General features: G+C 44.3%; 1 protein-coding gene and 1 long non-coding RNA gene across 3 annotated transcripts in view; one reads left to right on the forward strand and one right to left on the reverse strand.

The window, feature by feature from the left end:
• The window catches only part of LOC129323706 (uncharacterized), a 2,760-nt gene extending 2,599 nt beyond the window's left edge, over positions 1 to 161 (forward strand). For both annotated transcript variants that reach the window (XR_008596469.1, XR_008596470.1), the window contains one exon: positions 1 to 161. This exon is cut by the window's left edge and continues 94 nt beyond it. This is a non-coding gene — a long non-coding RNA (uncharacterized LOC129323706).
• Positions 162 to 12,709: 12,548 nt separating this feature from the next.
• On the reverse strand, positions 12,710 to 59,603 carry LRRC74A (leucine rich repeat containing 74A). The gene is made up of 15 exons (XM_054972642.1): positions 59,567 to 59,603; positions 55,520 to 55,642; positions 53,941 to 54,116; positions 51,749 to 51,856; positions 47,315 to 47,411; positions 44,529 to 44,578; positions 42,313 to 42,394; positions 38,400 to 38,485; positions 36,133 to 36,327; positions 34,787 to 34,882; positions 34,047 to 34,190; positions 29,719 to 29,826; positions 25,798 to 25,883; positions 23,805 to 23,885; positions 12,710 to 12,786 (listed from the first exon to the last, which is right to left on the reverse strand). Exons 1-14 carry the CDS (start codon positions 59,601 to 59,603, stop codon positions 23,822 to 23,824), a joined length of 1,452 nt encoding a protein of 483 aa, XP_054828617.1. The 3' UTR covers positions 12,710 to 12,786; positions 23,805 to 23,821.
• Positions 59,604 to 63,213: the final 3,610 nt, after the last annotated feature.

Raw genomic sequence — 63,213 nt, forward strand, 5'->3', positions numbered from 1 at the left:
TTGACCTTTCCTGCTGTTTTGGCAAGAACCTGAGCATCAATAAGGTGGCCCAGATATGCAGTAGTCCAACTCCTGGATGCATTCACATTTGTCCTTGCAAACTTTCCCCCCCCTTGTAGACCTTCAATTTCTGTAAGGTTGCTGTGACACATTCAACTGTATATTGGAGCAAAATAAAATATCTCAATAAAAGAATTTAATCGGGACCCAAAATGGCTTACAAGATTGTTCTCTCCTCCTTCACTTTGTCCTCACAACAACCCTGAGAGATAAGCTGAGTCAGAGAGTGCTACCCTGAGGTCATAACTGGAACACCGATGTGTGTGCATATAACGCCGGTATTGCGTCAGCTGCACTGGTTGCCGATGGAGTACCGAATCAGGTTCAAGGTTTTGGTACTAACCTATAAAGCCCTATACGGACTGGGATCGGTGTATCTGTGGGACCGCCTCTCCCCATATGAACCCCAGAGGACTCTTCGCTCTAGCGATAAGTATCTATTAAAGATTCCTGGCCCTAGGGAGGCCCACCTGGCATCGACCAGGGCCAGTGCTTTTTCAGTCCTGGCCCCAGCCTGGTGGAAAGCTCTGTCCAATGAGACCAGGGCCCAGCAAGATTTATTAGCATTTCGCCGGGCCTGTAAGACGAAGCTGTTCTACCAGGCATATGGTTGATGCCAGGTGGTGCCCCCTAGCCGGTGGAGCACAGGATATGCCAGGGGTGGCCAAACTTGCTTAATGTAAGAGCCACATAGAATAAACGTCAGAGGTTTGAGATCCACAAGACATGATGCATTGAAATGACTTCAGATGACGAGGTGGGTTTGGGGGAGTGTCCTGAAAGTGACATCACAGGAAGGGGTGGGGTTTTGGCGCAGTATGCTGGAAGTGACATCATTGGAAGTGGTGGAGCTTGGGAAGAGCCATCACCTGACCTTTGACTTGGAAGTGGTATCACAAAAGTGATGCCATGTCTTTGCTAGGCTTCAACCCCAAAGTCCCCAGGTATTTTCTGAGTTAGACCTGGTAACCCCAACATTTTTACAGACAATATGAAAGACATGGAAGGAAGGAAGGAAGGAAGGAAGGAAAAAAGGAAAAGGGAGGGAAAGACATGGAAAGAAAGAAGGAAAGAAGGAAAGGGAGGGAGGAAAAGACATGGAAAGAAAGGAGAAAAGGGAGGGAGAGAGGGAAATAAAATAAAATGTATGGCCACGGCAATACTCAAAGACCTCTGGGAGCCACACAATATGTCTAGAAGAGCCACATGTGGCTCCTGAGCCACAGTTTGGCCACCCCTGGTATCTGCCCTCCCTACTAGTGACACCTCCATCTCTCATACATCCCTGGCAAAATACTCTGGAGATGGCTAAATAGGGGGTCATCTGGATTATGTGCCGCTGTGTTTACATACATACATACACACATATATGTGTGTGTGTATGTGTGTGAATATGTTTACATGTATTTTAATCTATGTATTAGGATGTTTAATGATTTTAAATTGTATATATGATGAAATATGTTTTTAAACTTGGTTGTGATCTGCCCTGATCCTGCTGATGTGGGGAGGGCAGCTTGGAGACTCAAACCTGGACCTCCCAGATCCTAGTTCAACACTCTAACCATTTACTATGCTGGCTAATCAAAGGAGAGGGCAGTAGCAAAGCACCTAACGGAGAGCACCTTGGAGAGATCAGGTAAGACGGAACTGGCTCACCGCTATGCCAGATTCCAACAAACCCTTGAAAACTGGGGCATTAAAAGTAGGGGCTTGCCCAGGATGCAAAACAGATAATTTCAGCTCTTAGCTTGCCAGTCCCAGGTAGGGGCAGGAGGTCCCCCACACCCAACCTCTGCCAACCTCTCTGCATGCTCCAGAGAGTCCCAGTGCAGCACTGGGAATGATGTCATTCCTGGTCTGACACAGAAGCCATGGGTTTCTCCAGGAGGCAACTGCCTAAAAATCAGCCCCCAATTTAGCATTCGGGGCTGATTTTTACTCAGTCTACCCCAGGTGCAACCTATTACTTTTGCGTCATGACAGGAATAACGACCGCCCCATGCAACTCCCCCCACAACCCCACCCCCACTTTCACCCCCAGGGGACCTGGCAACCCTATCTGGAAATGAGCAGAAGACCACCAAAAGATTCTTATGCAACCATAGCAATGTTGTCCACACACTGCAATGTTAAAATAGGCTGCCTTGTTTATAACTTGCAAGCTTTACTGTATTGCCTTTTCTGAAACTCTGTTTGTTCCTAAAATTAGAAGTTTATTTCTGTAATGTGACACCCAGATCACTTCCATATTTTTATGTTATTTTGAAACTATGGCCAAGTTAGCTGGCCTAGTCCAAATTGCAATGCTCCCACTTCATTAGCAACAGCGTCCATATGGTACACACATTCACGGAGCCTCCTCCCCATTTTTCACGGGAACGCAAGGCATTGAAATCCAAGAATTACTGTACCGGATCAGACTTGTGATCCCTCTAGCCCTGAAGCTAATGGTATTTTAAAGGATGGAGCAATAAACCGCACAACAAACAGATGAGGGATCAACCAGCCTTTTGCCTTTCACATGCACACACAATTGCAAACACATGTGCATATACGCACACACAACCTAGCCTCATCTCCTCATAATTCCTTCCTGCCAGAAATGTTCCTTGCTCTTTCTATGTAAAAGTCCAAGCCCTTCCTGGAACATGCTCATATTCTTGGTTCTCACAACAATCCATCGGGCACTTCTTTATGAATTATCACTCACAGTCGGGTTCTGTGAACTGAAGGGGGAAAGAGACTCTTTTACAAGTTAAATTCTTCTAAAACCGCCAATGGACTCTGAAGAAAGTAACTCTGCTTAGGATGGCAGTAGCTGTTCTAGACAACAGAATCACAAAAGCAGGAGGACAGGGCTGTGCCTGAACCAATAAGGTCACCCTATCACATGATCCGTTGCAGGGAAACAGTTGTTAACCAGATGGGCGACCTTCAACAGAAGTTCTGGAAGATGACAATGCCCATTTCCCTCAAAGTTGCTCTCATTCTCTGTGTGGGGAAGATGGCTGGGATACTGTTGTGATGATACAGCACAAGGCATCACAAGCCGCTTTGCTGTGCCACTTGGAACTTCCCACCTACCAACCACTGTGTTCCATGTTTCCCTGTGTTTTTTGTCTGTATTTTTCTTTCTTTCTCTCCTGAAGTGTTGTAGCACACTCCTCCTCCGATTACTGTTTTAGAAACCATTTCCCACCTCCAGCGACAACAGACAACAACATCCTTGGCTTGCACAACTAATAGCCTGTTCTCCTCAATGTGTGGGAACAAGGCTATCGTTACAGCTGGCTAGTGCTTGTATGGTGCTAGACGCCTGCAACATCCCCACGAGGGCAGAAGGCTTTCTGTTTGGAAAGCCCAGTCCATAAAAGCCACATTGCATCTCATGTCAGCTTTCATCCGGCACTTTCTGCCTGGAATCGTTTAAAAGGCCCTTGAACAGAGAAGCTGCATTGCTCTGCTGATGGTCAATGTGCAGACAAAAATACAGAGTCTATTAGATGTACACTTGCACACTGTACACTGCCCCCAAATTAGAGATGCTATGAATTTCACAATGAATGTATTCACCAGTTGAACTTACTGTTTTTGAAGGTGTTGCTCAGACATGAGCCAATTGCCCAATATGTTCATGCCGAACAACTGTGGATGCCTGCTGAACAGATTTGCATTGGGTATTTGCAAAACTGCACACTGGCCAAGACGTTGCCCATTCAAACCAACCGGCGTCCATTTGTGGAACTAATTAGACCAACAGCAAAGGGTACGGATTTATTAAAACACCGCATTTATTTATGTCTGATTTATATGATTTATGACTGGTATAATGATCTATTTAAAGAATTACTCACTGAGTGGCACAGTTATACAGTAAGGATGGGGATGAGGGGGTAGGACTCAGTTGGGCTATATGAAAACACATGTGAGGAAAGCAGATTGCGGTGTGCTGCTTGGTTAGGAAGGAATACAGAGGAGCACTCTGCCAAAAAGTCACAAATAGATCAGTGAGCTGTCAAACTTATCGAAAAATTGGCTCTGTGTTCATGACCTGCGAATAGAACATGTTCCAAACTGATGGGTGTTCAAGTATCTCTACCCAAAACACACCCACCCATTAATACAGACTCTGTTATTTTTAGCCTACTGTTCTTGAGATTAAGAGTCAGTTCTCACAGCAGTGCATGTTGCCAAACAGGCCTAGTTTCCTTTTTTCTTCCTCTTCTAACCACAAGTAGATCATTTCCGGTTAGCAAACAGCGCACAATGGGACTTCAAAAATGCCTTATGATGTCCTGCTGGGGACCCGAGAGATTGTTCAAGTGTAAACTCAGACCAAGTTGATGGAGTGGTGGTGGAAGCCAACCCAGTTTGCAAACAAACCCCAAAACAGCTTGGGGGGAATTAGACACCTCCTGTTTTGCCTTGAGTTTGCTGGCCTCCCATGATATCATTCTTGCCAGTTTGTTGTTGCTGCCTAAATACAGCTATGAAGGTACAAAACAAAATGACAGATTTCATTTGGGAGGCATGGGGAGCTCTGTCCATTAAAAAATCAGAAGAAACTGCAAGAAGCTGTAGGGCTCTCCCATGTGCTGCTTGGAAAATGTGATCTTCTGTAGTAGCAGCTGACTTCCATCTGTCTGATTAATGCAGTTGCCATGGCAGATTGCAGTCCCAAAGACATGGACAGTGTCTGACCTAGGATGCATTCTCACTGAGGCTAAACCACTTCAGACTGCAGGAGGGTACTCGTATAACAAAACGCAGCTCCATTTAAAAAATCCTGTCTCATAGAAAAACAACATGCCACAGGGAACGAAGGCTACTAGACTTTCTCTCTGACATCTATTTTTCTATTTTCATGGACTGGAGGGGGCGTAGTCAGTTATGTGAGCCCCCACCTGCAATCTGAAGTGCTATAACCCAGATGTTGCTGAACACATCAAGTCAATTAATTGGTCTAACCTAATGGTGCCTACTCTGATTGACAGTGGCTCTTCAGGGTACGTGCCAAAGAAGCACTTGCTACTCAAGATTCTTCAGTGGGAGACGCTAACGGCTGAACCTGGGAACGTCTACATGCAAAGCATTTTCTTCCCCTGTCCCAGCTTCACCAGCTCCATCTGCATCCACACATCGTTGGATATTGTGCTATCATTGTGCCATAGCAGTAATTCACAACTGGATTTTCCTGCGTGGGCAAGATACAAAGCTTGGGCCCTCGCAGCATTTCTAAATCCCTTTAAAATGGCACTGGTATCCTTGCGGCAGACACAAGGATGCCATCGTGCCCAGTTTGGCCCTTAGTCAGACCACGGCTCTAGCAGAGTCATTATTGTCTTCTCTGACTGGCAGCAGCTGTCCAGAGTCTCCGGCAGAGGTCCTTCACATCACCTACCATAGGACCCTTCTATCTGTAGATGCCAGGGAATGACCCCAAGACTTCCTGCATGCAGAGCAGATGCTCTACCACAGAGCCATGGCCACGCCCCAATCCAGCTGAGAATCATTTCTATGTCACAACATCCAGTGATGTGTAGATGCAACCTGAGTGAGAATCAGGCTCCAGTCAAGGCCTGATCAAGAGCAAAACCATTAATTTGACTGGCTATTAATGAGGGAGACCAAAGCATTTGTAGGATAATGGTAAGGAATGTTGTTCTGCTCACCTTCTGACAGACTCAAGCACACTGAATTGTTCAGAATTTTGCCATATAGGAATCAGTTCTCTTGAGCATGAATGATTTAGGCGCCTGGATGTAAATGTTAGAGGTGTGGTTTGTTCTCTCTGGGAACTTACCATCCTGAACACATAACGTCAGCCCATGGGTCTATGAAGGTCAGTACTGTCGACTCTCACTGGCAATGGCGTTCCAGGATTTCAGATCTTACATACCACCTTCTATCAGTCCTTTTAACTGGGGATGCCCGGGATTCAACCTGGGGACATCTGCATGGGAAGCTGATGCTTTGCCACTGTGCTGCAGCCCCTCCCATTTTATTGAGGTCCAGCACCATTGTGAAGGGGAGGGGGTTAACATCCCCCAGAGATAATGATCCAACCCTGACAAAGCTCTTAATTCAAGACTCAGGCCATCAAATAGCCACACAGTCCAGAATAATAAGGGACTTAATAATAAGTCCCTTTTCACATACAAGATCCAAGACAAACTGGGATAGTCCCAGCATCATGGCATCAACAAAATCATGAGCACAGCAAGACAAGATATGGCCATTGAAATCCCTCAGATTCATTAGCTTAGCAGTTTCCAGGACTAGGCTCAAGATATATAAACACACTAAGTTGCTTTGTTCAGAATTATTAGTCTTCCAAGGTCAGTATTGTCTACTCTGGCAGTAAGTCCCCAGGTCTGTGGCAGAGGCCTTTTACATTACCTGCTTACTGATGGTTGTAATTGGAGAGTGCCAAGGACTGAACTGAATTCTTCAGCAGGCAGTCATGGATAACCCACTCCTCTCAGCCCCAGCTCCCCAGTTATGGGGATAGTAATAACCAGGGTTTTTTTTCTGGGAAAAGAGGTGGTGGAACTCAGTGGGTTGCCCTCGGAGAAAATGGTCACATGGCTGGTGGCCCCGCCCCCTGATCTCCAGACAGAGGGGAGTTTAGATTGCCCTCCGCGCCCCCGCGTTCCCCCCAAAAGAAAGCCCTGGTAATAACACTGGTTTTGTTCACCGCTCTGAGTGGGGCACTAATCTGTCTAGAAGAGCAGTAAGCTAGCGCACTGTTGTTGCTGCTGCTGTTATTATTCTGCATGCAAAGCATGCGCTCTGCCACTGAGCTATGGCCCCACTTCTGCCAGTTTAGCCAGAGTACTTATTGGAGGGAATAGGTGCATGGTACACCATCAGTGTTCCCAACCTGACCCTGGAATCCAAAGAAGAATCTACAATCAAGCCTGGCCACTGTTCAGTATCTACAAAAGGAGAAAAATTCCTGGAGGATTACAGCCTTTCTGTCCTTCAGTGTTCATGAAGGGCCATATATCTCTCTGGAAGTGACTGAGACAGAATTGGTTTTCCAACATTCAGCCATAGGGCTTTGGACACACATCCCACGTGTATATCCATGTCCTCTATCAGTTTATAGAGATCTTATTTGTAACAGACCTGGAATTCAGCAACATCAAAGCTCAGAAACACATGCTTTTCTCGCTGCCATGGCTTTGTTTTAAAAGAAGAGGCAGAAGCAGTTCAAAGACTTTATAAAATGGGAAGTTATAACCCTGGAAATTTAAAGATCGCTAAAGGATTGTGGGACAACCTGTTAAGAATGGGGGAAAAAATTCAGCGCAGCCATTGTCAGGGTGGGTTGGATCCTACCAGCTTTTCAATTCAATCTTGCTAGGCTCTGCTCCTCACTTCAGCCCCCATCCTGCATGATTTTTATCAATGCAAGTCCCAGGATCAATGACAGAGACTTTCTCGTGATTAAAAGGGCCCCTCCTCCTTCTTGCTTATGCTGAAAAGCTGGTAGGATCCAACCTAGCAACTGGAGAAAACACTAGGTTTTCTTTAGAAAGGTGAAGTGTGACATCTAGTGGCCAGAAAACCAAGTTCTTGCATAAAGTAACCAAAATCAAGTTTGTTCAGTAATAAACACCTACTAAATTCAGGCATCATTACTCTCTTGACCAGAAAGCTCTCTTAGCGTTTTATACATTTAATAGCAACATATATTTAGTACATTTTATACTTTTAATAGCAACATACATTTAATATATTTAGCCCACTTGCTAAAATGTGACAACAACCTAACATGGCTCCCTAAAGAGTATAACTGTATTACATTCACACTTTACGTTTTTATGCAAACCCTGGCATGCACATGAAATATGTGAAGTATCTTGTAGGGGCTTACAGCTGTGCATCCTAGTAACTGATGATGATAAATCAGAGTCCAGGAAGCTTTACTGTAAAACATAGCTGACTCACTCACCCTCTGTTTTGCAATCAGTTCCTGCAATTAAAACCATTATGACTATTTGGGATATAGCTGTAGTGAGTGGCTTCAGGATGAATGTATTTTTAAAAACCATGATATTATTTAGATGGTTTGCATTATGTCATATACTATGCACTATCTATTACATGTTATGGCCTTTGGATGATACTTCTGTTATATAAATCTTGACTGGCTACAATGAATACATTTTACACCTTTCCTTCCCCTTGAATAGGTGGCTGGATTGGCCCCACTTTTAAATGTAAAGCACATTTAATGTAAAGCACATTGTCCCAAATTATGTATTCCAACATTCATTCCAACATCTCTATATCAAGGGAGATACATTGAGTTACAAACAGATACCACCACCACCCATTCTAAACAAAGGTGGGTTAAACAAAGGTTTCGGGTCCCTTTGCTAATTGTTCAGCCACAATGTAAAAGTATTCTCTGGACTGGCAGGAAAGAAATGTTTTTGCAAATTCTCTTGGTTTGGGGGCAAACCTTTTAGCAGGGAGACAAAAGTAATTTTAACATGCCAGATGCAGCCATTTCCATTTCACTGCTTCACTACAGGAAGCCTCTTTTTCAGCTGCATAGCACAGATGGGTCCTTGGCATAAAAAGTACAGCTTTTTATGAATTTGGTTCTGCAGCTTTGATATTTTTTGCCAAGTTGCTCCATTAGTTCATGCCTTTCTCGATGCCTAAAAATAAAGCTTTGCTAACTTAAAAAAAATAGTCTGCGGATGATCACTGAGAGTTCCCGTAACTGATTGAGGAACACAATTGTGTTCCATCAATATTTCATACTAGACCATTTGCAGCCCAGTCATACCAACATTTTCTTGTGAGTAACAGCCCCGCTAATTTTAATGGGACTTAATTTGAAATAATCGTTCATGGATTGTCATCTTTAAACACGAACACAGCAAATGAAATAGACATCCCATCATTTTCATCCTGTTGCCAATTTTTTCCCCCTTTACTTTGGCAACAGATGATTTCTTACTTGTTCCCAGATGTTTGTTTTCTGAGCTCTAACATTTTGGGACTCAGATCTCATTAGTAGGCTGGCTCACTACTGTCGGCTACTCTCGGCTACTATTTTTATTCCTTCCCAAGTCATTGACTTGCCACACCCCAAGAAAGCATCTGATATCATTCTTAGAAGAGAAGACAAGGAAGCTGCCATATACTGAGTTGGGCCATGGATCCTTCTTGCAGGCCAATATACCGACTGGTAAGAACATTTTGTTTTGAACTGGAAAGACTAGAACTTGGACCTCAAACCTTTCAGTGCCAAGCATGTTCTCTATCACTGATCCTGTATTTCCATGGCTAAAGTAGCTACCTTCCCCAGAAGTCTAGGGAAAGTTGTCAGTCCTTGGCAGCTAGATCCCCAAGTCCCTCACAGCAAGCACTCAGGTGCATTGGTTGAAGTAACTTTTATTAGAGATCCATACAGTTCACGGTGTTCACACAAAGGTAGCAATTGGCAGAAGTGACTATTCAACAATGAGCAGTGCTAATTATAGGGAAGCTTCCTGCCCTTTGGGGCCCTTAACATTCAGGCATGAAAACCCCAAAGAGATACATGGGAACTGATTAGTTTAGGCTAGACATAGTACAGGATGAAATCATCTCAGGGCCAAGCTACAAGTGATGAATGACACTTGAACGGCAAGTGTATTTCTCCCTGTTCACTTGCCCTCCACTCAATCCGCTTGCCGTTCAAGTGTCATTCGTCACTTGTAGCTTGGCCCTCAGTCTCTGAGAAAAGATACATTGCTGGCTGCTCGCAGCTTGCATTCAAGGACACTTACTGTAGAAGTGAAAGTAAATACCTTCAACAGATAACAGATAACCCCCACTGGCTCAGTTTACACACTCTCAGATTATTAATACAGTGTACAGAATACAACCTCAGCAAACATTTATGATCAGCACAAAATGCAAAACACTTTAATGGCAGGTATGCAGGCAGGCATACATGACAGGAGTTCTCCGTCACAAGCCATCCCTCTGTCACAAGAAGACCCTACTTCTAACTGACAGAACATGCGTAGATGCTAACATGTTTACCTAGGCATGATCTCACAGTGAAGCTTCTTCATCTGTTCTAGAGAGCTTTTGAGAAAGGGGCTGAAATGTCTTCCCAGAAGGCCTTTTCCCCCTATACACCTTGGTACTAAACCAGCTCAAGTCATGAACAACTAGTCATGCATTATGAGTCCTATTCAGTTTGCATCCAAATATGCCCTCAGCCATTTGAATACAGAGAGGAGGCTGCTTCCGTGCAGGCTGCCTGGTTTGATGATTTTATTTTGCATTCTAGTGAGCAGAAGTTTTAAGACTATGGTCGAATCCACATTCACCCATTACCCACATGTTTATCGGATATCTTCCGTTTGCCTCCAATCCGCGATTTTTTCCTCTTCATTCACATTCCTGCTTCCAATCCGTCTTTCTCGCGCGTCCCTCCAGTCACACGGCCGCTCGAAAACCGCTTTTTTGGGCGGGACCTTTTTTCCCCGCCCATTTTTTTTATTTTTTTGAGCGCACTTTTCCGTTATTTCGATCTTGCCTTATAAAGAAACATCATTGAAGATAATGATGCCTCTCTTTCCCCCACTGACAGCACTGATGGCTCTCTCCCGTTTCTTTTTTGGAAATTTGGAAGCATGTGGGAAGCTTTCATGCGCATTTCCTATGCAGGACAGTTCAGTGCCTGAATTTTACTGAAGTTTCACTTCCTTGGAGTGTCATTATTTCGATATTTCATAATTTTGATATTACAGTAATATAAAATAAAAAAAAACAGTTATAAAGGAAGTTTCGCGAGTCCGTTCTGAGGATGAATTCACCCCAAAATGATTTTTCAAACTACCAGATTTGATTCAGAAACAGCATAATCAATAAATCCAATGCTATGAAGTCAAAAACAGTCTTTTGCAGACTACGGAGCACTTGCAAGTTGAATCAGCCAACAGGAACTCTCGGAACGGCCGGAGAGACAGGAAGGGGGGTGGTTTTTAAAAAAACCGCATAAATTGCGCATTGGCCCGTTCACGGCCACCGTGAAACTCCCGTTGAAAACCTGTGACCACATATTCAGGAGAAATGCGAATGAAATGCGTCTGTTTAATGAGGTAATGTGACCGGCACTCAGGATTGCGTGGGGAATGCAGGGAACATGCGACTTAGAATGAGTAATGTGGATTTGACCTATGTCTCATTACTCTTTACAAGAGCTAGGTACTGTTTCATCCTAGCTTGGTGTTAGACCTGGGGACTTTAGAAGCTGGTGTTTAGTCAAGCAATGCTTCCATAGGGCAAAAGCAGTTTCCTACCATGCCACTCAGGGTCAAGCTAGATGTGACTTTTTAAATGAGTTGGGTCCAGGTTCCCCAGACATAACTTGCTTTCCCTGCAGCCACACAGTGGCCACAAGAAACTAAAGTACCACAGGGGCCTGATTTGGATTGGGGCCGTGGCAAAGGGGCAGGAGAGGCTTCTGCCTTCCAACTCTACTCCAGTTGTCTGAACTGAAATGGCTCAAGGGTACTGTTTGGAGCTACATGTGCCTGGAATACTATGAGTGGCAGGCCTAGGGTTAGGGAACCAAAAGAGGGGGACTTATCTGGTTGCTGGAGTCTTCATTATGTGGCATGCCTGGAAGTGACCTAAGTGCATTGTTGGGGGATGCCAGGTAAGCTCTGGTATTTGGGTAAAACTCTATAGTTTTTCTTCTAACAGTCAGCTGAGCGGTAGCAGAAAGCACCCACTGGTGGCGGGGGAATAGAAAGCCTGGACAGATCTTGGGGACATGGATCAGAACTGATTAAAAACATCATGTTTATTTTAGCTCTCGATGAAATCTGAAGCCTTTTTACAGCCTCAGGAGCCTGCCTCCAATAGAAGTAGTTTTTCTTCTAGTAGAAGAGCCATTTCTGTTGAGAAAAGGCTCTTTAGGCTGGAGGAAGACTTCAGACTTTGCTGAGTGGAGTAGTTGGATACAAGCCAGTGTGGGGCGTGGGTGTGAATCAGACTGATCTGAGGAATTTCGTTTGGAGAGTCTGTGCTCCAAGAAATGTGGGAGGACTATTAATTCCACACAGTCTTAATTATCTGTTCTTTTTTACAGCTTTCATTCGGTGCTTTTCTTGTGTCGAGGCAGCAGAATTATGATCTCTTGCCAAGTGGTAGTGAGGCCTGTGTGTAACACTTCTGTTCGCCAGGGGCCTGGCCGTATAGGAAGTAGCAACGCCACTTGGTTGGATATTGGAGTCTGTATCTGGCTCAGAGGCAGCCATGTTGTAATGAGAGCAAACTGGGTCTTCTGAACAATGTAGGTTGGGCTCTGAGTGATATTTCACATCCAGGTCAGAGGTCAGCATGCACCTTGAGGCAGAATGTGGCTCACTCTGGAAGACAGGATGGTTGGATGAGAGAGCTTGTTCTGCAGAAAGCTGGCTATTAGTGGATGTCCCTGTTGTAGCTTGATAATACCATGAGCTTAGAGGGGTGGCTGAAAAATGAGTGGAAGGACGACTTTCAGTCTCTGGTTGTGCCAGTGATTTCTGGCTAAGAAATATCACCACAGAGCTGTGTGGAGTAATCACTTCCACAGCATTCTTGAATGTCTGTAGCACACGCTCGTCTTTGTCCTTTTCTTTCTTCTGCCGTGACTCCTCGAGTCGTAGCTGACGTCGCTGGTCGCGCATCATCTGGTTCCGTGTGTCCACCAGGCCTCTGAGAAGCAGTGGAGTGAAGGAAAGGAGAGGAAGGTCAAATAGGAAGTGGTGAGCTAGAAGTCCTTATAGGTCAGAACCATTTAGATCTTTCCATTACAACATTGATATCCACGACTTTTTTTCAGCAGGAACGCGGTGGAACGGCGTTCCGGAACCTCTTGAAAATAGTCACATGGCTGGTGGCCCCGCCCCCTGATCTCCAAACAGAGGGGAGTTTAGATTGCCCTCCACGCCACCGAGCAGCACAGAGGGCAATCTAAAGTCCCCTCTGTCTGGAGACCAGGGGGTGGGGCCACCAGCCATGTGACCATTTTCTCCGAGGGCAACTCATTGAGTTCCACCACCTCTTTTCCCAGAAAAAAAGCCCTGTTGATATCTGAATAACAAGTGATGGGAGCATGGAGATGCAAGGGTGATTTCAATAGATGTCAAGCACAAGGGATGAAGAAGGGAAGGAAAGCTTCCAGGTCAAATTCAGATATTACCCTTCTATTGTAAACAACAACACAGAAATTCTACTTTACTGTAAGCTGCACGTGATAGTGTTTCTCCTGCTATATGAGTCTGCTTTCTGGCTTCCACAAGCTGTCTTTGTTTATTGCTGTGCTTCAAGTGTTGCTTTTCCCCAGGCCTGACAACTGTCTAGCAGTTCTATTAAAAATACTTTCATGTGCCAGAAATTGGGTCCATTCAGTCAATGATTTTGTGCCATGCAATAGACATTTTTGCACTCATCTGTTTGAAAAAGTAAAGATAAAGACACCCTCTCTCTGTTCTGGCTGTATATATTAATGGTGGAGATGGAGGCTGGCATTGGGGGAATGGTGCTGGGATAGGCTACCTAGCAGCTTCTTCCTATTGCTGCATAATGTGTCTGGCCTTGATCAAGGAACACATGGCAAAGAAACTGCAAGATGACAGTCAGGTAGTGGGTGGCCAAGTTTGACTCAGAAGAATCTGGAGCCACTTCTGCCATCTGCTTCTAGCTCAATGATATCATCTTCTCACATGTTTGCCAAACACATGTGAACAATCAACTTTGAGGTGGCCTCCTCTTGGGTTAGTTATAACAACAGCATTAACTTCCCTCTAAAACACATTTATAACTAATACTACAAAAGCTATAGACCTACTTCAAGCTCGGCTTGTATCACAGGTCAATGATTCCTTGGTGAGAGTAATTTATTTTGACACACAGCAAACTTTTCCATATCCCTATACACTATCTGACAGTGGTTAGTCCGATGGCCAGAGAAGCACTTGCACAAAATTTTTTGAGAGAATCATTCTTTTTGAGGTTATTTTATCTGGGAATCTAAGGCCTTCTGCCTCTGCATGTAGATAATCATTTGGGAGTGCTGCTGCACTCTACAATGGCCCAATTCAGCCTGAATTGAGCCAAATTTGGGTCAAATCAGGCCACTGCAGTGCGTGGGAGCACTGCCAGGGTGGTGCTCATGTGCTCTGCAGCGGCTCGATTTAGCCCAAATCCGTCCTGATTTGGGCTGAATCTGGGCCAAATCGGGCTTCTGTGGTGTGCAGGAGCATGCTGCGTGGCCTGGGAGCGTGTCCTGGAGGCGCGTTCCCCCCACTAACCAGGTAAGCAGGGGTTGGGGGTGGAGGGTGAGAGCGGAGGATCCTCCACCCCTAGCGGGGGACTGGCAACCTTAACTCAAATCCTGCTGTCCCACTGCAGACCAACACGGCTACCTACCCAAAACTGTATTTGTTGTCGTTTATTTTCTGGTTTGTGTTGCAGTAGCCATTCCTTAGTCCATCTGTCTGGTATTGGGTATGATTGTTGTCTGCCCTTTCCAATAAGTATGTAAATTCCTCATTCCTAGAGCTTGCTGCCCAATAACTGGGCCCCTTGTATACTTAAGAATCAATCCTGATGAGAAAATTGATCCTCTTGCACTGGCTTGCACTCTGGACATGCTCAGAGGGATGCTCCTAGCCCCAGAAGGCAAACACATGTAAGCCATTCAGGTAACAGGTATTTCTACACCAGCAGTAGTCCTCAGTATATTTTTTGAAACAGACTAGAAATGGCGGGTGTGCACCACTTGGCACAATTCAACAGAGACAGCATCATCATAGGAGATGGCTACACCCCAGAAATTAAGGCTGCAATCCTTTGCATGCTTATCTGGGAGTAAGCCCCACTGACTTCTGAGTAGACTCGCATAGGTTTGTACTGTAAAGGGGCAGGTGAAGCGGTGGATGAGCTCTATCAGAAAGTTGTGTTGGTGTTGCAGTAGCTCCAGAAGTTTCTGCCTAAGAGCAAAGGAGCTCCCAAAGGAAAGCACTTTGCTAGGGCTCTCCCTCACGATGTCCAGAGCCAGAGGCAGCTGCGTGGGAGTTTCTTTCCACAGTAAATTATATTGAGTAAATAGCTATATTCAGCAGAAGAGGAAGCTGAGTCTTCTGAAGCACTGGGCAGGTGAATGAAATTCTCTTGGCAAATTAACAATCCAAAATTCTTCAGGCACTGAAAGGCCTCAGCTGGCAACGGAAGACCTTCTCTTTCCTTTCCGTGACAGGCACCCTCCTCGGGTTCACCCTTTCGTGCCTGGATCTGGGAGGCCAGGAAGCCTTTTTGCACTGGGGAGGTCTTTTTGCATGGAAATGTAATTAGTAGCTGCCGTTGGACTTGCCACACAGTAATTGTGAGGCTTATTCCTTTTTTGGCTGCTGTCTTGAAAATTAGCAAGTAGCTTTATATCAATTATCTGGTGTGGCATTTCAAGCCTTCCAAGATGTGTTGACAGAACAATCAGCTTGCTAGCAATTGCCAGATGAACTGTGCCATGCATCTCATCTGGCCGGCTGCTTTGTGGATGTTGCATCTGCCAAGCAGTCCCTTTGCTACTTTTTGTAAGAAGCGGCATTTACAACTCTTTCTTACCAATTGGTTTTACTGCTGCTGCCACTGCTTACCACTTGTGCCCAGCTGAGTGCCAGGCACTGTATAGAAACAGAAGCAATATAATCCTTGCACAGAAGGGGTCGTATTCATGGGCAGACTAGGACTGGAAAACAACCCCGAAAAGGGCCCTGCCCTGCCCTGGCCCCACCGCCCCCAAGGAGGTAGGGAGAAGCAGCCTGTCTGCTGAGCCAGATAACTGTTTCAAAGCCTCGCCTAAGGTTTGGGTAGGCTGGTAGTAGTGTTGCCAGCTCTTGGTTGGGAAATTCCTGGAGATTTGGAAGGAGGGGGCCTGGAGGAGTTTAGGAAGGGGAGGGGCTCAGTCCCTCTTAACCTCCCAGCAGGGGACTGGCTCCCTACACTTACCTCTTGGGGTGGGGGGTGCATGCGCACGAAGTGTGTGTGCGTGCGTGCTCCCACAAGCGCGATGATGTCACTTCCGGGAAGTGATGACATCATGCAGCCCCCCTAGGAGCGCACCCATGCTCCGCAGGGGCTCGGATTGGGGCCACTGTGGAGCTTGGGAGCACTCCTGCGCTCTGCAGCAGCCCAAAACAGGCCAATTTCGGCCCAAATCGGGCTTGTTTTGGGCCCATTTTGGTGTGGATCGGGGCCACTGCAGAGCGTGGGAGTGCCCCTGCGCTCTGCAGCAGCCCAAAATGGGCCCAATCCATGCCCAAATGAGCCCAAAATGAGCCCAATTTGGGCCGAAATGGGCCCGTTTTGGGCTGCTGCAGAGCTCCACAGCAGCCCTGATCCAAGCCAAAATGGGCCCGATCCAGGTGGCTGCTGCACATGGGAGCATGCAGCACCACAGGGGAGCGCACAGGTGTGCCCCCCACTGGCCAGGTAAGTGGGGGCGGGGGCAGGGGTAGGGGATCCCTAGGATGCCATTGACTCCACCCTCCAAAGCTGCCATTTTCTCCAGGGGAACTGATCTCTATTGTCTGAAGATCAGTTGTGATTCCGGGAAATCACCAGCAACCATCTGGAAGCTGGCAACCCTTATTGGGAGCGAAGACGTCAAATAGGTAAGTGCCTGGTTCCCCTCCACCCCACCAGGAGGGTAAAGCGACCTGGCAACCCTAACCCCAAGAGCTCCTAAAAGCTTCACGATAGAATGAGGATCAGAATCTGGGTCTCCCAGGCCTTATGCTTGCACTCAAATCAATACATCATGCTAGTTCTCTAGCAGTTAGACTTTGCATCAGTTTTATTCCATTCTTGCCATCTTTTGATCCTACAGAGACTAGATAAAGACTTTAAAGGAGGGGGAGCAGCTTTTGGGCTGGATCTCTACCCTTCCACCTGCAAAACCAAGGGGAGAGATCTTCAGAATAAATACATGGTACAGTTCTCCTGGCTTTGCTTTGTTTTCTGAGAGAAAGAATCCTGTGGAGCTGTAGCCTGTTTCGTAGTCATAGTAACAATCAAACCACGACAGAGCGTTTTCATCTCCAGCTAAGTCAGATCCTAAGCCCTTGATTCCTATACAGCTACAGTTGCCTGGTCACCCTGGCAACCATCGGGAGATCTGGAGGGTGGGGAGGAGCACGGGGAGGGAGTTGTAGCACTTTGCATGTGCCTCCGTGCCCCACCGTGACAATGTCGCTACATTTAGGGCAATTCTTGTTTTCATTAGCAGTTGGCAGGCAGGGGACAAATGGCCTGGGAGTTTGCCTGCCATTGTCGGGCATATACAACCAAGCGAATGGCTACTCCCGTACATAAATAGGCACAAAAATGGGGAAACCCACGGGAAGTAAACGTCACCTGAATAAGCTGTAAACAATTTTTATGACAAATTTTTATATAAAGTGCCAACTTTAGCCAACTTCTTAGGCTAAAGAGAAATTCCTCTACTAGGGTAGACTTTGAACGGGATGGGAGAGAATTATGTAGGAACTTCGCGAGAAGGAAGTACCCATTGAGGGTGATAGAGTCGGCATGGCAGAGGGCAACGGTGAGAAGCAGGGAGTCGCTATTTGTTTCGAAAGACTCGGGAGAAGTAGGCAGGATTGTCTGGTCCCTAGACTATACCCCAATGGCAAATCGTATTAAAAGGGTGGTCAATCGCCACTGGGGACTAATATCTGAAATAGCAGGATGCGAGCAGCCACCTATGGTTGGCTTCCGCAGGACTAGGAACTTGAAAGACAGCTTAGTTCATGCCGATGTGAGTGATACTGTGAAGCAACAACATCAACAGCTACCAAGGGGCAACTACAAATGTGGTCATTGCCAGGCGTGTAAAAACTTATGTGAGTCTAAGGAGGTGGTATTGGGAGCGGTTAGATATACCTTTAAGCACTTTGCAAACTGCCAGACTAAGGGAGTGGTTTATGCTTTACGGTGCCCATGCAATTTATTATATGTGGGCTGTACATTAAGGCCAATTAAGGTAAGAATACTTGAACATAGCTCGCGGATCCGTAACAACGTGCAGGAAGTGCCTCTAACAGCGCATTTCAGGGAGAAAGGCCACTTGGATAACGACTTCACGGTGGTTATCCTTGAGACCATTAGGAATGCACATGGCCCATTGCTAACGCCCCTCCTCCGTCGGGAGGCATTTTGGATACACCGATTGGATACGATTAAACCAAGGGGGTTAAATAATGAACTAGTTCTGAGCTGTTTCTTATAAGTTGGTACGGATCGTTGGGGGAGTCTCCTTTAAGGAAATTGGCTGTGAGATAATCAGACCTCCTATTTATTGAGTCATGCATCATTAGGCTGTGCAAGTGTTAGAATTTACAGCTGCCAACACTGGAAGGTTTCACCCTTGAATCGTTCTGATATTTGCTGTGTGAGTATATTGTCATAGGAATGTAACTTGAGGGCTTTTGTGGGGAGTTGGGTGTGACAGGTTTTTGAATGTATATATGTATTTGTAGAGAGGTTGCTCTTGAAAAAGTCAACACGAAATCTGTGGAGTTGAGCCGGCCCCAGATCGGGCGTTGGGCGTTGAGAGGAGTTTCCACCAACCTCACCCTCACGGCTTGCCACTCAGTGGAAGAATTAAGTCATTCTAAAACACGGAAGAAGATATAACAACGGGATCGTTGTTTGGACTATAGGTCCATTATACTCGGGTGTCTCTTTAAAATTCATTGTGTCTAAGAATTGTCTGCTGCTGTTGTTTGCTGTTGGGAATATGTTTTCATTGAATGTTCATTTTTATGAGATAATGATGAATTTATGATCTGTATTTGATCATATTAATTAATTCATTGCACTTGCACTTTATATAAAATTTGTCATAAAAATTGTTTACAGCTTATTCAGGTGACGTTTACTTCCCGTGGGTTTCCCCATTTTTGTGCCTATTGTCAGGCATATGGCAACCTTATGTACAGCCCACAGGAGGCAATCTACAGATCTTGAGGGGGGCCATTCAGAACTTTGGGGGGCAAACGGGATAGTAGGCAGTCCCCTTTCTTGCACTTGCAATGGCTTCCTGCTTGGACTGATAAAAGTCCCAGATTCCTCCCCCAGACCCTTAAAAAGTGGCACACAGCAAATAGGAATCATACCTAACATTATACCAAGTTGGCTGATAACACAAAGGTTTCTGAGCTCTGTATATTGTATGTCTATACTGTTTGGAGGGAACCTCAACATTCATCAGAGGGTACTCCTCGCTGGGTCTGGCCCAGGACTTCATAGGTTCTTGGGCCTCTCTCATATTATGACAGGCTCAGCATATGAAAGAGACCACACTGTGGATCTTGTGCACTGACTGTTTGAGGGAAGGTCTAGTTTCAGGGTTGGATATTGGCCTGAACCCTGGACTGACCACTGCCTACTCAAGGCAAGGTAGAATGTGGGCCCCAACACCCCAGAGGTAACCCTGGTTAAAAAGGCCCATGGAGTCTCATGGATCTTACTAGATTCCAGAATTCTCTAGGGGACACAACCCAGCTCCCTGGTTTACCACAGAGCTGGGTGATGTGAAGAAAGCTGGGAGACGTCTTGGACAACTTCCACTGGCTCTGACAGAACATAGAACCCATTGGAAGACCTATGAAGTGGTGGTGACAGAGGCAAAGAAATGTTACTTCTCTACTACCATGGTAGTTCATGACCAAACCATCCCAAATGTTTAAGGTATCTCAGCTTTGGCTGACTTCTAAATTGGAACTTTTATTGATTCTGGAACAAACTGTTAGTTGTGATATCTTTGCAAAGCATTCTGCTGATAAAATTTTGTGAATACATGCTTATCTGAATGCTGGCTGTAACATAGGACAGTCAGAAGAACTGTATAATACATTGTTTAGTCTTTTTATGGACAATTGTAACCCAGTTACCATAATGGATAACACCAGGATCCTGGGATCTGTGAAGGCCGTTACTTGTGCTTTGGACCCTTGCCCATCCTGGCTGTTAAAATGAAATAAGGAACACATCAATGAGCCCTTGGTATCCCTCAGAAAACAATCACTAATTCAAGGAACCTTCCATTGGCCACTCAAAGAGGCAGTTATCCACCAGTTTGGTGTAGTGGTTAAGTGGCAGGACTCTAATATGGAGAGCTGGTTTTACTTCCCCACTCCTCTGCTTGAAGCCAGCCGGGTGACCTTGGGTCACACACAGCGCTTTCAGAGTTCTCTCAGCCCCACCCACCTTACAGGGTGATTGTTGTGAGGATAATAATAACATACTTTGTAAACCGCTCTGTGAGTGTTAAGTTGTCCTGAAAGGGCAGTATATAAATCGAATGTTGTTGTTGTTATTTAACAAAAAATCCTTACAGAAAAATGATGTGGCCAATTATTGCCCAATCTCTAATCTTCCCTTTTTGGGAAAAGTGATTGAGAGACCAATAGATGACCAACTCCAAGTCTTCTGGTATAACACATCTGTTCTAGATCCTCTTCAGTTTTGCTTCAGGAAGGGGTATTGGACAAAGACATCTCTAGTGGCTTTGGTTGATGACTTCTGTCTGAATGTAGACAAAAGCCATGCTTTTTGTTGCTTCTACAGGACTCATCTGCAACCTTTGATGGTATAGACCATGCTGTCTTGCTGAGGAGTTTGGGGACAGAAGTAGGTATAAGGGGATGAGCTTTGGACTGGTTCAAAATATTCATCACAGACTGGACTCAAAGGGTTGCCATTAGAGACCAGCTGTCATCAGTGTGGGACCTGACAAATCATTCATAGTTTGGGAGTTGGCCGTCAATAATATGTTGATGACACTCGGCTCTATATCTCCTTTTCCAAATCTCCTGGTGATGTTGCAAAGGACTTGAACCACTGCCTGTAATTCTAATTAAATGGCTAAGAGAGACTATATTGAAACTAAATCCTGCCAAGACAGAGGTAATGCTGATTGGAGAGGCAGGGAAAGGTATTCTGGTTGTTGTGGGTTTTCCGGGCTGTATTGCCGTGGTCTTGGCATTGTAGTTCCTGACGTTTCGCCAGCAGCTGTGGCTGGCATCTTCAGAGGTGTAGCACCAAAAGGTATTCTTCTTCCCACCTTCAGTTGGGTTCATCTGACCCTTGCTGGCTCAGTCAAAAACGTAGGGTTATATTGAATCCAGTTTTACTGCTGGAGGAGCAGTTTAATTAATTAATTAATTAATTAGACTAGGAGGTGCAAAAACACTTTCTACCAACTTATTTTAGCCCAGAAGACAGCCCCCTACCATAACTCAGCTGATCTGGCCACCTGGATGCATGCCACGGTAATTTTGAGACCAGACTACTGCAATGCAGTCTACATAGATCTTGCCTTAAAGTCAACTCAGAGACTCCAATTGGTGTAAATGCGGCAACTCAATTATTATCAGAAGCATGCATTTTAGTCCCATTCTCCATTCTCTCCATTGGCTGTCCATCAGTTATGGGGTTCAGTTCAAGATACTGGCTATCACACGCTTGAGAACAACCCTACTTTATAGGCAGTGCCCTGGGTTATTCAAAGACTTGTTTGCCTGTACAATTCACTACACAGCCAGTGTGGTATAGTGATTAGAATGTCGGGCTAGAATCTGGGAGACCAAGGTTCAAATCCTCACTCTCCAATGGAAGCTTGCTGGGTGACTTAAGTAGGCCAGTCATATGCACTCAGCCTAACCTGCCTCACAGGGTTATTGTGAAAATAGAGGAGAGATGAGAACAATGCAGGATTGCAGTCAATTACAATGCTTATTGTATGTATCATCTTGCTTCTACTGCATTGTCTTTGAGCTTGTAACTAGAGATGGACATGAACTGAAATACGAACCAAAGTTTGTCACGAACCAGACCAGTTCATGGTTCGTGAACTGGTGGTTCGTCAGAGCCTATTTCTAATGAACCACCACGAACTTTAGGGCATTTCGTTTAGTTCATTTTCCAGTTCATCACTGCAGATATCTTGGTGCTGATCAATCAGTTTCCTAGGCAATGGGGGATGGGCTTTCTGCAGATCTTCTGCTGACCCAGAAGTGACCTTCTGCTGACCTGGAAGTGGTGATTTGCTGGCCCGGAAGTGCCATTTTCATAAACCAAACGAACCAGTTCACGAACTGGGGCAGGTTCATGAACGTTCGTGGTTCATTTTTTTCGTTCATTTTTGCCTGGTTCATGCCCATCTCTACTTGTAACCTACTTTCTGCATTTGTTTTGTTTTGTTTACATTATTTTCCAGTTCAGTAACTCTAGTATTATTTCATTGTTATTCTGTCTTATGCACTCTGATTGCGTAGTTTAAAAAATATATTTTATAACTGACTGACTGACTGACTGACTGACTGACTGACTGACTGACTGACTGACTAACTAACTAACTAATCAAGAAGTACATTGGGGCCTCAAGTAAAATAGCCTGTACACCAGTGACTGCAGTTCAACAAACCAGGGCTGAGTTTTCTCATCTTTAAATTATTGATTGATGATGATCCAATACAAGTCATAATCTCTTCCGTTCTTTGCCTCTCTTGCTAAATCAAAGAGAAGCTGTTTCATAATACAGGGTAGCGTATTTGGAAATGAATTGACCAGCATTTTGCAACACAGCTAATCCACTTTTTTAGTTAGTTGGCTGCTTGCAAAACAGCCGAGCAAGAAAAGACCCTGCGCTCAGAGGCCTTTACAAAATCTGTCATTCATCACTTGCAGAACTGGCTTTGAAAAGAGCAAAAACAAAAAAAATCATCAGCTTTGAAGGCATTGGAACTGCTTCTGTCACTCTTGTGACATCTATCTTTATGTACGATGACGGTCCCAGATAGATGTGTGTGTTAGCAAAATAAAACAAGAGTCCAGCGGCAACTTAAAGAATAACAACATTCACTCCAGATCTAGCCTATGCTTTTGTGAGTCAGCACTCACTTCATCAGATCCATTAGGCACACAGATGAGCATTTCATCCATCTAATGAAATGAGCTGTGAGTAACCCAGATAAACTTATGCTGGAATAAGCTTTTGTTGCTGCTGATGTTGCCAATGGAATCCTGTATTATTTTGTTTCCATATATATGTGTCTTCACTCTGAAATGTTAGAGAAGGAAGATGGAACAAAAATTAAAAGAAATTCACAGGGTAGCATAAGCATGGGTAAGGAATCTGATTGTGTGTCACTAGATGCCGTGAAAGGAAGTCACACAGATGTCCACGAGACTCACATATCCACATTGCACATGACAATGTAGCCACAGTAACAATGAATGCACTATCAGGAAGGAAGTAGTACGTTCTCCCTAGGTAAAAAATGTTGAGTGCTAAAATGCAACGTTGAGGGAAAGTGTGCAGGCATTGAAGCAACAGTGAAATCCTAAGCAGAGTTACTCCAGTCTAAGACCATTGATTTCAACTGGCTTAGATTGGAATAACTCTGCTTAGGATTTTGCTGCAAATGTATGAGCAAATACACCTTCCTAGCACAAATGCGCAACTTTGTCGTGGAAAGGAAGGGGCCCTTCTGCCTTCCTGTTTTGAGTTTACAGCAGCCATCACGTATTGCAGTATATTTTATTGTCTGAACCCAAGACCATTGGTTATCAAAAAGCTTTTCCACCTCCAGACTTTACCGCCCTGCCCACAGAGCATATTTTGATCTTCCTGCCAGCACTTATTCTTCCATCTTTCATCAGCTGACCTGACTTTTGGACCTGGTTAGGGCTCTTCCTCTTTATCCTCCTCCTTAGGCTTCTGCTCTGGCTCCTCAACTTTAAATTTACTGATTTGAAAGATGAAAGGAGGAAAAAATGAGGATTTCTCTTTTTAAAAAGAACAACTTTTCTGAATTACTCCTCCCCCAATGACTTGTTAGAGACCACTGAAATGAGCTAGCCACTGAGCACATGATAGCTACGGGGAAAGCTCTTCCAAGACCCATGCAAGTTGCCTTTTAACCGACAGCTACATGTACGGAGCAGCCCAGAAAACCCAGCTTAGCCTGAATTCGTCAGGGTTTGATAGCTAAGCAGGGTTGGCCACAGTTAGTACTTGGGTGGAAAACCATCGCTGAAGACGGGGGCTGCTATGCAGAGGAAGGCAATGGCAAACCACCTCTGCTCATCTCTTGCCTGGAACGCCCCATGGATGGGGTCCAATATGAATCACCTTCCGGCACATCATTGCAAGTGATTGACAAAACCCACAGTGATTTGCACCAAAGGCTTAATAGTGTCCATGATACTGGATGGGCTTAACTAATTTTTCACAAGCTGGGAGCCAACATATGCAAGTCATGTTGAGAACAGTCTGAACTACAGACACCGGTGCTCAGTGGAGTGGTATTCTACCGCTCCATGTGTGGAAGGTGTAGTTTCTCCACTTTCCCCTTCATTGCTGCAGCTCCTTCTGCAAAAATCAGTCTCAGGGTTGTGGGACCCATGCCCCAGAGAGAAGCAGTGTGGTGCAGTGGTTAGAGCGCTGGACTACGATCTGGTTCAAATCACCACTCTACCAAGGATGTTTGCTGGGTGACCTTTTTGCCAGTCTCATTCTCTCAGCCTAACCTACCTCACAGGGTTCTTGTGAGGATAAAGTGAAGGAGACAAAAACAATGTCAGCTGCCCGGGCTCCCAAGTAAGAAAAAAGGCTAGGTAAAAATGAAGTAAATAAATACATGTGGAAGAACAGCAGAATAGGTTGGTGGCAGTGGAGTGAGAACAGACAAGAGTTTGAAATGGCTTTTCCTTCCTCTTCCGGAAGGACAGCTCAGCTCCATGGAGGGCATGGGGCTGTTCCATCCCCCTTTCTCCCTTGCTCTACCCAGCTGACCCTCAGTTGTTTCTCTGCATGAATCCAGGAATGATTTTCTGGGGTCTGGAAAGAGCTGCAGTACTGCAGAGGAACAATGGAAAACTCTGTGCCTTCTCCATGTGGCTTGTAGGATATTGCTCAACAAATAGCTAAAGGATACTATAATCATTAGGATACTGTAGAATATGATAGTAGTATACTATTAAGGATATTCTAGGATACTAGGTTACTGTAAAGTTTTAGGGCTTGAGCAGGCCAGTTTCCCAATTTCCCTTTGTTGTTCCCTCCTCTCTTTAACTGACTGTTCCAAGAGCTTGATCAGACTTCATGATGGAAAGGGAGTCTAGGGAGTCGCTGGAGGTGAGCCCCTTCATGACAGGCTCTCACTCATTAACTTTGCAATTAAAGGGAACAAACTTGGTCCTCAAGAATCGGGGAGGGGGGGGACATACTGAAAATAGATGATCGTGAAACTACTCAAAATCTCCCCCCCACCCTGGATACTAGAAGCTCTTAGGGGCTTGAGCTGACTAATTTTCCTAACTCTGTTTTTCTTCCTTTCACTGATTCTGTAGTCCTCTCAAATTCCATGCCTACTGGAGTATGTTCAATTCTCATCAGGGAATTTTGGAATAATTTTTTTTTTAGTTAATTTGCAAAGCAGAATTTTCTACATACATCCGGGGAGTCTCTACAAGACACAGAAGCCTGTACCCTGTCTGTGGGTGGCCTGATTTTGCTGCTTTATTATTAGATATAATAAACATCTAGCCTGATTCAAAAGGTTTGTTGGAGTTCACCCCCTGCCCCCCATTTATTTTAAAATGGAAAAAAACAACGAAGAGAGAATCGGTAAGAGGGAAATGATGGTTGTTGCTTACCTGTAGTCCACAAGCCCCGTCTTCTCATTGTCCAGCTTGTGTACCAGTTCACCAATCTGTACTCGGTCCAGAGGGATGTTGGATTGCTTGGGAAACAAGAACATTTGGGTACATGCAGTTAGGAATTGGCGATTAAGCATCCCCCGCCCCCACACCACTACTTGGGCGGTTACAGAGTCGGAGCACTTGCCTGTCTCCTTTACCCCAATTCTGTGAAGGGCGCTTTGCAACCAAGGGAAGCATGTGTCAACCCACCTGGCTCAAATCCTCTTCCCTTTCTACTTGAATCGAATGAATGGAGCTTGCCTCTCAAAAGCTAAACACTGGAAATTGCCTTAGTCTTTAAGATGCCACTGGGCTCGAATCTTACTGTTCCCTTAATGGTGCTTATACACATAAGAAACACCTTGTAATGTAATGCAGAAAGCCTACTCTGATCCACCCTTTGTCACTGCTTTCCTAGGCTGCCCCAATTGCTTCCCACTAAAGTCTATGATTTGTCTGGAATGTTAGTTATTGCAAGTTAGCAGCTCAGCTTTCAACTCCCAGCTGTGCCATCATTTTCGACTTCCTCTAATAATCTCTTAGGACCAATCCTGCCTATTCCCATGGGACCCAAGTGACTTCCAGCCACAAAACCACAATCCTTTGCCAGGGAGAGACACCAGGGAGAGACACAGGGATGGGGTGGTGGTAGCGGCTCTATAGATTCTCTTGGACCTCTTAGGATTCCTTCCTACGTGGCAGAATCAGGCTGTACCTGGAGGTCCCCGCTGGGACCTTAATTGGCAGGCAGGCATGGGCTTCAGTTGGATTGGGACCATGGTGCACCTTGTAGTGTGGGGGACTGCTGTGCTGTGGGGTTCTACCATTCATTTTCCTCCCCACACTGTTTACCATCTACATAAGGCTGTCTGGAGATATGGAGTGAGATATCATCAGTATGTTGATGACACACTGCCCTATTTTTCTTTGCAGCAGAGGTAAGGCAGTGGATGTTCTCATCAAGTGCCTGGAGGCATTAATGGACTGGATGAGGGCCAATAAACTGAAGATAAAATTAAGATGCTGTTGATCAGCAACCGGGCTAATGATGGCCCAGGGATCCAGCTGGATTGCGTTGTATTCCCAAATGAAGCGCAGCATTGGGGTGCTCTTAGATCTGTATCTGCAGGTGGATGTTCAGAGATCACTGGTAGTGTTTAGCAGCTCTAACCAGCTTGGGCCAGTACACTAGCAGTAGCCTTTCTAGAGAATCAGCATCTGGCCACAGTTATCCATGCTCCGATCACATCCAAGTTTGCCAGCCCTCAGATGGCAATTCCTGGTATAGTGTTAAAAAGAGCATCCCTGTCAGATTTGGCTTGCAAATTTGTTCCTGAGTGTTCGCACTTACAAATAAGCAAACTCAATAGCAGCAACTGAAGCAGCAAATGAACTTTTACCCTTTTCTACTGCCCACAAGTGCTGTCAGAACATCTCAAACTGCAGAAAATGTACTCTACGGGACCCTAATTAGTGGAAGGAGGTTTACGGATTGTGTAAACTGCAACTTAACACACGACCAGAGCAAAACTATCTAGATGTGGGGAGTACAATGAGAATTATTATGAAAAATCTGCACTGCTGAAAAATAGTTTCAGAGGTAGGAAGAACAGATCATGCTCAGACTCTCCCATTGTAGCCACTGCCCTTACTTGCTCATCTTGGCTATCAAAAAGAGCTTCTCTCAAAAAACACGTTTAGAAGTAAAGTTATTCAAATCCGATTAGAAAATATTGCTTATGATGAGACAGCTCAAAAGAAAAGAAAAGAAGAGAAGAGAAGACCTTTGTCTTCTTGCAGCAAATACTCAGCTCTCAGATTCTTACTAAAACTCCGGATTGGCACAGAGTGCATTCAATGTATTTGCAATTCCACCGTCTGCTTTTACACATAACCAACCTCAGAGAAATCATTTTGGAAGTATGTTCATTCCATGGAATATCTTTTGGGGTGGGAGTGGTTACTTGGAACATGCAAAGAGTCTTTTGACTGTGAGTGCACATAGTTTGCCTAGGTATAAAATATCAAAAAAGGCCAAGAAGGGAAAGGATGTGTCATGTCATGGAAGAACAGCAAATTAACAGAGTATGGTTGATATTTGAAATTACACTTCCCATCAAGAACACACAGTAAACAAGGCCTCTGAGCATGTACAGAATAAGGGGGAGAAAAGGATGATTTGGGCTTTGGACAGGAACAAGCTTTTTTCCAGGACTACCAGCTACGCTACCACAATACAGCTGCTACAATCTATCTTCACCCAAAGACAAAATATCTCTGAGCATGTGCAGAATGCACCTGCAATATTTTTCATTGGCAATTTTTCCTCCTCTTGTTACTGATGTTTTCTCCCATATGGAACATACAGGAAAAAAGGGTTATGAGCATGCACAGGATTTGTAAGAGAAAGATGCTTTGGGCTTCAAATAGCTGCAACCTTTTTACCTGCACCAGGCACATTGTCAGAACAGACCTGCTGCCATCTCTCCTCCAAATTCTGCAGCCAAAGACACAATGCCTCTGAGTATGCACATTCTGCATTTGAGTGCTGGTAGCCTTCTGTTAAGGAACTAGTCTAAGGGTACCATATTTTTATGGCTATGTCATTTCTGTTGCACAGCCTGTCAGGCTTCTGCCGTCCTCCTCCACAGGTTGCACTTTCTAACAAAGAAGCCATTTCTGTTGCCCAGCCCATCAGGAGCAGCATCCTGCCATATTCCTCCAGAAACAGGTTGCTGTTTCTGAGCTGTCTAAAAGACACAAACCCCTGGCAGTTCTGGCTACCAGTGACATGTTTTGATAGCCAGTTGTTTCTGCTGGGTGTGTGTGGGGGGGGGGGTCCCATCAGAAACATGCAGGAAACAAGGCATCTGAGCATGCACCAAAGAAGGGAAGTTAGGAAAAGGATGGTTTGGGTTATAAACATCTACTCCTTCCTTACCAACACCAGCCACATTGTCAAAATAAAGCTGCTGCCATTTTCAGAGGGTGGACTCTATGGCATCACATCTCTGCTGAATTCCCTCCCTTCCCTAAACTCTGTACTCCGCAGGCTCTGCCCCCAAATCTCTAGGCATTTCCCAACCCAGAGTTGACAACCTTACTTGGATATCTAAAATCACAGGAGCCCTTTCTGGAGCTGCATTACCCTGCCCGTGCCAACTCATGTTCTGCTGATAATCAGCTGCAATCCCAAGATCTACTTCTCTTGTACTGTTGCCAAGTCCGGTGTCCTCTACCTGACTAATTTTGCCTAAGTGCAGAACTCTGCATTTCTCTCTCTTGAATTTCATCATGTTAGTGTCAGCCATCTTTCTAGCTTATCAAGGCAATCTTGAATTGTTTTTCTGTCCTAAGGTTTCAACTAATCTAGTATGCTGCTAGTGGACAGTCTTCAGCTGACCACAGCTTCAGCCACTAGATGCGTTCCTTTGGAAATATTCAATGCTTTCATCTCCTTGGAGGGAATATCTAACACTACACATTTACACTAGGGTCACATCTGTTTAAGAACCAAAATGCTCTGCTGATAATCAGTTGCATTATACAAAATCCACGTGTCAGGGCAGAGGTTCCCTAGGAAGGACTTACCTTTAAAAAGCTTTCCATTTCTCTGTTGGGCTGCAAACGGAGTTTGGGGTAGAGAGGAGCTTTGGGCTTTCTTCTGACACCATTTGTGCCACTAGAAACAGAGTCCCTTCCTCTGGCACCATGTGTCCACTGTATTGTTTATTTTGACTAAGTGTCATAGCTTCCAACCAAGGAAGATGATAGGACCCTAGCCTGCAACCACCCTTGTGCTATTCGTGAAGCCATGATGGTTAAGTCGCTCAAGCCACTTTTAAGTCTCTAGTATAGAGGTACTCTGAGACGTACCTGCATCATGGCTTTCCGAAACTCTGACACAGTAATCTTCATGGTCCCCTCTTTGTCCATCTTCTTAAAGAAATCCCAAAGTCTCAGCTTGTTTTTATCCAAGTAGTTCTAGGGATTAAAAAAGAAAGAAATGCAAACTAAATCTTGCTTCGGTGACTCACCTGAACTCCTCACCCCTCCCCATGGATAACATTATCTGTATTTTTGGGTATTTCAGCTATGTCTGCCACCAGGGTAGGGAAGTATTCCTTGTTGTTCTGATAAGAAGACTATAATTTCTATCCCCCAAATCCCATAGGAGCCTCCAAAACAAAAATCTTCAGGAACACCTTCTCCTGCACATGCATGGAAGGGCGGTGTATGTGTGAATACTTTACTAGAGCCTGGGGGGAGGGGGTTTGGCCTTGGCTGCAAGTCTATTACAATAATATCTATTTATGCCATTCCAGAAATAAAACAGATTTCTTCCGTGACTTTCAGAATTGTGTTATGGGGTGAGGTCATGTGTGGGACTAAAAAAAAGATGCTGGGGTCCTGCTTCCCCATGCACAAGGTGAAGTATTGCTCTGAGATCAATATCCTGAAACTAGATTAGTCAGGAAAAAGGGCAGGATCTTGGTGGTGGGGGCACCCTCTTGGTAGAAATTCATCTTTAGAGAGCTCCACCAGGCCAGTTCTATTTTGACTTTTTTGACAATGTTAAAAACTATTGTATTCCAGCAGACATGTGGGAACGTATCTGGATTTCTTAAAAACTGAACTCACAATAAAGATATACGGGGAGGGGAAAAGAGATTATTTTTATTGTTGTTTTCTTTTCAAGCTGTTTTTATCTTGGATGTTTACTACATATTTTAATTTTCATTTGTTATATGTTTTTAACCACCCCGAGGACTCACTAGGGTAGAAAGTTATCATAGAAGAACAGAAAGGCATCATGCAAGCATAAATCAAAAAAGCAACCAAAAATGTTGCAGTGAGGAATTTTGTTGATATTAATTGTCTAATAATTGTCTAATAATTGATGGGTATTTGTTGTTGTATTGGTTGTTGTGCTCTAAGCTACTCTGCAGCCTCTATAGCCTGGGTACAGAAATCACTAAATGAATGAATGAAAGCCTGAAAGGAGTGAGGGGGCATATCTTACAAATTGATATTCCATTTAGGGGGAAACACTGATCCTGGAAACCATGTTTAAGTGCTCTGGAGAGATACAGCTCTTCATGACAACCTGATAACCCTTCCAAAATATATGTTGCCCATATATTTGTGGGGTAGAAAAATACCTTGAGGTACAAAAATGTTTGAAATTACTAATTTTAGATATTTTTTTAGATATTTTCTTTTTAAAGTCATTAAAGTTTATATTAGTTGGTTAACATCTTAGATTTCAAACATATTTTAGTTTTTCAATTTTGTAAATAAAGTTATAGCTAAGTAAAGGAACCATGCTGGTGAGAGTCATTCGATGTGCATATTTATTTATTTTATATTTCAATTTATATACCGCTCATCCCAGGGGCTCTGGGCGGTAAACAGTTTAAAATCGATAAAAACAAGAAAACAACAATACTAAAATCAATATACAAAACAATAATGAAATAAATTAACCAAGTGCAATGGTGGGGAAAACCCTCCCCTACCCCAAAGGTGGGAGGCCGACATGGCACTGCCCCCTTCAACCACCAAACACCTGGCAGAACAGCTCTGTCTTACAGGCCCGGCGGAACAATAATATGTCCCGCTGGGCCCGGGTCTCTATTGACAGAGCGTTCCACCAGGCTGGGACCAGGACTGAAAAGGCCCTGGCCCTGGTTGAAGCGAGGCGGGCTTCCTTAGGGCCGGGGACCACCAGTAAACATTTATCCGCTGATCGAAGCAGTCTCCGGGGAACGTACAGGGAGAGGTGGTCCAGAAGATATGCCGGTCCCAACCCGCATGTCCAAGCAGGGCTTTTTTTCTGGGAAAAGAGGTGGTGGAACTCAGGGGGTTGCCCTCGGAGAAAATGGTCACATGGCTGGTGGCCCCGCCCCCTGATCTCCAGACAGAGGGGAGTTTAGATTGCCCTCTGCGGCGATCTGAACTCCCCTCTGTCTGGAGATCAGGAGGCGGGGCCACCAACCATGTGACCATTTTCAAGAGGTTCCGGAACTCCGTTCCACTGCGTTCCAGCTGAAAAAAAGCCCTGCGTGATTTCAAAATCTGGATGCTTTAGCGTTGTCAGACACAATGATATCTGCCACCACAAATTTATTTGTGGGAACATTTCTACCACAATACAATGGAATTTGGCCGTGGGGTAAGAATATATCTCGAAATACAGTATGTGTAAGGTTTTTTTTCAGGGCAGTTAGAGGGTTAAAGTCACAGACATATAGTCTTGCTATTCAACTTCTGAGCTGTTTGTGTTTCAAAATCCAGCAGTTGCTGGGTGCAGAATGTGGCATTTGAGATTTGGCTTGAAAAAGAGACCCTTGAAAATGTTTCAGCTGGATAGCCGTGTTGGCTTGCAGCTGAAGGCCAAGATCCAGGTCCAATAGACCTTAGAGACCAACTAGATTTCCAAGGTATGAGCTTTTGAGAGTCAAAGCTCTCCTTGAAAATTTGTGAGCATGAGCAATGCCCGGTGAAATTTAGAAGCAAGGGTAAGAGCTGAACAAGATTTCCATCACTGTTCAGTGAGACTGTGCCCTGTAAATGACTGCCCTGTAAATTAACAAATGTAGAATTTTGGGGTGCAAAAATTGATTTTTTTTTTAAAGCACAAACTTCTAATACTTTTTAGCACCAGATAAGCCAGTTTGGTGTAGTGGTTAAAAGCAGCAGGACTCTAATTTGGAGAACAGGTTTGATTCCTCACTCCTTCACTTGAAGCCAGCTGGGTGACCTTGGGTCAGTCACAGCTCTCTCAGCCCCACCCACCTCACAGGGTGATTGCTGTAAGGATAATAATAACATTCTTTGTAAATTGCTCTATATAAATCGAATGTTATTATTATTATTGGGTCCTTGGGCTGCCAAAAGAAGACTCTTGACAAAAGTTTATAATTTGGTGAGGCTGTATGGAATATGATCAGGTGGTCCCAGGCATTAGCAGTTTGCCTTTTAAAAAGTAACATTCTTCAAGACAACAGCACCATCTGGTGAGGCCTGTAGAGATGGCAGGCTTTTAAAAATAATCCAGAATCCAGAAACACTATCTGTAGCAGGCAAAAGCAAAATCTGTGATGGTAATGCATGGGTTAATTGTAGCATGATCAAAGCAAAGTAGATAGATATATAATATAGAGAGACATGGATTGTGACCTAAATTAACAATATGAAATCCAACGAAAATGGCACACACCAAATTAGCTGAGAAGTGAACTTCTGATGCCTAGCCAAATGAGTGACAATTTACTTTTTGTAATGAGAAAACCATCCATAATCCTGAGAAGTGGTGATAAATGATTTAATGAATTCTTGTTTTGAAGTTAATTATCATGCTTATAAAATATATCCAGAAATTAACACATTATGATTATAATATACGTCGCAGCAGGACTTTATTATTTTTTTGGTGGTATTAATCAGTACAGGCACCTTTGGGGGTGGGGGGTGGAATCTCCCAAGTCCTGTGAAGGAAATTGTTGGAAATCTGTGCAACTATATAGATGAGTACTGTCATCTTTTTAAAAACAATTTTAAAAAGCCCACTGTGTAGCACATATAATATACACAGTAAAACCATAGAGTTCTGGGGGAATCCTAGAGCATTGTGCCAATTCACACTTCCTGATTTTTGGCAAACTGTAGTTTCATCAAGTGCAGCAAAGTATAGTTTGCAGTTTCATGCCAAACCAGTAAAGAAAACCAAGAAGAGGATGGATGAATACGTGTTAGAGATGCTTTAGGATGATCCTGCACTGGGCAGGGGGTTGGACTAGATGGTCTGTATGGCCCCTTCCAACTCTATGATTCTATGATTCTATGAAAACCAGTTCTGGCTTGGAGGGGAGCTGCAAATCATAACTTGCTAGTTTGGCTGAAACCACAAACTAAGATTTGCTGATAACCAGGAAAAAGAAAGGAGAGAATGTACATACTGAGCTTGAAGTCCCACCCCTCCTGCCCATGTCCCTGCCTTGTCAGACTCCTGCCAGTTGCCAGGTGCTGGCTGGAAACCCTACCCCTTGCTTGAGCCCTGTCTGCACAAAGCAAATGTACACAGATCATTCCCAAAACCTGACTCAGCAGTGAGGTCCTTAGAGAAACAAGCTCCACCCTCTGCGCAACTGCAGGATGGCACCTGGGCACTGCAAGGATGAGTAGCACCAAGACACCCTCACCTGAATCATCTTCATAGGATCTGGACGACACTCTTGTCTCTTGTCCAGGTGGCCCCCAACTCCTCCATAGATGACATCTAGCTCAGGGTGCATCTCACAAACAGCATCCAGTAGTCGGACGAAGCCTTCATTGACCAGCACATTCTAAAGCAGAGCAGAGAGCAGATGATGCTAGGTGCCATGGAGACATACCCACAAGGCCTACTTACATACGCTACCTGTGTGATCACTTCAGTGTGAGCCAGTGAGGTACAGTACCCGGGTTTGAACCCCCAGTCTGCTACGGAAGCTTGCTGGGTGACCTTGGGCCTGTCATATACACTCAGCCTAACCTGCCTCATGTTGTTGGGAAGATAAAACAGAAGCCAGGTATGCCACCCTAAACTCTTTGGGAGAAGGACTATGTGTAATTGACTAATCATGCCTTCCAGTATGCTTAGAATTTGCTTTGTTTGAGTGAGAAATTGAAACTCCTTATATTATTCATGACAGGGTAGAATGAAAACAGCTCACTAGAATACAAACCAAGGAAGCGTTTAGAAAGATCTAAGCATTATATCTTTGCAGAGTGTGACTATATATGTGTGGGTGTATGTGAGTGTTGTCAAGTCTCAACCGACTCATGGCGACCCCAGCAAGGGGCTTTCAAGGCAAGTGAGCAGAGGTCACTTGTCTTCCTCTACAGAGTCTTCCTTGGTCTCCCATCCAAACACTGATGAGATAGGGATATGCCATCTTACTGAGATGTTGATTTCTTCCATCTTGGATTTTGAGTTCCTTCTGATGCATGTGATGAGTGCGATGGCACCTTCTACTGTCATAGGATTATGTGACATCTGCGAGATAAACGAAAGAAAATAATAGCTGAACGATTGTAGGAATTTCACTTGCTGGAAATGAATGAAGCACAAGTTGTACTTCTGGGGCTGTTTACTGTACAAAATTTATGCTTTGCCTTTCTGCACTCATAAGGGCCATCAAGATAGCTAACAAATTAAAAACATATGTCTAAAAGTCACATCTCAGAAACCATTAAAACCAACAAAAATCCATAACCCAGCACTAAAATACACATACAAAAACATAAAAACAACAGTGAAAACCCTGGGCAGGAAGGAGGGATCACTGAAGGAACACTGAATGAAACAAAAGTGTTTTCATCCTCTGGTGGAAGGTGGCAATAGAAGAGGACAGATGAATCTCCCTGGGGAGAGAGTTCCAGAGTTTTGGTAGTTTGGTAGATTTTTTGGTCCAGAAGGGCCACGCCTTGTATCAGAAGGCAGAGCACCCAAATCAGGGCCCTGGAAGATGATAGCAGTGGTCAGGTAGGTTCATAAAGGAGCAGGCAGTCCTTCATGTATATTGGTCCCATCCATAAAGGGCTATAAAGGTCAACACCAGCACCTTGAATTGATCCCAGAAACAGATTGGGAGCCAGTGTAGATGAGCCAAGACTGGAGTGATATGGTCCCTTTCAACCCACTTCAGTCAGCATCCTGGCTACAGCATTCTATATCAACAGAAGTTTCTGAATATTTTTTAAGGGCAGCCCCACAAAGAGCACATTGCAGTAATCTAATCTAGCTATAACCAGGGCATGCACCACAGTGGCCAGATCTTTCCTGTCTGGAAAGGATCCAAACCATCCACTTAATCCAGAAAAGGTTGTCCAGCCACCATCCATTCAACCACCTTGCTCAAGCAAGGAACATCAGCCAGCACACCACTTCCCCCCCTCCCCGCCCCAGTATATTTAAGTAGCCAGGATGGGCTAGAGTCATACAAGCAGGCAGAAGGCCTCAAATCTCCAAAGATGGTCTTAGTGGTTTTATGACTGGGCAGTTTTAGTGTTACCTCTCTTTTCCGTGGATCATATATTTGTTGGGCTTTTATAATGGTTGAGTTTTATTTGTCTTTATGCAATTTTTGAATTTTTTTAGAGGTTGCAAACCACTTGGACACTTTTTGAGAGAAGTGTTGTAGAAATGCAGTTAAGTAAACAAACAAACAAACAACACATTTCGCAGTCCATATTTTGCCAATTTGAAGGCTTTCATCTGCATGAGCTTGGGAAACAATGACCTACCTTCAGGACTCGGAGATTCCCATTGACTTCTAAACCTTTGCTCAACTTTATAGTCCCTTCATTGTTGATGTGGTTGCTGCTGATGTCTAGCTCGGCCAGCACGTTGTTGACTTTGAGGGCTTCTCCAAGGGCAAAAGCACCTTCATTCCCAAAACCGTTCCATGAGACATCAAGCACTTTCAGTGTTGCATTAGTCTGGAGAAGGAGTATGAAGAGAAATGGATAGTTTCTTTTAAATATCTCTATCGTCCAGGCTGCCGCTGAAGTAATCCTTTTCTCCTACGGACCTCCCTCTCACAATGATCCAGATTTTAAAGTGTTGTGATGCCATAAGCCCAATTCACTACAAGATGGCTCAAGAAATGCCTTCCAAGTCGGACTGTGAAGTCATCCACCCATCTTGTCTGTTTCTTTAAGCCCTTTTCTGACATTATATCCACATGTACTGGGAATCTCCAAACTGCACTTAAATTCTCCTGATATGTGCAGTCACCATGTTGTCCAGTTGGAACAATGCACATATTTTGCATGCATATTCAGCTTCAGTACATCCAAACTGACCACTAGACTTCAGGATTCCCATTCATGTTTATTAAAGTTGTATGTGCATACAAAATATGTATGTTCCCCTCAGGGCTTTTTTTCTGGGAAAAGAGGTGGTGGAACTCAGTGGAGGAACTCAGGAGGACTGCACAATGACGTCACTTTGGGTCAGCTGGAACAAGGGGGGAGTTTTTAAACGTTTAAATCGGCCTTGGCGAAAATGGTCACATGGCCAGATTCTAGAGCTGCCGGAACTCCGTTCCACCGTGTTCCAGCTGAAAAAAGGCCCTGGTTCCCCTGTTCAGATGACAACCCCATGTATTGGGAGTATCATGGGTAATGTATGTTCTCAATATATTTGGTTATGGGCTCCCAATACATGTGGTACAATGACTGAAAAAGGCTTTTAGTGCTAGATAACGCTAGATAGGATTATCCCAACATCTGTTCTGGCACCTATCCAGTGCCTAACTCCAGCTGTGATTTCATCCTGGTACCAGTCCAAAAAACAGCAGTTTGTCATCATATTGACCCACAGGCAAAGATTTTCTCACAGTGCAAGATGATATGCTACTCTTGTGTGTACGTTTTCTCAGCCGTTACCTCTCTCCAAATATCCTGCTGTGTCAAAAACCAAACATTTTCAGAGATGAGGCAGAGCTGAAGAAACAGATGAATGAAGTGGACTCACTTTCTCTCTGGTCACATTCACCATCAGTCATTTCAGCTCCTACTACGATTACCTGGACTCACTCAGTATCAGAGAATATACTAGAAAAGAATGGAATTGGCATTTCTGCCACATGAGATGGGACTTATTCTAACATGTTTGCAAGTAACAGGCAACAGGCTGCCAGGCAAAAGAGAAAAACAGGCAGTGAGAAATATAGGAGAAACAGGACGCTTCAGATTTAAAAAAACAACAACACTTGAGCCTCACTTGCATTTGCGCCTAAAATGGACCCTTTCGTGATACTTGGTGGTTTAGAAGGCTTGTAAATCTTTTATACTAAGTGAATAGTTATGGTGACAGTTAAGAGCTTTTTAAAGAACTAAGAGCTTTTAAAGAACTATCCATTAGCAGACATTTCAAGACATTTTGGTGCCTAATAAATGAATAAAATATAAATATCAACAAACACACATCATATAATAAATTATTACATTGAGTATTATCTTCTAATATGTCATCTGATGCAATTCCACTACTGAAGTTAAATGTGTCTGGGTCTTAGCACTGTCTGGATGAGGCCATATATAAGCACTTCTCTAAGCTTCTCTAAGCATTTATAGAGAAGAAGCTGTGTGCATGTGTAACAAACAAAGAAATAAAGGTGAACAGTGTCCAGGAAGCTTGCCCTGCATGCTCTCAATCCACATTTTCCTGTCCTTTTTTGGGATGCTTAACACAGACCGAAGTTTGATCCTTTATTGGCTGATTCCACACACGTTGGATAATGCACTTTCAATGCACTTTATCAATCGTTTGAGGTGGATTTTTTGTTCTGCACATGAAAAAATCCGTTCCAAATGATCTATAAAGAGGATTGGAAGTGCATTATCCAACGTGTGCGGAATCAGCCATTCTCTTTTACACATGCAGAACTGAACATTCAGTTTTCCTCCTTGATTGCTGCTGTTCCCTACAACAAGCCTGCTTCTGTTGTTCTGTTCTGCCTTATGACTCCCAACTTGCCTCTGTCTCAGCACAAGAAAATGCTTACCCTGAGACCAGCACTCAGGGCCACTGCTCCCTTCATCCGCAGGTGATTCCAGCTCAGCTTCAGAACCTCCAGGGATTCGTTGTTGGCTGAGGAAAAGGAACAGAGGAACTTGCTGAGGAAACAAAACTCAGTGGGTGAAAGTAAATGTGAGGGGGCTGTGATTGCCATAACCTCAGAATCATGTAGACAAATGAAGGGAAAGCAGCCTTCAAACCTCACTAGATGGTAACAAGGCCTAGTATATCCCCCTTAATCCTATACACTCACTAACTCCAACCCAACTCTAGTAACAGGATATTTATTTATTTAGAAAATGTATACCCCAGCTTTCTGCCCTTATCAGGGCCACCAAGACGGCTGACAGATTAAAAACATACATAAGAAAAACATGTCTTACAAAGAACCAAACAAGAATACATCATTAAAATCCATGCAAGATCTTTTTAAACTATGAGGTGGACTGCCCCTTCCCATGTAAAATGGGGAAGGAACTGGACCCACTTCCTTTAAATCTAGTCTCTCCACTCTCATCCTACAATCAGGTCAACCACAGTATTTGAACAAGTTATATAGAGACATATATCCATACATGAAAATATATTGAAACATAGTCAGCTAGGAATTGCTAACACTCAGTTTCTAGTATGATTACAATCTAAGATCCAATTTATAATTCTGCATAACTATGAGGAAGAAGATTGGAGAGAGAGCTGTATTCATAAAAGCCTTGCCTTGTTATTTGGAAATCCTTGTTCATCAGGACACTCTATTCTCCAAGCGGGATATTGACAGAGGCACAACAAGTATTAGCATATCTCTTGCTGCTCCTCTCGTTGCAAGCATGAATTTATCAACACTATGCAAGATACATGCTGATCTTTACATTTGGGTTAATAACACTGGCAATGCTTAACTAAGCTCAATGAAGATTTTATTTCTACAAAGAGGTGGGCTTCATTCTCAATTTAAGGAAATGCTGTCTGGTTAAAAATCACGTATTTGTAGATGCATGCTAACAGCATGAAATCCAGAAGTGTTGGCTGTCAGGTTGCCAATGCCAGCTCCAGGTGAGGGGAGGAACCTCAATGGGGCATAATGCCATAGAGTCCCCCTCCAAAGCAGCCCAACAATCAATTGCAGAAATTTTCTGTTGGCCAGAGTGGCATCAGACCTGCCTTGACACATGGCAGTGATGAGGCTCCTTGTTTATTCTTCATTTCTGTCTCAGGAAGTAAGAGACGAAGTTACTTTATATACTTTCATTGTTGTTCCTGGAACACACCATGTTTTCTGATTCTTATCACGGGTTAAACACTGTTCTTACTTTGTCCTCTGTGTGTATATGTAACTGTCTTTTTAAAAAGCTGCTGGTGTATACTTGCATTCAATTTCTTCAGCCACAGCTGGTGTTTCTAGGAGTTAAATCTCTGGGTGTGGGGGGCTCACATTAGTACATGCACCCCCTATCTCCTTGTGCCTGTGGGCACTTTTAGAATTGTGAAATTAGGAAATAGGCACCATTTACGATTGCAGTGGGACACTGGAAGGGGGGAACATGGGGGATGACTGTCGGTGATGGTGTAATATCACTACCTGGAAAACCCAGAAGTAGAGTTGCTAGCCCCCCTTACCTCCAAAGTGGGGGATGGGTGGTCATGCCACAGGTGCAGGGGCCCAATCTGACTTTCCTGCATGTGCACCAATGACATAACTTCTGGTTGATATATGGAAGATACAGGGTCTCAACAGGGGAGAGGATTTTTGCTGTGTTTGGGGCTGCTTTGGTCTTGCTGAGACCCTGTCACTTCTGGTTTTCAACAGGTAGTGAATCATCAGGTTCTCCAAAACACAAGCACACAAGCCTTCACTGTGTGCTCTGGTGACTCCTGCTCTGCCCCCCCCCCACGCAGGTCAGGTGAGCAGGGCTGGGGGTTCCTTTACCTCTACTGGATGGCTGGCAGTCCTACTCAAAAGAGTTGTCACACTGCTCTAGGAATCACTGGAAATTCTATGGTAAACAATATAATTACCACCAATTCCTAGAGAGGTCCAACACCACTTCCAGGTTTTTCCCAGAAGTGATGTCATGCTTCTGGCCCAAAGGCCATTTTTTTATTTCTCTTGCTACTGCTCAGAATAGTAGCAGAGAGGAAACACCAGGGGCAAGAAAAACTTGCACCACCTCAAAATGGCTGCTATGGGAGCTGCTGTGTATCTTATGTGCCACCAAGTTGCTTCCGACTTATGGCAACCCTATGACCTCCAAAATGGCCTATCATTAACAGCCTTGCTCAGGTATTGCAACTGGCCATGGCTTCTTTTACTGAGTTAATCCATCTCTGGATCTTCCTCTTTTCTACTGTATTCAACTTTTCCTAGCATTATTGTCTTTTTCAGTGAGTCTTGTCTTCTCATGAAGTGACCAAAGTACAATAGCATATGTTTAATTGTATTAACTTCTAGAAAGAACTCAGTCTTGATTTGATCTGCAACCCATTTATTTGTCTTTTTGGTGGTAGGGTAAGTTACAAAGTGGCTGCCATGGGGAGTGGGGTCAATCACAAAATGGCAACTTTAGGGGCTTGGATAGGGTTGCCAACCTCCAGGTGGGGCCCAGAGATCTCCCAAGCTACAGGGATCAGTTCCCCTGGAGAAAATGGCTGCTTTGAAGAATGGACTCTATGGCATTATACCTCATTTATACCCCCCAACCCCAGCTTCCCAAAGACTCTAAATCAGGAGGGATTTCCCAATCTTGCCAACCCTGTGCTCGGGTCAATCACTAAATAGCTACCATGGGGTTCTTGGGTCAATCCAAAATGGTGGGAGGTTGCAAGGTAAGCATTATCCTTCAATAGAGGCAGCTGTTTCTAAATCAGCACTGCCTGCAGACAGAAAGATGAGGCATCCTGGTTTATTCTGAAGCACCTCCTGCTCCACTGAAATGATGGAAAGCCATCACTGTCTGTTTGCTTTGGGGAAGAACAAACGGGCACCTGGAAACCCTTCAGGAAGTGCAGTGGTGCCCATGGATGCCATACTGGGGATCACTGCTTTAGTGCATGCCTGTGTAAATGGTAGCATACTACTTCCCTTTCAACAACCTCCTTCCAGATTCAGGTGGTAAATGTTGCTGAATGTCTTTGAATTATTGCTAGACCATAATATTATATGAGAGATCGATGTTTTGGGGAAGGCTTATTTTTATGTAGCCTTAGAAGACTCCAACTTTGATCACTACAGCACAATCCTTTCCTTCCTATATAACTTTCATTGAAAAAAGGACCACCCTCCTACTTAACCAGTCACTGAACTGCCCGTGGTTGGAGGTGAATGAAGAAGGTATTTATAGCCAGCCTTTCTCACTAAGACTCAAGGCGGATCACACAATATAACCACTGAAGATCATTTTAAGAAGATATTAATATGTGACAGGGTTCATATGGTACTAGGAAGTAGTCCTTTACATAGCCAGACTTTAAAATGGGCTTGGAAACTAACTGACAGCCAATGATATTGACATGAGAGTAGCATATGACCACATTGCTGGCCACCAAATTATCTATCTGGTTACCACATTCTGAACCAATTGTAGTTTCTGGATACTGTTCCTAGCCAGCTAAATGGAGAGAACTTCACACTAACCTAATCTGGATGTAAGTCAAGTATACATTACTTTGGGCAGGTTGCTTTTTTTTGTTTTGAGACAGGGTGTTTCTGGTGAACTGACCTAAGCTGGGAAAACAATCTTCTGGCCACCACCATAACCTGCACATCCAGGGGCAGATCCAGGAGCATGCCCCAAATGATGAGACTAACAGGGAGCACAATCCCATCTAGCACAGGCTAGATCAGACAGTCACCCTTGCTCAATGATGGCTGATGACTCTGTAGAAGTAATGAGCAAAGTTACCCAGCATCTGTCCCAGAAGCTCGCCTCCCTTCTCAGCAAACTCATTGTGGCTGAGATCCAGCTCAATCACTCTGTAATTGCCCTGTGGAGAGAAATGGTGCACATTCTATTAACTCGGTTGCCGTCTTCAGACCAAGAGACACGAACTTTAGCCATTTAGCACACGAGGCAGAATACAATGGACAATGCATGTCTTTTAGTGGAATGCATCAATTAGCTCATCTAAGGTGAGGATAATGACATCTCTAGAATAGTGTCATATGTGCGTATAACCACATGAGGACACGTGGTTACAGTTAGGAAAGGGGGGAAAGAAGCTTTCCTTGCTGGGAACTCTGTTAGACCAAGGTTTCCTTGGAAATCACTCTGGTAATCCATTGCCACCACTCAGGCTCTCCTGAGAACATCTAGACTGACCCACCTGGAAGGTCCACTTCCAGTTCAGTCCTAGCAAAATAATGAAGTAACAGGGTGGAAACCCTAGAAAATACCTTATAGCAAACTAGGTAGAGTCCAAATGGTCTGGAACATAGAGAAGAAATTCAGAGAAATATACCTGAGAAATGTATTGTACTAAGGAAGTCAAAAAACGTCTTTATAGAAAGAAGGTTTATTATAGAAAAAAAGGGTGAGTGGATTCAAAAGGGGTAGGAAAGAAGACAAAATACAAAACACAGGGAAGAGCACACTATTATACTGCACACAGTCTCTCAAATAAAACAATAATGTTGATCTAACTCAGCTAAGTACACGTCACCTAGGTCGTAGCAAGTTCCTCAGAGTATGTACAAAATTCTTTGCAGTCCCAAGATAATGGAGGAATCCTTATCCCCTGGCCCACTGGTTTTGGGGTCTCCTGGTGTTCCAAAGTTGGGACCAGAGAAAAGTCCAGAGCTCCCAGATATTCACGGACAATGGAATCTGACCTAAGCCAGCCTCCTTGATGATATTGCTTAGATTTGGGTTCCAAGCCTCTGGCACAGCTCTCCAGTCCGAGACAGAGCAGGAGGGGAGCCACAGAGGCTGGAAGGGGTGCACTGCCACTGGCAGAGAAGCAGGCATGGGGATCCCCTCCTGCTTAGGAAGTTTCATGGTCCAGAGGCTTCCTCTGGATGACAAAGCAGGGGCAGGAATAGCCCACAAAGGCCGGGCAGGCTGCGGCTGACACACAGGAAGCTTCCTGAGCTGTCAGAAGTAGTAAGAAAGGACATCTACATTTCCCATCTAAACTTTCGGAAACCTGACATGTGTCGAACTCCTGTCAGGCATCACTTGTAGCTTGGCTCTTACAGTGTTGAGTAGACTTACTGGAGGAGAGACCTAGCAGCAACACTCTCTTCCCTCCTTCTCTCTCTTTTCAGAAGGTGGGCTTAAAAACTTTAAATAAATACCAAAATTAAGAAAAGGCAATGGAGAGGCTGCTGCAAAACCCTTTCCTCTCCTATTGTTTGTTCTCCCAGAACTGACCTCCCCAAATGTCTTTCCTGCCCATCTTTTCACCCATAGTTTGGGCAAAGTGACTTTGAACAGATGAATGACAAGAAAGGCAAAGGTAAAGCAGGCTTTTCCACCACAGGAACCACACTCCTTCCCACAGCTACCCCTTTGTTAAAAAGGAGGGAGAATAACGGAGTTACCCATCACTGCTGGGACGTTGCCCTGTTAGCACCAGCACTTAGAAAACAAGGCTGTTTTCTGAAATAGCTCTAGGAGCTTAGAGAAAGGGCTATGCCATCCAGGGGGCACAGTCCAATCACAGTTTTGGATAAAGCTGAGGAGTTTGTCCATTTGAGATGTTTGTGAGACCCGCATTACCAAATTTATAGACAGCTGCTCCAACACATCAAAACTGAGCTGTTAGTGTATTGCAGGGGTCCTCAAACTTGTTAGTCCTGTCTCCTGTGAGCACTTTAGGAATTTTGAGAGAGGACAGTGGGCACTAGGGTTGACAACCTCCAGGTTATCAGGTTGGTATCCATCTCCTGACTTGTTCCACATATATAATGTATTTTGGCCCTGCCTGACAGCCACCCTGCATGGGAAATGGGCTGAGGTCAGCAGTGATGGCTCATCTGGGAAGGCAGCCTGGATCTGGGAAGGGCAGTGGGACCAAATTACACCCCCATCAAGGAGGGGCGTAGCTCAGAGACCGAGAACATGTTTTACATACATGGCTTCACTCCTTCTTTGGTTTTCCCCACAGATGACTTACTTACCATCAACGATTCAGAAAAGTACGGTGCTGCTTCTTCCCTAAAGTTGTTCCCTGAAGAGGAAAAGGAAGATGTCAACAAGACTGAGGGTTGTTTCAGACAAGATGATTTCACTTCTGTGTAGGAAAACTGTAAGTACAAGAACATGTAAAGCATAGGCATCTATTTCCTCCACACATGCGCGCTGTGAAATGGTTGGAGGGAGAGTTCTGACAACGTAGCAAGTCATGAAATAAATGTGTAAGTTATTTGTTGCTCATTATAGTACATGTGTGGAAATGATATCTATGTAGGAATGTTGTATGAAGCTGCCTCAGACAGTGGCCAAACTGGGAAGTTAAGAATAGCTGTAATCATACACTAAAACCAGTGCAGAACTTGGGTGGGAGATTGTTAAATTGGTTGGGGGTGGGAGATTGGTAAGTAGTTCTTCATTTACTTTTCCATTTATGTTAATGTTGTCCTAATGAAAAGTCATTGGTAACCCATTAGAATTATTTCAGGGTAGTTGCATTTCACAGTTAAAGTCAGCAGCCCATATTCACATCCCTAACTGGTTTCCAACCAATGAGCACATGAAGCTACTTTGTATGGAGTCAGTCCATGACCTATCAGGCTCCATACTGCCTACTCAGATGGGCACAGGGCTTTTTTTCTGGGAAAAGAGGTGGTGGAACTCAGTGGTAGAACTCAAGACAGCACAATGACGTCACTTTAGGTCAGCTGGAACAAGGGGGGACTTTTTTAAAGTTTTAATCGCCCTTGGAGAAAATGGTCACATGGCTGGTGGCCCTGCCCCTGATCTCCAAACAGAGGGGAGTTTAGATTGCCCTCCACGCCGCTCGGCATGGAGGGCAATCTAAACTCCCCTCTGTCTGGAGATCAGGGTGCAGGGCCACCGGCCATGTGACCATTTTTAAGAGGTGCCGGAACTCCGTTCCACCATGTTCCCACTGAAAAAAAGCCCTGGATGGGCAAATCCTCAACAAGGTAGACTTCAGGCAAAGGTCTTTTCCAGACCTCCCACCTGAGATCTTTTATCTGGAGTTACAAGAGATTGCACATCTGTACAAAGCAAGTGTTGTACCATTGAGCTGTGGCAACCCACCATCCCAAACATACATTCTTGCTAGATGTTTGATGTTCATTTTTGCAGCCTTGGAAAACAGTAAAAACATGGTGTTTATTAGGTCCCGGCAGCCTGCCATTCATCCTGATGCTATATAGCAGTTGGGTAAATACAGTGGCAGCCAAGGCTGGCAACCAGTAGGAGTCTCACCTTATGGAGTGTATGCATGACAGTGTCCTTGCACAGCCAAATTTATTGCATGACTCACCAATCACATGACCCTCCCACAAATATCTTGTCACTTTTTTTTGTTGTTGCCCAGCAGCCAGATCAGGGAGACATGAATAGATTTCCCACATCAAAATGGAAGCCACTAGGCATGTGTAACTCTAGTTACTCCTGACCCCACAGTTGTCTCTCATTGGTAATAGTCAAGTCAGCAGTATGCGTGGTGGTTGAAACTTAAGTACTGACCCTGAAACCCCCTAAGAAGTTGCTGCTGGTCGACATGCCATCAGTCGTAGCTACAGGGTTTTCAAAGCAAGAGACTAAGAGCCAAGCTACAAGTGACCTTTTTCACGTGGACAACACTTGATCGTTTTCGCAAGTTTTCCTGGGAACTGAAGTCCCAGTGTCCTTTCCCTCTCTGTTAGAATCGCTGCCTGAAGAGCCAGAGAAAGCTGGCTGCAGCAGCAGCTTTTGCAAATCGTTCCTCCAGCCACAAGCCTGCTCTCAAAGATTGTTTGGGGGTGGGCAGCTGCTACTTTCTCCCTGGGCGCCCTGTTCCCGGGGAGCTGCTCTGGAGAAAGCCGCCCTTCCCTTGCTCCTGAGCTCCTGGATAAAAACTGGAATGAGGGCATGTTAGAGCAGCAGCAGATTCTTCTGCTGTCACTGCGGCTGGAGCTTCACCGACACGGTGGCTTTCTCCAGAGCAGCTCCCTGGGAGCAGAACGCCCAGGGAGAAAGTAGCAGCTGCCCGCCCCTAAATGATCGTTGAGAGCAGGCTTGTGGCTGGAGGAACGATTTGCAAAAGCTGCTGCTGCAGCCAGCTTTCTCTGGCTCTTCAGGCAGCAATTCTAGTTCCCAGGAAAACTTGCGAAAATGATCAAGTGTTGTTGCCAAGCTACAAGTGATGCCTGACACAGGTTGGACACTTGTCAGCTTCCCTCAAGTTTTGACGGGAAATGTAGGCAGCTTGGCGGAATGTTGGACAAGTGACAGTTGAAAAGTCCATTGGACAGCAGTCGGAGAGCCAAGCTGCAAGACCAGGATGCCTACATTTCCCATCAAAACTTGAGGGAAGCTGACAAGTGTCCAACCTGTGTCAGGCATCACTTGTAGCTTGGCTGTAAGAGAGGTGGTTTGCCATTGTCTTTTTCTGCACAGTGACCCTCATTGGAGGTCTCCCACTGAATTACTAATCAGGGCTAACCCTGCTTATCTTCCAAGATCTGATGAGATCAAGCTATCCAGGTCAGGGCCCTAAGAAGCTACACATTCCAATTTTGCTTCTGAGCTACAGTGCAACAACAACAAAAATCTTTTAGTACCACAGTCATTCTATGCCTGCTTTTGAGTTGTGCAGGCCTAAGCAATGTCAAAAGTACAGATTCCACTCTAATTTCTGAAAGCTAATCAAATACACTTCTGGGCATTCAGAAATATGAGCATTGTTGCAGTGCTCCAGCCTAGCCTCTATTCATAAGTGTGGGAAGCCCACCTGCAAGCTGGATGGCCCGGATATTCGAAATATTATCAAGGAACATCCTGCAGATGGCTTCCGCGCCGTCTGTGTCAAGGTGATTATTGGAAATGTTCTGAAAGGGGTTATAGAAAAAAGAAGGGAAAAAACTTCAAAGGATGAAGTTACTCCAACTCTACATTTATTTCTGGGTGTTTCTAATAGAGGCTGCCAGCTCCAAGTTGGGAAATTACTGGAGATATGGGGAGGAAGGTGAAGCCTGGAGAAGGTGGGGTTTGGGGAGGGCAAGGACCTCAACGTGGCATAATTCCACAGAGTCCTCCCTCAAAAGCAGCCATTTTCTCCAGGGGAACTGATCTCTGTGGCCTGGAGAACAGCTGTAATTCTGGGAGATCTCCAGCCACCACCTGGAGACTGGCAACTATAGTTTCTAAGGAGCAAACATGTTATATTCAGATGTTCATAATGAAGTTCTGACTGTTCTTTTTAGTTTAGCCTAAACAGCAGCTTCAAGTATTTGCATTTGGGGACTATGAAGTAGTAACAGGAAGGTATTGGTTACCCCCCTTCCCCCACTGCCACTTCTCATTTTAAAAGTCCTGAGCTGTTTCCAAACCACCCACCCCCGGCAGGTGAAAACACTAGGGTTGCCAGCCTCCAGGTGGTGGCTGGAGATCTCCCAGAATTAAAACTGATCTCCAGGTGACAAAGTTCAGTTCCCCTGGAGAAAATGGTTGCTTTGGTGGAGGGTGCACTCTATGGCATTATATCCCATGGAGGCCCCTTATCTTCCCAAACTCTGCCCTCTCCAGGTTCCACCCCCAAAATCTCCAGGAGTTTCCCAATCTGGACCTGGCAACCCTAGTCCCAACTCTACATGTACCCACCACGAGAGACATGCCTTTGCTGAGATGCAACATTTTTGTGCACAAAATTGTGCACAAAATTGAAATAGAGTTGCCAACCACTAGGTGGCTGGAGATCTCCCGGAATTACAACTGATCTCCATGTCACAGAGATCAGCTCCTCTGGATAAAATAGCTACTTTGGAGGGTGGACTCTGTGGTGTTATACGCTTCTGAGTTCTCTCCCCTCCCCAAACCCCACCCTTTCCAGGCTCCACCCTCAAAATCTCCAGGAATTTCCCAAACTGGAGCTGGCAACCCTAGAAAACACAAGGCGTCCACACACACCCCTCCGGGGTCAGAAAATATTTGGGGGGCAATTCTTAGCAGACATGCAACAGAAAGGGAAACGTTTGAGCCGTTGCTCCCCTGTTAGTCTTGTTCAAATTTTAGCATCCTGTAGGCCTTTTTCTGTTACGTATGAGAAAAGCACAGGAAGGAGAAATCATGGAACTGCTTGTCCTGTTTCTGCTTACTTAGAGCTAAACTACGATAGGCTAATTATATGAGGAAGCGCATGTGAAGGGAGTCGCAATGTTAGCTGGGAAGCTGAGTTTTAAAAGAGATCAGAAGGTTTGTCAATTTCCCCTCTCTACAGAGCAGCAAAGATTGCTCCTCAGAGGGTTTGTTTATTTCCTCTTCACCTCCTAGAAGGGGAGGTGAAACTTGACTGAGCCTTCTGGTGGCAAAGAGGAAATTAACAAGCCTGAGCAGCCATCTCCCTGGCTCTGCAGAGGGGGGAAATTGACAGAGCCTTCTGATCTGTCTTTTAAAACTCGGCTTTCCAGCTAACATTGAGACTCCCTTCACAGGAACATCCTTGTGTAATTTGCCTCTTGTAGTTTAGCTCTTATACATTCAGCAGAATCAAATGATAAAGCTTTTCTTGTGCTCAATATCTCTTGCCAAATGCCCTCAGCTGCTATACATGTATCAGAGATCTGTAGCCTGGGTGGGCATTTGGCAGGCATGCAGAGTTGCCCAGTTTAAATGAGATGCTGGGCACATGCAACAGCATGCAGATTGTTCCCTTTTTGGGGGCCCACTGGCATCATGTTTAAATTGGATGGGACTATACCAGTTCAGGTAATGGGTACACTCTTGAGAGATCTGTGAAATCTTTTTTTTAAAAAAAACCTCTCTACATACACAAAATTTTCATGTCAGATAAAAGGTTTTGCTTGGACTTCTGTCTGGCATTACATTTTTGATGTTTAGGGAGTGTTGTGATGACACTGACAATTTAGAGACACCCCTTGTATTTTACAGTGTTCAGTTTGTGGACTTGTCCTAAGAGCACATGACCGTAGTTTCTGTTAGAGGAAGGAGACTGCTGTGCAAGATGTTGCAGGTACTCCTTGTATTACAGCTGTGAAGCCATTCCTCATTCTATTAGTCTGTCTATAGATGGCCCCAGGAATTGTTTTTGTGTGTTGTGTAAACATGCAGCCTGAAGTGGCTTTATCAGTGGTGTCTGCTGAATGTGTGTGTGTTATGTGCCATCAAGTCATCTCTGACCTTTGGTGATCCTATGAATGAAAGACCTCCAAAATGTCCTCTCAATCATTAACAGACTTGCTCAGATCCTGCAAACTGGAGGATGTGGCTTCCTTTATTGAGTCAAGCCATCTTGTTTTAGGTCTTCCTCTTTTCCTACTACTTTCCACTTTTCCTAGCATTATTGTCTTTTCCAGTGAGTCTTGTCTTCTCATGATGTGACCAAAGTCCGATAGCCTCAGTTTTGCCCTTTTAGCTTAACTGGCCCTTAATAGGTGTCCTTGTCACCAACTGATGTTCACAAATACTGGCTTTTGGATGGGGAGTGGGTGCTGAGTAATGAGTACAAACTTCAGAATAATATTCCATTGCAGCATTATGGAGTTCAAAATTGTATCTTATGTCCATAAATAACAGATAGAAAGATTGCACAATAAACACTGGTGCATATTCTCCTTGAAAAGCAAACAATGCCCCCCTCTTCCCAACGAAACTTTCTTCCCACCAGGCTCTGTTCAGTACAAATCAAGGATTCTTCTTATGCCTACTTTTCTATGCTCAAAATAATAGTGGAGCAGGCGGCAAGTAGGAATGCTACCAAATATCACACTATTTCCACTCAAAAGTTCTGGTATTGGCTTTCTGTATGAAATGAACCTGCAGTTGTGTCCTGTCCCCGCCCTCCCACCAGGACCATACCAAGGACATTCAACAGAAATGTTACCATTAAATTGCATATACATTATGTAAAAATATCATTAAATGCCAAATGAATCAAGAAATCTGACAGTGCAAGTGGGCGAAACAAGAGCAATGTAAGAAAACAAAAAGTGAGTTTTTAAAAGGCGTAATTGTACATCCTAGTGACCTGCTTGGGTTGGTTTTATGATGCTTTGGGCTGTAAACCAGAAGGGGCCTGAACAGTTGGGAACTATGTTGAGGAAGAAAATGCCACTGAGTTGTATCCCTCTAAGTCAATGGGCTTTGAAGGGTGGAGTTCTGCTTCATATGGCACTATAAGAGTCCAGGCTATAAATCTGAACAGGAAATGAGAAGAAGGTGCCATTCAATTGCAGCGTGTTTGAATAAGAAACGTAATGATGCAATCATCCTAAAAGTTAATATTAGAAAAAAGAGGCAAGTGTTTGGGATGGGGTAATTGCTTTGATATTAATGAAACAGCGCTGCTTCACACATTTCAGCTCAAGACACTGTTGAACACATGGGGAAGAGTTCAATTTAAACAAAATACTAATGGTGGTCCTTTTGATCCTCTCTGTAAGCTTTAGCATACAGTTCACAGTATGATAAAACTATGACCACATCCTCAACAACCCGTGATGTAACTTATTCACCCCACACATTGTAACCATCTTGTTCTGGCTGACAAAAATCTTTCAACACATAGGAATTCAGGTTGTGGACGTTGTTCCAGATCCATGTCGAATTCAAAAGAGTAAATTTGTGTATATATCTCAATCTGTTATTAGGCAGCACTGCTATGGTGACTGATAAAGCTGCTTTTTAGGTATACTTGAAACCAGTCATTTGGTGCAGGGTTTAGCTTGCTCAGACAAGTCATCAGCATAGAGGATTATGGAATACTTTTTAAAAAAAAAATCACATGCAATTTCTTCTCTGCCTTACATCACCACATCAAGGTTCACACCTCTCTCGCCTGGAGACCCCCCCCCCAAATCCTGACAGTGGCTCTGCAGTCAGAACACTGACTGAATCTAGACCAGTACCATCTACCCAGATGGATAGTGCTGATCCAAACTCTCCAACAAGAGTCTTCCCCCACTCTTTATACCCCAGAATTTAACTGAAGATGCAGAGAGGTTAAAAGTAGGACTTGTAACATGTATTTAACCACAGAGCTCTTCTTGTAAAATGGGGGGAAAGATACCCACGAGATCAAAATAGTATATCACTTTACATACATAGAATTCTAAAAATGAAGTAGCTTAGCAAAATTTCTAGCAAAGAACACATTCTAAAGCCAGGTATAAATGAACTCCCTCACTCTCTACAGGGAAAGATTGGATACCAGCTCTTGGATGTAGCAGTTCTCCCGCAGCATCTGAACCAGGGATGTGGCTCCTTCGCCCAGAATCCAGTTATCCGCTAGCTCTAAGTGGGTGATGGTTGTGTTGGACTACAGAATGAAGAATTTAAACATGGACAGGGAAATGCAGGCAGATTAGTTTAATTTACTGACAGAGAAAGCCTTTATCATTAAGTGCTAAGATTGCCGTACAGATTATTTCCCACCACTCATGTCCCCCCCAAAGCAGTGAGATTTAAGCCAAACTACTAATGTTATTTGTGTAATAATCAAGACACGTAAGAGGTCACATGGCGTTATTTACTGGGCAGATAATGTTGCATCATAGTGCATGGACCATTTACTGTGTGGTGATGTTTGTAATGAAATATACAAAGCTTTCATTACTGAAGCATCAGAGGAAATGAATAAGGAATCTTTAGACCCAAAGAAAGATAGAAACAGGCGGCCAAGCCAAACCATATAATTTTCCTCATTGGAAATGCCCCCTCAGGCTGCTTTAAGCCTGAAGAGAAGAAAAAGACTAGATATTGTCCCCCCCCCTTATAAAGGGTTAAGCAACATGGGGGAAAGGTATTTTTGATCAGGGAAGGGGTACAGGGGAACAAACTACCCCTGCTCTTCCCCAGTGCCAAGCCCTAATCCATATCAGTTCCTCCATAGCTGTTTCCTGCAGCTTAAATGCACATCTGGGGATCTGATCCCCAGATTCCTGTTATGGTTTGATCCCAGAACTGAGGGGCTGAAACATTTTAAAAGGATTTGTTTTGACATTTTCCAGTGGTCTGCACTTTCACCATTGTAGATTATACTACATTGTAGATTATACTACTGGTAGATTGTACTACTGTTTATGTAAATATGCTCCTCCTGGGTAGTTTCCATGTCATTTAATATGTCATGTCAAATTTCTTATGTTTTGGTTCAGCAGTGTTTCATCTATGTATTCTGAATTATGCTTGTTTTCAAACTTCTGCAATCCCTAGTCTATTGACTACTGAATGCCTCGCTATTTGTCATATTGATTTATACTGTAATCAGCCTTGAATCTCAGTGAGAAATGCGGACTATAAATAACATATAAATAAATGAAATAAGTTGTGGGAAGCTCAGTTCCTTTCCTCAGGATAGGAATTTGAGCCTAGAAATGACAGCTAAAGGGAGACCCATGGACTTAGGACATTGTGAGAGCTTGCTCACCATGATGTCATAAGGGTTGTGTGTACTGAAATGGGTGCCCAGATGGGGAGTCTCATTTCACAGTGCCCTTCCCAGTTATGAAGCAGAGTTCTTGCCTTATCTGGAAGTAATGCAAGAAGGTAATCTTGACATTACCTCAGGCTACAAGCAACTGATAATTCACAGGATTTCTAACCACAGTAATACTACAGTAACGCTGTAATAATTCTTTGGGAACTGAGAGGACAGTACTCTCTTTTACTGGTCAGTATACACAATGGAGAATTAATTCTGAATAAATAAACATTACCTTAGCTTTTCATTTCTCGTTGCACTATATAGTACCTGCGCAATCACCATTATAGTTCCTGGGTCAGCAATTTACACTTCCCTAAGGCCATTAGCATTTCTTCGAGAAAGTACAGTTAGCTGTTCAACCTTGAAGCGTGTTGAAATGGACTGTATGGTTATTTCTTCAGCATTCAGAAGATAACAATATTACTTTACTCAGGTATGCTATAAGGAACATCAAAGCATCTGCATTTCTGATTAAAATTCCTAACATGAGCGCTCTCAGAAGTTGTCAGTTAGGCTGTATGCTTAAACCAGATCTGAATAGTTTTATCCTTCCTCTTGAATGCTACCCTCTGTTCCGAAATGAGAAAAATATCGATATTATATAACTATAACATTAGCTAGTTGACTAGTTATCCTGGTTGTATAAATGTTTTTATTTTTATTTAGGTTATTTATATGCCATGCCTTTCTCCCAATGCAGCTAGGATCTAAGTCAGATAAAAAATAAACACAATACGAAAACAATAATCTATTAATATCACAAAAACACATCATTAAGGCAGATAAGCCAGAGCCCACATCTCTAACCTTTAGACTGCTTTATAAGCTCTCTTAAAGAGTTCCTTGCCAGAAGGCTATGAAGGTAGGCGGTACTTGCCCTTCCAGGGGGGCAGTTTACAGCAGCAAATGTTACTTACAACTAGAGCAATGGCAATGGCTTTGGTTCCCTTAGGTCCTAGCCCATGATGGTTGAGGTTCATAATGGGCTCCTCCATGTTCCGAATGAAGTAAGAGACAGGAATCACTCCCACCAGCTTGCAAGCCTCTTTGTACAGCTCCGTACCCTTTATGGTTGTAAACGACCGCTCAGCATCTGCAAAGACAAATCAGTATGGTTAGCAATGCATTGTTCCTTTACTCCTGGCAGATAGAAAACTAACGAGGAGCTGGCTGGGGGTCCAGAGAGAGCCAATGATTTAGGAACTGACACCACCTAAAGTAGTGGTACAAATGACGATCTCTGAAGTTTTTCCTCGGAAACTTGTGGATCTCATGTTGACTCCAGGAAAAAAATGTCACAGAAAAAGAGGTCTTCCAGTTATGTCAAGCCTGCATTATGAATAAAAGCAGCATTTGTAGTCAGTTTAAATCCTGTTTATGCTCATGTCACACAACTGCCCTAATCCAGCAAGGAAAATCCACATGTGGAGCTGATGTGCATCATGACAGAGATCTGTCCCCCACTGATCTCGATGGCTGGGTCTGCTGCAGATGTTTCTGTGCATATCTTGCAGAATTTGTTTTTATTCTCTACTTTTATTTTCTACTTTTGTTCTACTTTTAATACCCCATTTATATTTGAATAAAATTTAGTTACTCTTCAACAAGGTGGTAAGGGGTTATAGACAAACAATTTTTAAAAATTCTCCAAATTCCTAAAAAAAGAAGATGGGTTAGCAGTACAGTACCAAAGGTAACATAACATCCGTGTTAAAGGCTATTACTGAATAGTTTAGATCAATGAGAGGGTACTGGTCAGCAGACACAGATCTGGTATAAAAACAGGGCTGGTTAATGGGTGAGATTCATATTTTAAAACTTGTAAATGTAATGGCAGTCTTTCAGTTAAAAACTTTGACCAAGTTGTTCTGGTGTTCTCCAGATGGCCCATGTCTTGATAAAAGAGTCATTCGTCAATTTAGGAAGCGTACCTATGCTTTTATGGATGGAGCCAGGGCTTTTTTTCAGTGGGAACGCGGTGGAACGGAGTTCCAGAACCTCTTGAAAATGGTCACATGGCTGGTGGCCCCACCCCCTGATCTCCAGACAGAGGGGAGTTTAGATTGCCCTCTGCGCCACAGCACGGAGGACAATCTAACCTCCCTTCTGTCTGGAGATCAGGGGGCGGGGCCACCAGCCATGTGACCATTTTCTCCGAGGGCAACCCACTAAGTTCTACCACCTCTTTTCTCAGAAAAAAAGCCCTGGATGGAGCTACTGGGTGGAACAGCCTTACACCAAGTCAGAGCACAGCTTTACCAAGATCAGCATTATCTACTCTGACGGGCAGTGGCTTTTCAAGGATCTCAGGCCGAGGTTCTTTCACATCATGCACTACCTGATCCCTTTATCCCGAGATGCCTGGCAGACGCTGTACCACTGAGCTACAGCTGCTCCAAAGGTCAGGATGACCTTGAGCAAGCCTGTTTATCTCACAAGGTTATTGCTAGGCTGAGGGAGAAGGTTTGGTTAGAAAACAGGACGGTAAACAGTCACCTTCTATTTCAAGGTCTGTGTCAGAATTCTCTGCCCTTTCTTTCTCCTCTTCATTGTCAGTGGCCTCAAAAGCAGATTCCGCCTCCTCAGATGTGCTGCCTTCTGACATCTTGCCATCCTGGTCTGGAATAAGAATAATCACATTCATCTGCCATGGTGAACCAGACCTTTGCAGTGCCCCAATACATACCACGCTGCACAGGAAACCGGCACTGCCCATTCATGAATCCCTGAGCACTCTTAGATAGCACTCCTTCCCTAACTTTGTCCTCTTTGACATGCATTACACTCACCAAAAAGCAGTCATAGGTCAATGGATGCTCTCCACAGAAGATTCAACCGCTTGCTGCCTTTTGGAATGCCTCTCCAGTGTGCCTGCTGACCAGGTTCAAAGAGGCATCATTGCTCTTTTCCAGGGGCTTTACCTCTGAAAACCCACTTCCTCTCCCCTCGCCACCGCCTCCAGAGTTGAGCCACTTCTTGTTCTGGCAGTCAGGTCTGATTACTGCATTCCTCACATATTTTTTACAATCAACCTAAAATCATGCCAATTGCTTTTATCCCACCACTGACTGACCAGAGGCAATACACCATGTGAGAAAGGTTTAGGGCGGTCTTCTTTAATAACACAAAATAGTTTGACATGCCACCGTGCCCAGGGATTGGAAGCAAGATTTGTAACGAGATGCCACTAGATGCGATACCACCTCTCTCGCCTCCAATTCATAATTTATTTTACAATTAAGGAGAAACAGAGTTTGAAAAACTGCCTCTTGAGAGAAATCAAATAATATAAGAGTCTCCCATGGTGATGTTACTATAACTTTTCCTATCTGATGTTGAGAAAATGCGGCTTAATATTTTTTCAGCGTATTTAGCTTCTTCCTTGCTTCCATTTATTGGCTTACGGACTTGCACTTTTGCACCCTCTTTAAATGTTATTCAATATTCAAGTCTGATATAAGATCCACAGTTCGGTCATCCAAGCATGCATATGTGTGAAAAAATAGAGAGTGTTGGCTTGGGGCCACCGATGGGTATCTCTCATTTCATTGGATCAACTCTCCATATTTAAACTACTAGCCTGTTCAGTTGGATTACTTTCAAAGAGTCCTGTGTCACTGGGGGAAAGTTAATAACCACAATTAATTTAAATTCAAAATGGGATTAACATGCTGGCAAACTTCCAGTTCAGGGTGAGTGTCCGGTAGCCTTTGAGAAGGAGTAATTGGTTTGTGATTGCAATAAAACTATAAGGCAACAAGGGATCAAACAGGGCCATCAGGTTCCAGCCTCTTCTTAAAGGCAGATCCATCTGCTTTTACCCTTCCCTTTTTAAAAAGTTTTATCTGAAAAGAAAAACTGAAATGAAAAATAGAAAGTGCGCAGAAACTTACACAGAATACAAAGTACTACATTTGAACTACAACAGAATAGTATATTCAAAATATGTGGGGCAACACAACTAGCTTATGGGATAGTTTTCTTCTCCCTCTCTTTAATTACTTATACCTAAAATTCAATATCAATAGTTACCCTTCCTGTGCTTGGATCCAGACTAGCATTTCCATGGGTGCAAAGATTTCAACCAGCAGAACGTGACTTTCTCACCTCCCCCTTTCTGCTGAAGCCCAGTACTGTTTCCGGAAAGTCCTTGGGGCCCCTGTCTCCCAGCAACAGGAATCCAGGGTAATTTGGGGCAGCAGTGGGAGGGGAAAGTGGGCAAGTCACGTAGAAATCCTTGTGTTCCTGGAAACATTAGTCTGGATCCAAGCCCTGGATTCCAGTCCACACAAATAAGCTTTCCGTTACAATTATGTGCAGTTCCATTTGTAACAGTTCAAGGTTTATCTCATTTCACGTTGTTCAGTATACTCAACTGGCTTGCTTATTTGTAAGACTTAAACCCCCACCCCCACCCTTTCAACAAATGCTTTCATAAAAGCAAATCATAAAACCAGGGATGGGTCTTCTTGCCCCCCTCTGCTGAATACCATAAAAGAGAAAGAGCTAAGCAAGAAATTAAAGTTCCACAGCAGTCACAGAGAAAGCCCCGCTCCTTGTACTTAGGGTTGCCAACTCTGGCTTGGGAAATTTCTGGAGTTTTGGGGGCAATTCCTGAAGAGGACCGAGTTTGGAGAGGAAAAGGAGCTCAGCACAGATGTGATGTCATGGAGTCTGCCCTCTGGGGTTACCATTTCTTTCAGGGGGCTGATCTTTGTAGTCTGGAGATCCGTTGTAAATCCGGAGGTTGGTAATCCTACTTGTATTAGAAACTATTCTGGCCTCTGAGTGAGTTGGAACTTGAAACAGGTCTCTGAGAAATCTAAGGCCTAGATTTGAACTTGGTTTATTGAGAAACTTAGATTTGTGAGGAAAGATTGTTTCTGGCCTTACACATGAAGCTGCCTTATCAGACCATTGGTCTATCAAAGTCAGAATTCCCTGCTTTGACTGACAGCAGCTCTTCAGGATCTCAGAAATATTTCACATCGCCTATTACCTCCTTCTGGGGATGCTGGGGATTGAACGAGCACTCAATGCCACGCTACAAGAGACAGATTCCCTAGTTTTAAACTCATGTCTGCCGACTCAATTTTTAATTGTAGTTTTTTAATACAGAGCCACAAGACCCCTTCCAGAACAGGCACGCAGTGGGGCAGCCCTAGTCTTGCAGGCTTGCTTTCCGCCTGCTCTCTCCTCCTTTGCAGGAGGAAGATGGGCAATCTGGCTGGCAAGCCCTGCCACTGTCTCCAAGCTGTTAACAGCACCCACCAAACATGTTCAAGGTGCAAGAGACTCTGGGCTCTTTGCTGTGCCTGAGGGTGTCACTTGGCATTCCTCACTGTGTACAAAAATGAGCAGATTTTGTATTATAATTCATGAGCTGCCTTGTATTTCTTTCTTAATAGCACAGAGCGAGGCATGAGCATGTAACCATCCTGGAAAGGGAGAGTGCATTGTGAAAGCATCCAAATGAAACTAGATTCTGCCCAGCTTACAGACCCTGCACAGAGTCCCGTGGATGCTGACAGAAAAGGATTCAGGGAACTTTCCAAACTGGAAGAAGCTGGGATGGTGTGTGTGTGTGTGTGTGTATAGAAACCCAGTGCACCTGCCCTTCCCTCCCTCTCCCTGACCTCTTTGTGAAGGAGCGCCATGGAAGCTTAGTCCAAGCCTTCCTGTCTTTGCATGTGGATTCAAAACTAGACTGGGCAAGGGGAGGCAGGCAAGCAGTGCTCATCAGCTTAATGATCAGAGAGGCGTGGAGAGGGGTAACAGGGTTGCCTTCCTCCTGCATCCTCCTTGGGTGAGCTGGCCGGACAGCAAGCACACTCAACCAGGGCTGCCCCACTCTGCACCTGTTCTGGAAGGAGGCATTGCAGCTCTGTGTTAAAACACTACAAATCAATTAAAAATGGAGTCAGCAGACACTGGTTTAAAACGAGAAACCCGTCACTTGTAGTGTGGCCCTGAACTACTGCCTCTTCTGAGGAGAAGAGAAGCTGGATGAGACACAGCGTAACGTAGTCCTTAAGAGTGTTGTGCTGGGATCGGGGAGAACCAGGTTTGAATCCCCGCTTTGCAACGAAGGCTTTCTGGGTGACCTTGAGCCAGGCACTCACTCTCAGCTTAACCTACCTCACAGGGTAGTTGTTGTGAGGATCAAATGGAGGAGGGGGAAATGATATTGTAAGATGCTTTGGGTCCCCCCATTGGGAAGAAAAGCAAGGTAGAAATAAGCAAAATCAATCAATCGATGGACTGCAATACTGACTGCATTACCACTGCCACCTTTGACTTCTCCATCACGCCACAAAGACATCTCAAGATGTCCACCCCCTTTTTAAGAAACAACCTCACCTTATTAGTATGTGGATATAAAAGGGACAATTGTGCATACTGATTTATTTTTAACAAATTCCAACCCATGATCTAGAGAAGAAATTGTGGAGTTTATGGTAGAGCTGCAATATGATATCTGCTGAAGTTCTAGTGGTCATCCAGTGGTTTGTATTTTAAACAACACAGTGATAACAGCCTCACCTCCCTCTTCATCAGAGTCAAAGATGAAAAAATCCATGGTGTCGTTAGGGAACCAGGTGTTCTGCTCCTTGCTTTTCCCCTTCCCTTTACCGTGTTATCTGTAATTTGCAGTGTTCTCTATTTCAGACTCTTTTTAAAAAGTCCTTTACTCAGGTAATCCAACCATAATCATTATACATTGCAGAAAACGGCCATGACCCTGTGGTGTCAGCTGAAAACACGGAATTCCAAATGGTATTATTTCTGATTAGGAAGACCACATTTCCCAAGCACTGGGACAGTCTGTGCGCTGAGCATGCTGCTTGCGCCCTCTTAAGTTCAGGTCACTTTAATTTCATCTCAAGTATTCCATGACCTCATCTAGACATTGTGACTCAAGATATATGATATATCCTGTGGCCACATAGCCTCAAACTTGCATCAGGTCTTCTTTACTGAGCTGGATCAAAATGGATCAGAATTCAGGTGAGAGATCATTTCAGAAAGTGTTCCCATTGATCTCTAAGGTGCAGCTAAGTCTGAGGAGTTTGTAGGGGGAAAATGTGTAGTTATGTAAATAAATGTTGGCAGCCATGCACAAAACAACATTGAGCTTTTCCAGAAGTCTCAGTATGGATGCTGAAGTCCATGAGAACTAAACATATCATGGACCTGAACTCTAAATCACCTTCAGCAGCTCAGAGTGTTTAGCAGGGGTGTAGGTAGTATGTTAATAAAATCTCTAATCTGAACACCCAATACCAGAGAAGAACACACAATATTTATTTATTTATTTATTTATTTATTTATTTATTTATTTATTTATTTATTTATTTATTTATTATGTTTAATATTCTACTCTCCCTGCAGAGCAGGCTCAGAGTGGATTACATCATGATATAAAACAGGTAGCATAATAAAACCAAATTCAGTTTATAAACTCCAGTGGCACTCAAATAATCCCTCACTAAAACCTCACTGAAACTTGTGTGTGTGTGTGTAGCGAACTAACAGATGTTATACAGACTGGGTGCGTTATCCCCCCGGGCAGGAGGCCAGTCAAAGGAGAGGGTCCTCCCACCTCAACCACTATACGCCTGGTGGAACACCTCTGTCTTACAGGCAGAACGAAAAGATAGTAAATCTTGCCGGGCCCATGTTTCCACAGACAAAGAGTTCCACCAGGTCAGTGCCAGGGCTGAGAAAACCCTGGCCCTGGTCAAGGCGAGACATACCTCTCTGGGGCCAGAAACCACCAGCAGATGTTGATTTGCTGAACAAAGGGCCCTCTGGGGAGCATATGGTGAGAGGCGGTCCTGTAGATATGCAGGTCCAAGTCCGCTAAGGGCTTTAAAAGTCAAAACCAAAACCTTGAACCTGATCCTGAACTCCACTGGGAGCCAGTGCAGCTGGCGCAGTATTGGTGTTGTATGTGACCAGAATGGAGTTCTGGTCAAGACATGTGCCACTGCGTTCTGGACCAGTTGCAGCTTCTGGATTAGGCCCAAGGGCAGCCCAGAGTAGAGTGAGTTCCAGTAATCTGGTCTGGAGGTGACATCACATGGATCACTGTAGCAAGGTCGGGGGCTGAAAGGGAGGGGACGAGTTGCCTGATCTGATGAAGGTGGAAAAATGCAGACCTGGCAACTGCTGCGACCTGGGCCTCCATTGACAGGGAAGCATCCAAGGTCACACCCAGACTCCTCACCACCTGCACTGATGCAAGCGGCGCCCTGTCAAAGGCTAGGAGTCGAATCCCAGAACCAAAGAGTCCATAGCCCAGGTACAGGACCTCTGTCTTTGTAGGATTTCAGTCAGCTGTTTCAACCATCCAGTCACGGCCTCCAAAGCCCTGGGCAAACTATCTGGGGCAGTATCTGGCCAGCCGCCCATCAGCAGATAAAGTTGGGTGTCATCAGCATATTGGTGACAGCCCAATCCGAGACTCCATGCCAACTGGGCAAAGGGGTGCATATAGATGTTAAATAACATTGGGGAGAGTATCGTCCCTTATGAAACACCACACACTAAAGGGTGGTGAGGTGATAGTTGCTCTCCCAGCGCCAACCTCTGTCCCTGACCATGGAGGAAGGAGACTAGCCATTTCAAGGCGGTCCCTCAGATCCCCATGTCAGCAAGGTGGATCGTAATCGATTGCATCGAACGCTGCTAATAGATCTAATAATATCAGCAGCGCAGGTCCACCTCGATCTAGGTGTCTAGGGAGTTCATCTGTGAGGGCAACCAACACTGTCTCCACACCATGGCCTGGGCAGAAGCTGGACTGGAATGGGTCCAGGACAGAGGAGTCATTCAGGAAGACCTGCAATTGCTCTGCTACTGGCCGCTTACTCACCTTACCCAGAAATAGAAGATCCGAGACTAGGCAGTAATTGGACAGGTCAGTGGGATTCAAACTTTTTTTTTTCAGAAGAGATTGCACCATCGCCTCCTTCAATGCTCTGGGAAATACCCCAGACCTCAAGGAGAGGTTAACAATGACTTTCAAGGAATCCCAAAGCCCATCCATGGTAGCCTTCACCAGCCACGATGGGCAGGGGTCCAGGGGGCAGGTAGTGGGCCTTGCCATTTGCTGTTGACCTTGGTCTGAGAGAGCAGACTGAAATGATCTAATACTGATCCAGAAGACGGCTGAGACCGATGCCCAGAACCATGCAGAAAACAGAAATGAATGAGCTGAACATGTTAATGGCACTTTCTTGCCCCCACCCCAGCCTTACTGAAAGACAATGTGTTCTTAAACATCTAATTTTTCATATGGCCAGAAGATAGTAAAACACTCTTGCTAACTTTTTTGGATAACTTTCTGGTCCTTATTTGCCTGCTGGTTTTTGGGCTTCCTATATTACACAGACTGCATTATCATTTACAGATGTAGCTGTAATGGCTATAACCACAAGCATAAAAAAGGCCCCAGTTACCACCTAATTTGAGCTCTGATTGACCCAGTTCATGTAAATAAAGCCAAGGCTGGAGCTATGATAGGGCTGTTATTTTTGGATAAATGATCATGAAGATCAACAAGAAATATAATAAAACACAGGTCATGATAATACACCCTGGGAAACAGTAAAATTAGAATATGTGGCATAGCTATGATTTAAAATTCAGGAGATCTTTAATTGGAAAAATTAAAGTGTTTGTGCTAAAAGCCCAAGAGCTTTCTTCCTAACCCTTGTCATTTTGGACTTACTCTTTTGCACTGACTCTTTGAGGGAAGTCTTCTTTCAGGACTGGAGATTCAACCTGTACAATGGCCTGACCATTACCTACTCAAAGCAAGAATGCATATAGCCCCAACACTCTGCAAAAGGGGGGCATTACATGAACCCATGGAGGCTCATGGATCCTTCTGGATTCCAAAATGCTCGGGGAGATTTTAAAACTCCAAACACTTGCTCGGTTGAGGCTGTGGTGGAGGCCTGGAATGTGAAGCTCTTTCAAGTCATTGACAAGACCATCCCTCGTCAATCTCTCCTATTCTTGCAGTGGAGGCCAGCCCTGTGGTTTACTATGGAGCTGGGTGATCTAAAGACAGCTGGAAGACGTTTAGAAAGATGCTGGTGGAAAACTCATGCTGAACCTGACAGAGTCCTACAGAGCCCATTGGTAGACCTATGGAGGTCAAAGCAGCAAAGAAATATTAC

Source organism: Eublepharis macularius, chromosome 2, assembly GCF_028583425.1.
Source record: "Eublepharis macularius isolate TG4126 chromosome 2, MPM_Emac_v1.0, whole genome shotgun sequence".
Taxonomy (NCBI): domain Eukaryota; kingdom Metazoa; phylum Chordata; class Lepidosauria; order Squamata; family Eublepharidae; genus Eublepharis; species Eublepharis macularius.

What these genes read in the sequence shown, in the direction of transcription:
- LRRC74A (XM_054972642.1), bottom strand. Translation starts at nt 59,603, where the DNA reads ATGGATTTTTTCATCTTTGACTCTGATGAAGAGGGAG. An exon ending in GCTTCTGGGACAGATGCTGG is followed by an intron (nt 38,486 to 42,312) that starts GTAACTTTGCTC and finishes CCTTTTCCTCAG; the next exon opens with CCAACAACGAATCCCTGGAG. An exon ending in TTCGGAAAGCCATGATGCAG is followed by an intron (nt 25,884 to 29,718) that starts GTACGTCTCAGA and finishes TTGTTTCCCAAG; the next exon opens with CAATCCAACATCCCTCTGGA.